Source organism: Strongylocentrotus purpuratus, unplaced genomic scaffold (genome assembly GCF_000002235.5).
Source record: "Strongylocentrotus purpuratus isolate Spur 01 unplaced genomic scaffold, Spur_5.0 spur5_contig_805, whole genome shotgun sequence".
Classification (NCBI taxonomy): domain Eukaryota; kingdom Metazoa; phylum Echinodermata; class Echinoidea; order Camarodonta; family Strongylocentrotidae; genus Strongylocentrotus; species Strongylocentrotus purpuratus.
The window spans coordinates 8,517-80,605 of NW_022145508.1; the positions used below are offsets into that span (position 1 = coordinate 8,517).

Sequence of the window (72,089 nt, forward strand, 5' to 3'; positions counted from 1 at the left end):
TCATACTATGGCATCTTACAGCTTTCTTGTTCTTACCCCACATTATTATCCTCTTCTTTCCTAATCACACCTCAACTATCGAGATTGCATGATTTTGTCGTCGCTTTATAAGCTTAGCCACTCTTCATTTTCACTCAGCTGAACAAATTTTGATTCACGCAAGAGCTGTTACAGCCTACTCATTTGTGAAAAGAAAAGAAAAATATCAGCAGGGGAATTTACCAATCAGAGGGACTTATTCCCAAGTTGTCATCGGCATGCAGTCTCTAGGAGAGTGATAAGGTGCTAGCAAATTACGTATCTAGGTGCGTAGTAAGCGAATATATTATGGCATACAAGTAAGCTTGCTGGTATTTGCAGGACAGGATGAAAATTGAAAGATGTGGATTCTGATGCAAGATAGTCTCGGGTTCTCTTTTTCTCACATCCTAATTTATTACAATCACATCATAGTATAGATTGTTTTATAGACAAGCAACAGAAAATTACATTTTTTGTGTGAAAACAGCCTCATACACAATTATTTATGTATTTGAGCCTCATTAGTTCATGGTATTCCCTAAAGACCTGTCTGTATAAATTTTTGTTTGTGTCATATTTGGATATTCTACATTGTATAGACAATCTTTTTAGAACATATTATTTAAATTATCAATTATTATTTTTAATGAATTATTCAAACAAACTCAGTTGCTATGGTTTATTCAGTCCAAGAATGCTGATTATTTGGATAGATATTTGAAGTACATCAGGGGGGTGTTTCACAAAGACCATGAGTTGGACTTAAAAATTATGGAGAGCCATTTGTAGCCTTAAAATAAAATATATTCAAAAGTGAAAATTCAAGTATTTTAAAGCTAAAGAACAGTTATGGTCATGCGATTGCATTGTGAAAGAAACATTGTGAAATCGATCAGAAAAGGTTGATCTTCTAGCATAGATGTACTGCAAGGTTCTGGAATCATCAATATGATGAGAAATTTGGCCAAGTCTTCATAAAGATAGAATCACTGTACACAGAAAGATGTATATGGGACTACACACACGTGCACGACACATGCATTTGTATCTCTCAACAGGCGAGAGGTACAATAATTTACCAAATATATCAATTAGTAGGCGGTTTCCCGTCAACATTTTTATCATCATGTATTATTCAAAACGTATTCTTCACATGATGGGTAATAAGAGCTTCCATTTCATTTTTTGAAATTGGGGCGTTTCCAATACTGGTCTTTACCTTTAAACTTTTCATAAATTCCACATCGAGAACATGAAATCTCCCATGGTAGTAGAAAATATAAATGAATTGAATCAACATTTTATGCCTTTTAAAATAACTTTTACAAAGTATTTTTAAAGATGCTAACGGCTTTCCATAATTTTTAAGTTCAACTTTGTGAAACACCCCCCAGATTTGATAGAAAAGGACACCTGTCAGAGGAATCATTCAGCTTAAATTGATATTGTAGATTTACATGGCTTTAACCCTCAAGTCTAGGAGAAGAAGAAATATCTTGTAAACAATCTATACTGAGTGAAACTGAACGATGATCCAAGATGAACAACATTAGGAGCTTGATAATCTAAATGGAGTCTTATGTCTGAGAAGTAGCTCTTAGCAATGCATCTATCTATATTCCAATGTTCTTCAACTTTCAATAAGTGCTTTTAGATGTCAAACAAGAGGGGAGAAATGAAAAGTACATTCAGGTCATCTTAGTCTTTAAGTAACTATTGCTATTCATAGAAGCCCCTATTACGATGTGGATTTAAGGTAATACAGTATCGTTTGACTTTTACTTGTGGTTTTATGTCAACATTGAATCAATAGACATGAAATGGAGAAGGGTGCATTGCCCTTATTAGTTGAAAGAAATGAAAGGGTAAAGAGATAATTGGGCATGAAGGAGAAATCATGAGCGGTAAAAACCTTGTTCACATATGATGTCATAAAACTTCCTCCGCTCAGAAAACCCACATGGTCAAATGAAATGTAAGAACACTTCACATATCTGCATACAGTTATGCTCATATCACAGGGTTTGCTTACAGGCATTTGTTGCAATAGCTAATTTTGTTTCACCTCCATCTAATATTATTTACTTTAAATATTATTTTGCTGCAACATTTTTTTGTACGTGTTTAACTACATCATATTTGAACAAGACTCTATGGTGTTTTTTTATATAGCGTTTCAGCAGTGAAGTTAAAGTATTTAATGTGAACGGCACCTGGAAATGTGTGTGTGTCTGTCTTTTATGTCCTTCCTATCACTGATCATGCATACGACTGCATGCCCAATGTAGAGCAAGAGAAAGGGAGAGTGCGTTGGCACCTTTTAAGATCCTGTGATCCGTCATTACGCGCTGTCATGCCGGATTAAGTTTCGCTTCAGTCATCTCCAGGGCAAGAAGGATTGCCTCGCATCATAGCAACCCTAGGCCCGCCCGGGGTATATTCCATTAATACTTCTTTCACTTTTTCAACGTAAGATCTGCCATAATGGAATGTTAACCATTGGATCGCTAATAATGTGAATAACACGTGCAATTTGCACACCTGTCCTGCTTTTGAAGTGTTTTTTGTTCTGAGAATTTAATTTCTGCAAGGACATATGTATGAATCTATGTATGATGGCTTAGAGGGTTGCATTATGCAAATGATGAAATGTGTAGTCATGCAGATAAGATAGATGAGAATGCATGACGATAGTAGAGAGAGAGCCAGGAGGACGTTCACTCTGTGTAAGATAATAAGATTGAATTCCCTTCTTGTTCTCAGTACATACATATATGCATACATGTAAATTATACGGCTGTATACCTTGGGGGTTCAGAGGTTCCTGCCTCATACGTAATACATGATATTAAAAGCTATTGGCATCCGTTCAGAGACAATCCAGCAATCTGTGTTAAATAAATCCAACAATAAAAAAAAGATTGCTTTAATTTCAAGTCTCAAAAGCATAGATCTTCATTTTCTATGGGGTCACAACACAAGTAGTAAATATTAGTATCAAATGACAACATTTCAATGTTATGAACAATAGTAATGAAATTGGTTTCAAGTTTAGATGGTGCTCATATCTGCTACACAGTGTCACTCAAAGTGTTCACATCAAACCTGTGTATAAAGGAGTAGTTTTATACCAAATTTGGTCTTTGTAGACAGGTGGTTTTCATACACAGGTGGCTGCAGATGCAGGTTTGACTACTTTAGGTTGAATTCAAGTTGAATTGAATTCAAATTCCTGTTCTTATTCAAATTAATTTTGAGAAAACTTGTATTGATCATTGACATTGTCTTAGCATTGATATACAGGAGGGTGTCGGTTATATGAGCAGTTGAGGTGCCTGCCTCTCTTGTCTCTCTGCAGACATGATTTGACCTGGATAATTTTGATTGAATGAATCTTTGCATGATTACCCATCCAACAGCTGTCCAATCAAATGCCCTGCTGACCCGGTGGTTATGCTCTGATGAATAACAAATTACCCAAGCTTGTGAGTTTAGTGGCTGATTTAATCAAATTCAAATAAACAAGATCCATCTTTCACTCAAGTGCCCTTGCAGCATCGATGGGCTTTTATTATTTCTCAAATTTGTGTTTGAATGTCCTATTTACTTCTTTTAGTATGTTTTAAATCTCCTGTTTCCATCCATATATGAATATCTACATTTGCTGTTATATGTACCATACAAAATTGATTGCTCAAACTCTGGTAAGAGAGACAAAAATCACCCCTTATTATTGAAAACAATTTTTTGTTTAATCCTTCTATTATTAAAGCACTCTTTTGACCTGGTAAACCTCTGTACTTCTGAAGTGGTGAAAACTGAGGTTTACACGTATACAGGTGTCAGTAGGCTTCTTAAAAGAGGGAGGGAAAGAGAGAGAGAGAGAAGGGGTGAGAGAGAGAGAGAGAGAGAGAGAGAGAGAGAGAGTGGACAGTGACTTCATCAAAAGACCATTCTGGCCTAAATCTATTTTCTCTAAAATGAAATGTGATAAGATGTAGTCACATATAAATCTTAGGGTTAAGCACTTGCAGAAAATTCACGGTGTAAAGAAAGGAGAACAATATTTCAATCCAAGTGTGAAAGATGGAAGCTGAAGATGAAACAGAGTGGGCCGGGTGCAAGATGGAGAAATACATGTTGCCTGGAGGAGTAATTGACATAGTCTGCTTATACAGACTTCATTTAGGCATTACAAGTAATTATATGATGACTTAATTGGGCCAAGCCTAAATCCACTGTTCAGTCATTGGTGGTGTTGAATGTTGTCAGGAACAACTACAGTGCTGGGTTTATAAATGCAAGTGTAGTCTGCAGCTCAGATATATCAGGCCTTGCACTATGCACAGTGAAGAGTTTGTGCCTGCAGATTGCACTTGATGCGGCATAGCACAAAATTCAGACATTTACATCACGTTTAGAGGATTTACTTTCGTCGATGAGTGAAATGGAATCAGACGATGAAAGCCTCTCCTCTCCGTCGTCTCTGACAGGAGGAGGCATCTCGATCACCCGTCTTTACCATCGCCAAGGTGATGGTATAGAGGGGGTGAGATGATCACAATACTCATATTACATGGGCCTGAGAGTCTGAGTGCGGAAGACACAGTCCCGTGTGGTAGTCCTCATATGCAGACCTGGTAGTATGAATAAAACAATCAAAGAATTTGTAAGGATCCTCGTCAGCTCATTGTTTAATTTGAAAGGAATTGGAATTGTAATGCAGCAATACAATAGCAATTAAGAAATATAACAATTTAACATAATATACATGTATAAGATAAGAAGACATATCTAAAATAGTGGCAGGTTGTTCTTTGATCTCTTTCTTACATCTGTCATATTCCCAACATTAACCCTTGAGCAAACACTAACGTCAACCAGAAATATAATATGAAACTCAACAGCAAGCCATGGCTTAATCCAGTATCCATAGGAAATTTAAGTATTTATAAATATTTAACACATGTCATCTGAGCTATTGCTTTATCATACAGGTTGAAGGAAAGAGATAAGTGGCGTGGAAGGAAAGGATTTATGTAAAAACAACAAGAGACTATTCATATCCTGTAGAGACAGGGAAAGAGTTCACACTATCACAATTCATTGTATAGCTATACGATAAGTCATTCAATTTGCCCTAGTCTGAATGCTGTATAACAAAATGCCAGTTTCAGCATCGTTTCAAACTAAGACTTAATAGAGAATCAGGATCTTGTTCTAGTCTTATCATCATATCGTACACAAATGGTATAACTGGACGTAGCTTATCACAAACATGCACTGATGATTGGCCAGCTGTCATGACAACTGACCCCTTCAACCCAGTTTCTAATACAATGTTTTTGTTGAATCTGTATGCCCGTTTCGCTATAGGATAATTTGTTATACGACATTTAAAGGAAAAGAAATTAAACGAGAAGGTATCTATCCGCATTTTCAAATATCAGATTTATTCATACAGGTCTCATATGAATTCCATTTGGTCTGAAGAGGCTGAGGGAGATGGGAGAGAGAGAGAGAGAGTGAGAGAGAGAGAGAGAAAGAGAGAGAGAGAGTGGTGGGAGAGAAATAGAGAGAAAGAGAGAGAGAGAGAGAGTGAGAGGGGGAGAGAGAGATAGAGAGATAGAGAGAGAGAGTGAAAGAGACTTACAAGTAGAAAGGTGTGAGGAAGGCAAGGCGCATTGACAGTCGATGAATCATTGGGTGTTTGCTAAGAGAAGTTTTATGGATTGAAATGAGCAGTTCTCTTTCATCAATACACATTTATGACTCGTTCACTGTGTATCAGAGAAGAAACGTAGCTAGAGGAAGCCGTTGGAGACTAATTCAACACATTTCCTTTGGTCACAATGGTCGTAATGTTGGTTTAATTTTACTCAGGACTATTTATTTAGGTCATGCTTTCATTCTGTGCGGTAAGGAAGAATAGGGTAACATGTATATGAATTAGATTTATTTAGAAGATTTAAAATGTAGGATTGACTATCTTATCCATTTCTCATCAGTTTCAAAGCCCACATTGCCAATGTCCACACTTTAAAGCCAAGCATCTGTCCAAATGCTGTAAAAAGGCAGTCTCGTTGGTAGATTGAAGTTTATTCACATTTTTAAGATGCTTCTTTTAACTTAGCTACTATGATGATAATAGCAGAAAACAGTCACACAAACCATACTACTTCATTATAAAAACGATTACGGTAATACATTCTGCTGTTATTCTAGATGTGCTAGTATCCTGAAATCCACTAACAGGATAACCATTACATATATTAAAGCTAGTCTTCAATTTGATTAAAGTGAGTATTTTTCTTTGATGATATGTAAATGTCTTCAAGCTGCAAAGCACACATGAATTTAAACATTAGACTGTAATCGTAGACAATCTTCTGATGCCTTGTTATTAGCCAACTGACATTACTATGGATTGGAAATCTAAATTCACAATGCAATTACAAAGAGATTACCTGAAAATGACAATCCAGCTCCCATGCTTATTATCTTGCATGAATTTGAATTGTAAGCCCCAAGGTGTAATCGGACATGAACATCTATCCTTTGTACTTCCCTTTTTTCGCAATTCAGCACCTCTTCTCTGCTCGAAGAAAAATTAGAATGTTATTGCATCATGTGCTGCAGTAGCTAACTGCAGCATTTTTATGTGGAATGCGTCACGTACTGTATAATAACTTTTCGTGACATATACGCTCTTCCTTGCATTTGTGAGGACAAAGAACTTGAAAATGATGTATTGAGTGGCAGGGTATAAGTGATTATGGATGACAGGGGTTCTCTCTCTCTCTCTCTCTCTCTCTCTCTCTCTCTATTTCTGCAAGTGATGAAAGTGAAAGGAGACTCCTGACTGAACATCTTTATCTTTTTTTTGCTCTGTGTGTGTTTGTGTGTGTGGGTGTGTGTGTGTCTCTCTGTCTTGCTCAAACCTCTCTATCTTTATTAAAGTGTACTAATTATAAAGGAATAAAGGCAGGAGAAACGTCTATTTTTACCCCCCCCCCCCCCTCTCTCTCTCTCTCTCTCTCTCTCTCTCTCTCTTCTCACTGTATCTCTCTCTCTCTATCTCTCTCACTGTCTCTCGCTCTCTCTCTCTCTCTTTTCACTCTCTCTTCCTTCTCCCTCTTTCTCTATTAAATTATAGGGGAACTTTGTTTTGATGCTACAACAAAAAAGGTTGAGCATGTAGACAAGGAACTTAACTTAAGTTTATTATGTTCTTATATGAAGTTTTATTCTTCATATTGACCTCATGTATCTTGTTTCATTTAAAGATGAATCATCCTGGTTTTCATTTCTTGATCTTCTTCTTGTCTCTTTGCAGATGCAGAAGGTAGTTGCCCCTTGGGTTTCTTCAGCTGCCCTTTTACTGGGATTTGCCTGTCAAAGCGTGCTTTGTGTGACGGGCTCCCCCACTGTCAGCTTGGGGGTGATGAGGATGAAATGCATTGTCTTCAAGCTAACAGAGAGGGTGCCAGAATGCTACGCAGGCGCCAGAGTGCGGGTTAGTGGTATAGATGTCATCTTCCCAGTCTTGATCCTAAAATTCTCAACATTGTGCTAGATGCAAAAGATGTATACCCAGTTCTTGTTCATATTATGTTAGTGATAACTTGCAAAATAGTGAAACTTTCATAAGGTTTCCTGATTCTATGGCTGGTAGCAAAGGTTCACTTTCATGTTCTACACTTAAAGCCAATGTGGCTACCCTGAGTAAATACCCCCCCCCCCCCATTCCGGGGATGGAGGGACAGCATTCGTGCTTCCAAAACCTCTGGTAAAGGGGTACTTTTCATGCAACAAAGTCCAGCCCATATTGACTTATACACACTGGAGATAGGGGATGCTTTAAAAAATCTGGCCTGTATTGACTTTACACATCGGAGGTAGGGTGCGCTTTCAAAGAGAGGGAACATGCATACATGTACTCTAAATAACACTGAGTGGGGGGCATAACACCTGATTAGAATCATTATTGACTCCTTATATGCCACACAAAATAGTATCCCTGTGCAAAATAGTATTTATCATGGGGTAAATGTACTTAAGGTTTTAAGATAACTAAACTGTTCCCAGTGCAAAGTAATATAGACAGGTGTAAAAGGATTGTCATAGCACTAACCAAGACCAAAAATGGGTAATTAGTCAAAGCCATTGAGTTACATAAAGCAATCCTTCCGTCAGCTTGTGCATATTGTTTTGTGCAAAACTGCACATGTGGTCGAATGTGAGGAAAGCAACCGAAGCGCTAACGTTGGCATGTGTTGTTATATTTGCAGAACCGATTGATCTATCAGACTGCCATTGTGAGAATGGAGGTACATGTATGAAAGATGATGAACCCAATATAGATGAGTATAGAGATCTTGGATACTACTGCATCTGTACTGAAGAATACTCAGGAATTAAATGTGAACTCATGGGCATGGCCAAAAGTAAGAAACCCTACAACTTTTAAAAGATATTGATAATTGTAGTGCTTGCTAAAATTACTTCCAGCTGTCAGATTTCTTTGTTCTTTCTGTACATGTACGTTGTTTCCTTGTTCTCCTAATTTCATGCAGTTGCAATGTCTCGACCTTAATTTAATCATTCTTAACCAACTCAATTCAATTCATTTTAATTCAATTTAGTTCAATTTAATTTTTTTTTTTCAATTTTAAATAACGTAGCAAAAGTCTATAGTCTAATATTGTCATATTCAAAGTAAAATACAAGAGAACATGAAATATGGTAAATGTTCATTGACATATGATAGTTAAAAAATGTCTAAAAAGGAGAATGTGACTTTTGAAGATAATGTTAAACAGCAATTATTATATTGAATTAAATATTGGATAGACTTTTACAAGAACATTGGTGCAGTAGATGCCAGATAGACATGTGCTAATAACAATGGTCTAAAAAATAAAGTAAACATAAACAAATAGGCGATATAATACCGGTAGTCATAAAGAAAAACACCTCTCTAACTTAATTTGAGAAAATGATGTGAGCCAACCTGTGTACCAACCTTCTCGCAACTTTTCTCTTGAAGAACTTGCAATCCTTTTGATAAAGGGTTCAAATTATTCGTTTAGATTTGATAATGTTATATAATCAGTTGTTCAAAAACATACTATTTTGATGTAAAATATATATCATTAAATGTCCAAGTGTATCAATAAACAATATATATTTTAAAATGTTACATTTTTATCTTAAGTACAAGGATGCTACTATATGATAACAATTTAATAAATGTGACCTAAGACTCATTAGTTTGAGAAGAATGTAAGAATGGACTTTCATGATATATTATTATATGCTTGTTATCATTATCAGGACATCACTTAGCAGCAGTAATAGCCCGTTGTACGTGTAAGAATGGGGGAACATGTACTCCAACTAGCTCAGGATTTGGCTTTGTGTGTTCCTGTTCACCGGGCTTCCGAGGTTATGATTGCAGTCACAATGATAGTATTCCTAATGGTAAGCTAAGCTCATCATTTCCAAGCTAATATTTCAGATTGGTTGTAAAACCAATGTAAATTTCAAGCATTGTTAAATCTCACCAAGGTTTCATGCCCGAAAATGTTTGAACTACAACTCCTAATTTTTGCAATTTGCAAAATCTTTGTTCCAAGAAAATGGCTGATGTTAACAGTTCACAAATATGGTTGTTATATATTGGAAGCTCCTTGTTTTATAGTATATCATTTAAGACCTGTGGCAGATAATTTGACCCAGTAGATCATGACACATGCAAATTCTTTCATAAATATAAAATTGACCATTGTGTTAACATTTGTATGCCTCTGCCTACCTAAGGTGACATTTGTATCTTGTTTTTAATGTAAAGTTGAAGGCACCTGCAACATTGTGCAATTATCAGTCACATAGTCGCATTTGATTAAAGATGGCAGGATAATTCCTATACACATTAGTCAAAGTTGCCTCATCTTCAGTACCCATGCCTGCAAGGAATCTGAATAAAGATTGTTGACACCTTTACTTATCAGCAAATATGGATTTTCTCTTTGCTACATATTTTTTCACATAACATTTCCATAACAGCATACTTGGTCAAGGTGTTCCACATGCTCTAGATATTTACAAAGCTAATTGAATTTTGTAAAATGATGAGCAAGCTATGAATAATGTAAATGGCTGTTACTTTTTCTTTGAGAGGACATGTTTTATTCACTGTCCTAAATAATATTCTGAATTAAAGATCAGAATAATTTTACTATTAAGAAGTTGAAATTGGGCTGGCTGGATGAAAGCAATAGCCAGCCTCGGCAGTAGACGTGAGCTGCACACTTGATTCATTTCTACATGTCTGAATGGTGTTTCCTTTCTCTATGGTGAAGTGGGCAACAAGCTCAACTTGACTCTAGGGAATTGCATGCAAGCTGCTTCACTTTTACAATGGGATCAGTAGGGACTAAGCGAGGAGCAAAATAGGGTAGCGACATCTAAATGGAAATCATACACTTCTAAGTGTTTCCTGAGATCCTAAAATAACTCTTTGAATGATGAAACTGTTTTTATTGAACTTTCATTTGTAGGCATGTGAGAAATAAGGTGTTACCTGTTGTCAAGGTTTTGAACATTTGATGATTGTCTTGCTCATGTAGATATATTTCATGGCTTAGTATAGGAAATAAATTTGTATAAAAAAATGGTTCCTGTGCAAGCACAATTAAATTATGATTTATTGTAAATAAACAAATGAATAAAAGATATACAAGGCATCTATCACAATTCTGCTGTTATGATCCTAAAAAGTATAGAGGAACTGCAATCGCAAGAAGTAATAAGGAATTCAGAGAGCGAGAGAGAGAGAAAATGTGAATGCTTTATACACCATCAAAATTGTAATTTCAATTCATATCAATGATACATGTATACGTAGAGTTTTCATTATAATTATAATGATTATTTTATTCCATACAATTGTTGCATTTAATGTCACAGAACTATGTTTCTACTTGTGCTTAGTAACATCATTATTCTTTCTAACTAGTAGACTCAGATGCATGGAAGCCATTCAATTGTAGTTTTAGGAGGGCACATGCTCCAAAGGGCCCCGTTTTAACCAGAAATTTGTTTTTTAAATGTAACATTAAAAAATTGGCTGCCCTTAACCTCTGCCTTATCTCTGGACTTCTGTCAAACACAAACATTTTCCTCTTCAATTTTCCATGCATATTGCTTGGTATTACCAAAGCACCAAATCATGTTGTGACCAAAATTAATATCATACATGTAGATATTACTGAGCAGACTCTGTAGAATAGAGCTCCTATGCAGTGTTACATAAATTGAGTCATATTATTCGAGGGAACATAGCAAATGAGAGTTTTGACAAATTGTTCTTTGCTTTATTGACAATTTTTACATCATAGTACACCTTTAGACATGTTTCATATATCACCAACTCTTTTCCTTTAGAAAATAGTTTATCTTCAGGTATATTCACTCGCTTAAGTTGAGTTTAACATGTACATTTATATCGCTGTAAGCTTGTAAAATAGAGAACACATGTGAAAATAGAAATAAAACAGGTTTCGAAAATTGGTAACTTCTATCACTGTTTGACATTAGGAGTAACATACATGTACCAGAATACGTCCATCTTTTGTTATTTATATTTATTGATGCATTTTAAAATAGTGATTTGGGACATTTTGTTGTGTACAGGATCGTCTTCCCCAGCGGAGTATGGCATAGCGATGGGAGCTGCTGTTGTAGCTGTTCTACTCGTCATGTTTGGTGTGGCTCTCTGTATCTGTGTCATCTTACAGTACTTGAGGCAGCAGAGAGATGGGCCAGAGAGTCCATACAGTCGGACGCTTAGCAGAGACGTTTACAGTGTGGAAGGGGTTGATATAGCAGGCTTACAAAGTAAGTTATCATTCACTTTTCGCAATTTAAATAAAATCACACTTTTTTTTCTTCCAATTTTACCTTCAGTCTTATGCCAATTTCATTGCATCCTGATTTTTCAACATGGCAAAACTTAAATAAAGGATAAATCGATAATGGAAGAATTGAATTAAACTTTAAAATAAATCCCCAAATCTTATGTATTTCCTCAATAAAGTGAATTAGTTTACATTGCATTTTAGCTTGTTATATTCGGCGATATATAAGACTCTGGTATCATTTAACATGTAGACTTATCTATTTTGTATCAGAATTTACAAATCTAATGATGATATGATACATTCTATACTTCACATCATATACTTCACATCATATGGTTCTCACTATCATTTTTCTTTTTTACTACCAACTTCACATCTTCTCGAGATGTGCCAATTTTCGTTTCTTGAAAAGTTGATCTTTCCTTTCTTGTTTGCTCGTTTCATGTGAAGTACCTTTAATTCTGCTATAAGTTATTAGTCATCCAATTTGTTTTCAAATTGTCTTTATTCCTATAGTGGAGACAGTAGAGCCTAACGACTACATACCTCCCACATACAACCAGTGTATGCACCCCTCCCCCAGTAGCCCTGATGGGGACATCTTCCTCACCCCTTCCCCGTCCAGCCAGTTCAGCGTGGGTTCACGATGGAGACTACGCACACCCGAGAGCCCGCCCCCTACCTACGATGCTATCCTGGGATTCTGCAAAGAATGTAGTGAGTTAGCCCTGCGTAACATGGCCAAACAGCAGCGTCGAGGGCAGCATACCCCTCAGCTTCAGACTCCTAGCAGCGATCAGTTTGACACCATGAGTGGTATCAGTAGTAACTACACCACAGGACCAAGCAGTGCATATAACACGGGTAACAATACACCCAGTGGGCCCATGCCATTCTCGCCTCGTGCCTTGTTTAGGAGCGGGGCAGCAGGCCAAGGAGGTATTTCCTCTCAATCTCAAACTGAAAGTCCATTAGAAGAGTTTGAACTGCGTAGAGTCCAATCAACATGACCCCAACCATTCTTCTTTTGAAGGAGCTTTTTCATCCCCTTCAAATTTTGCATCACCACAGGTTCTTTTCTACATCAGATACATTCTTATTTTGAAAGAGTATGAGTATTATATAGATAACCATCCTTGATATAGATCAAGTATGCTGAATAGTCTTCCTAATTCAGTTTGTTTATTTATTATTATTGATAGAATATGTCATCTATCCTTAATCAGAAGCGTACAGTGCATATACCAAAAAGAAAAAAGAAGAAGAATCTAAATGTGGTTGTCTGATATGAAATAGTTACTGTAATTGTAAGTAACTGGCACTGAACCCTTCTTTCGTCAGTCCAGGACTGGCAAGATAGTTCCTTTTTTCCCACTAATTGCCTGAAACGCTTGCCTGTATCCTTGGAAATGTAGAAGGGGTTCACATGAATCAATTATTGTAAATATTTGAAGGAATCTTCTTAATTACTGAAATTAATATTTTGTAGAACAAAAGGTACATATTGCTGATCTTCAGAAAAAGCGGTGCTACATTCCTCATATTAGAGATCAGCTGCATGATTTACATATGAATGAAAAAAAAATGAAATCAGATCTTACACAAAATGTCCCTATTGTAAAGTATCATGTTCTGCAAATTGTCCCAAATTGGCTTGAAAATACACTTCCTTTTGGTGCCGATATCAAACAAAAATATTGATTTAATGTTAAGTGTATCTATTTAGCTGGGATAGAGGAGTATTGCACAAAGAAAATAATAAATACCATCTTCCATCAAATTTGCCAAACACCAAGTTGTGGGTATGTTCCAATAGCTACTGTTTTTACCTTTGTATGTGAATAAAATTTAGAATAATTGGCCAGAGCAGTGACATTCCATTTTGTTCAGTTATGTACATTTATTTTAAAAGCTTAATTTATTGTTCATGCTTGTAAAAAAAAATATTAGAGCTCATTATTACAAATAAAGTGCAGAAGAGCATATTTTATATTTTTGTAATAAACCAAAACAATATACCGGTATGTAAAAGTAGAGAAATGTATAAATATAATGGAGATTTATATATTGTATGTTATTTTTTGTAACAGCTATTGTGTCAAAGCTTATTTTGCTATCTCTGTTTATTGTTAACGTAAATAAGTCCCTGAATATGTACATACTGATTCAATATGAAGACCATGCTAATGCATTTATCTGCATACATGTGTCTCACAATTTTTTCTCTAGTAATATATAGCAAAGTCTTTAAAAAGATGGTGGTATCATTGCTGTTTTCTTTTCAAACAAAAGTATAGTATAATTTGACCATTTTCTAGTTACTGAGGTCTGAAAACATGATATTTTCCATGACCAATTTGACAATAGAAAACTCATCATTTCGATCTGACATGAAATTACTTGCAATTTCATTTGGAAGCTGACTATTTCAATTTGGTGTCAGAAAAGCCCACATTGGCATTTCTGCTGGTTTAGAAGAGAGAAAAGAAACGGTATCTTGAAAATAGTGACCATCTTTAGAGTACTAGTATTTATTTCTTCCAATATTGAAATATGATATGTCCAATTTTTAACAAATATATAAACATATATTAGAGAACAATGGGTAAATGTATGAAGAGATTTAGATGAAAAGTATGTGTGTGGGGTAAAAGGTAAAGTACACTTTTCCAGTATTGTTATTGGCAAAGGCTGTCACGGTGCAATAACCAAGATGTCAGATGCTAATGGTGGTTACAAAGGAGTTTTCTAAAATATTGTACTTGTGATATGCAGCTCTTTATTGATAGCAATAGAATACACATCCTGTATTAATAAAGTTTGAAATAATTATATAATATTGACTGGCCTTGAGGGAGATACCACATATATTGCCCAAACTAGACTCATATTGCCAAAGACGAGGGCAATATGGGTCTTGTGAGGGCAATATATGTGGTATCTTCCGAAAGTTAAGCCAGCCAATATTTTTATTGTTATCCAAATCAGACATCCAGAGCAAATACATAAATCAACCATGACCGTTCTCAAAGAACTGAACAAACTTTGTCAAATCAGCAATGCATATGCATCCAGTGCTTGACAAAATTTTCGATACACTGCAAACAGTGTGCCTTTGGTGTGATTATTACGTCACAATTGAGTGCACGAAAAGTGTGCAGGTTCTCATACGCATAATAGATGCGCAATGAAACTGACAAAATACAGCGCGGTCAATATGAGACTACTGTATATTTACTTTTTTTTAAAGTCCATAGGCTTTTTTGGCATGAGAGGGTAATATGGTCTTATATTTACTGATTAGCTCTTTTAGGATTACAACAAGTGTAATATGATTTTGTAAAACCACTGCTCAGATGTCTGATTTGAAGAGCTAAGAGCAACACACAGATGTCTACAGTGCATATATTCTTTTGCTCCCATTTTTTCTTCCCATTCATCCGTGACTTAGTGTTCCCCCTTTCCTTCTCTTTCATATCTTGTTTTTATTCTTCTTTTTGTCCTTCTCACCCTTCTCCTCCTCCCATCTATTTCTTCATCTTCTTTTTTCTTCTCCATCATTATATTCTTGTTCCATCATGTAAACTGCTCAAATCGGTGACATCAATAATAATGTCATTAAAAAAGAAATGTGTATCCCAAACTTATGCTTTCATTGTACTTGAAGACTAAATGTAAAATATATTTGGGGTTAGATACTAAAATGGCATTTAAGGAGTTATTGATTCTCTGATAGCTTTCACTAATTCATGGTCCAAGCAATGATGATGAGATATGTAAAAACATATTGACTATTAATCAGTGTACATGTAGTTTCTTGTATAAATAATTGTTTTGATTTAATTGTTGTGGTACATGTATGATTGTACCTGTGTGTAGATGTTTGTCTGATTGTATCTAGGTGCCTTTATTGTGTATTACAGGGTTGTATTGTTTAGATTATGTAGTGGTTCTCTTCTATTGTTCCGTTAGCTTTAATGTTCATTGTTGACTTGCATCTCAGGCCTCAGAGCGTTAATGTGGTATCAGTAATGATGGAAGGAATTAATAAAAAGGACAGCGATGGAATTATCTGCATCAGAGTACCGGTATGTTCCATTGTTTAAAATTCACTTGCGTACTTGTATCTCTCAAAGATAGCTGAATTTTAAGACAGATTTTCTTCAGTTAATTCTGCACATTTAATTTACATTACCGTATTCATAATTTAGGATGGTAGTTTGAAATCTAACATTGCTGTTAAAGGTACTATGTCCCATTTGCAGGCCAAAAAATGAAAAGGTTAAATCCCACAAGCATTTGAAAGATAATACTAATTTAGAACTTCCCTCAAAACAAAAGGGCTTGTAAATGTCTTTTTGTGGATAAATAACGACGTTAGTTGTCGAATCAACTTTAGGGATTGCATTCCTTTTGGTAAATAGTCTGATTTTTAGACCCTTGTATCGAATGGTGTACGTTTTGTGCTGCGCAAAGATTCAATCAGGTTAATTTTGGCCATTTACAAGAAGTGGGTTATTGATGTACATAAATGCACATGTACCGGTATCTTTTACAGCTCATTTTATGTATGTTATTACCAAAGCAAAAATGAAGTCAGTAAGTCATTCAATAGTGTATGACAGTGAAGTCTAGACAGTGAACAGGTTTCCTTGCACAATTGAATTCTAGGACACTGCTTACATTTAAATTTCAAAGATAAGACATAAACGCAACATATTCATAATTCCTGCAAAGTTCTACATAATTTGATGTTGGCTGCAAATGGGACATTTAACATTTAAGTACCTGTAACATATAGAACTGACACATTAAATTTCAGTACTAAACATCCCACAAATCATTTTCTATTAATCTCTATTTCAGGTTACTGGATATGCCCATGTTTTGTACATGTAATTATATGTTTGATATTGTGAAAGTAATTGAAAGTGGAACCACCAATTGTCACATATATTGCCATGGTATTAACAGAATTTCATTTCCCCTCTATTGTCCATTATTGTCCGTGATATATAAATATATATATGCTCATTTGTTATGATTGCATGTCGTCAATAGTAATGCTAGCAATCTGGGGACCAAGGACCAAAGGAAAAACAAAAGAAGATAGATGGTGAGTCCAGCCTGAAACCATGATTTTATTAAAAATAAGAATTAAGGAAGCAGAGAAACAGGTCAGAGAATTTTTTGTTTGTAGGATGAAAAGAAGATTTGTAAGGTAATAAACCTTGCATTCTGACAGAGACCATTTTACTTCATGAGGTCACTGAATTACCTAGTCATGAATGCATATGAAGAAAGAAGGAACCCATTTCATATTATAAAAAGTGGAATTATGCTGTTTTTTGTGAGATCAAGCATACATGAGTAGTGAGACTGCCATCACAGTTACGGTAGGCTAAATTTCTTTATCTTAAACACAAATGTCAGGTATGAGCGACCAGTTAAACTTCAAATAAGTAAATATTCCATAAAAAAAATCTTTTTTAAGGCTAGAGCGACACACAAGATTAGCAATGTGACAAGATGTAAGAAACAATGCACTTTACTCTGAGCAATTAATAAATGTATGTACAAAATCCAACTTTATGACATGTATGTATATCAGAGAGATGTAATTCAACTGAAATTATTTTGTAGAATTTTTGCAATAAAAGTATTATGACAAGGAAAATATAACTGCATATACCCTCTTTTTATTTTTTCTTCTTATTTCTATTTTTTCCCCTTTTCTTTCTGTCTCAGCTTTCTTTACCTTAATCCTTTTAAAGATCAACCTTTTTTTTTTATTAGTTTCATAGTGCAACTGGAAGAAGGGAGTAAGCACTATTGCGCTAGCAATTTAAATGCCTGTAACTTAAAATATATGTGCTCACCATTTAAAGAGAAGGTTGAGTTCTGGGAAGAGGTAAAAAATAATTTGTGAGCGTTATCATTGTTATTATGCAAGGGTGGAAGAACATCAGATTAAGCATGTTCCTTGAAATGCACGGTTCTTCAAATGCATTCATATTCTAAATATGACACGAGCATCGTAAAAATCGGGGGGGGGGGGGGGGGGTAGGTTTTTTTTGCCATGTGCTCATGTAGTCCCATATACATCATTCTGTGTACAGTGCTTGTAACTTTGCCAAGATTTGGCCACATTTCTTATCATTTTGATGATTCCAGAACCTTGCAATACACACGAATACTCATATACTAGATGATCAACCTTTTTTAATAGATTCAACACCGTTTCTTTCAAAATGCAATCACATGACCAGAACTCAACTTTATCTTTAATACCATTAATCTACTTTCACTTTATTAGTCGATAAAAAGAAAAATTCCTTTTACGGTTTTAAAATGGTATAACATGAATAAAGCAACCCAAACCATAGATGCGAGTTACAAGAAATTCGCTTCAAGCATATATATATGTGCTTCCGATTACCCTTCTGCCAAACACACAATGATTTATTATGCATCAACACATCAACCTCATCTATTGGTTATCAACATATCAAATGATCTTTATCAAAATGTGCAGCTCGTGCGCTCTCTCTCCATCACTCCCTCCCTCTCTCTCCCTCTCTCTCTCTCTCTCTCTCTCTCCCTCCCTCCCTCCCTCTCTCTCTCCGTCTCTCTCACTCTGTCTCTCTCTCTCCTCTTCTCTTCTTATTATCCTCCTTTCTATTTTGGTTACATTGCACTGTATCCCTCCTTCCATTCCTTCTTGGTTCACCTGTTGCTTTAAATATTGCCACTACCCTTTCTTGAATCTGTAGCACCTCTAGATCTCGATCTGAAAACATAATTTGATTCATAAATCAAAATAAGACTTCCTTTTATATCAATACTTGATCTGTGCTTTATTACAAAATAAAAGAAAGTACAAACTTCAGTGGTAACTCATTACAAATTACAGTATATTGCAGCCAGGCACAATATCATTGCACATTACAGTCACAAAAAGTAGTAAACAAAAAATATATCTTCAGAAAGAATTTAGCTGTAAACCTCTATAGGACCACTGAACATTACTTTGATCACAAATCACACATTATCAGTTCTTATCGGGCTGTGACATGGTACTAAAGATTGTCTTTGATTTTGATACAAGAAATTTGTTCAGTGTATGCTCTTTCAAAGTTGTCATGACATACATTGATGATAAAATTGACAGAATTATTATCAAACAGTAGAATCCAATGTACATGTACATGCAAATAATGTGAGAACTTTAACCAGAAGTGAGAGAGCAAAGTGAGTATGATGGAAAATACAAAAGACAAATGACTGCCATCTTAATGATCGATGAATTGCACTACCTTGTCATACCTTAATACCGTTTTCCCTATCTGATCTGATTTTAAATCTATTTTGGTAAATTTTTGATAAGAATCGTCACTTGTGGATGAAGTTTGCACACTACCATTCACATCAAAGTACTCCGATAATGTTACACAGGAAGGTCATTTGATTTGATCTTCATGATATTCTCTGTATAAAGGCTGCTGCCTTTGGTTACTCTCTCATTCATAAACACTAACACGATGAAAATTTGATTTTCATTCTAATATCCCTACAACTGACATGTACACACAAATTGTGTAAAGGTGCATAGCATTATTCATGAAAAGCTTAGTACAAGAGTCTTCATATGCGTAGTGTGCAGCAAATATTCTACGTAAAAACAAATTAGTCTAAATAACATTGTGACCACACAATATCAAATATGATTTATACATGATATATTTCATACACAGAATGAAAATCAATACATTTGATATATCAATGAAAGACTTGATCAGCAAACTCACTGCATTTCCTACAAATCTAGAATATGACAGAAGCTGATCAACAGCTTGCTATATAATATTTCCCAGGAAAAAAAAGCACAAGTTTACATAAACAATAGTTTGTTTTACTATACAATGGTAACCTCCGTTTTCCTAGCAGTATAATTCCCACTTATAAATACAAATACATGTATGTGTCATAAATTCTGTATGACGACCATGTAGACAGTTCCTTTCACTACCAAAGGAAAAGGGAGTAGTCTTCATAATTCAGACTAATTTAAATTGCTTTCATAGAACAGAAGAAAGAAGTTTATTATTTCTAGAGGCCAGACTTGCAGTTAACTTAAACACTGTACATGTAACACTCAAAGATTGAAGCTTTGATCCAATCTGACACATCCTGATTCTTCTATCCCACCCCACCCCTTTCTCTACTCTAAGTTTCACCCTCTTCTTTTCCCTTCCTAGGATTACCCAGAATGTGCTCTAACTGTTACAAGATACACTGCAGGTCTCTACAAATTTTAACTTCCAGATAATTAATTCTAAACATATGTACTTATTCACAATTATAATTTCAGAACAACTTTAATATTTCCTTTAAACTCTAGCACTGATCTTTCTTTCACTCGTATCAACCCATTGTGCAATCACTTTAACAGATTCAATCGGAACTGTGGCAGAAGTAATCATACAGATATCATAACATGATTCCCACATGATCCTATCGTTATTCTTCAATATCCACTTTGATTGCATATTTAAATAACATAAAAATCACTATTCCCAAGACACCTATTTCAATTTGGAAGCATTTCTTTTGAACTTATACTGTCTTTTAAAGAGAACATTGCTTTGTTTCTGATAGATATTTCAGGAATGTTTATGAAAGTAGGAAGCTTTAAGAAAAAGCTAACGATCGGCTACCTCCTAGCATTTGTAAGGACAGTTGGCATTGGTCCTGGAGATCGTAGCTCTCCATTAGCCTTCATAAAGGCCAGGTTCTCTCTCCTTTGCCTGTTAACATTGGGTCTAGTCCTGCTCTGAGAGAAGCCTAATCTTCCTGGTCGAGCTACACCCGAGAGATCTGCTGAATCATTCAGTGTCACCAACTGCCCAACAGAGTCACTGATATAATTAATTGCCTTGGGTAATGGGTCATTCTGACTAGAAGACAGTTCAAAAACCTTGTCATTAATAAACATTGTAGTTTGCAGCGGGTTGGATGCCACGCCCAAAGCCACGCCTAGATTGGGATGGGAGAGACGACGAGGTGTGATGGACCTCCCTTGAGATGGAGGGCTGGGTGTGGTTACCATGGTGAGCCGCAGTATGGCCGTGGATGGACGAGAGGAAGGACGCGGTTCATCAAGGTGCGCGTCAGGGACCACCAGACTACCCCGCTGGCAGTCGCATACCTGTGATTGGTGGGAGGTGTCAAGAATGTAACCACGCCCGTTACCACATTGAGTGCAAGTATTGCTCCAAACACCATCTATTGAACTTCCTGCAGTGTTTAGTGATGTAGTGAAGTTTGCAGGAACACACAAAAAGGAGAGACGGAGAGATGGAAAGAGAAAAATGAAGACAAATACATGATGGAGTGCATATGAGAGCACAGGGGGCACAATGATAGTTTGAAAATAGTATCAGAGAATAAAGATAAGGTGTATCATCACCATGGTAGAGAAGAAAGACATTTTTTTGACAAAGGTAAACAAACAAAAGGTGAAATGGATGAGAGAAGAGACATTGAGATACATGACAAAACGAATAATTAGTATGGGAAACAAAATAAGAACTACTGGTGAGTTCATGTTCCAAATCAAGGATTCAAAGTAATACGAATTGTCTACAGCCAAACCTGCCTATCTACCCCTTTTATGTCAAGGGCAGCAAATCCTGCCAAGAATTTGAGAGCCGACTTATCTGCTAAATGTTTTGTCTTGAGGTAGAAACAGGTTGGCTCGTTGTAAAGTTTATGCTCATGGGAATATCTTTCAAGTCAAATTTTATCAAAGAAACAAGCATTTTAACTTTATATGAAAATTCAACACCTGACATGCAGTTTAAATGGCATTGTTCAAGGAATCGGTGGTATATATGTACAGTATCCAAACCCTGCTAGGCTCAAATTTGCCTGCGCAAGCAAAGGCCAAGCTTGGATTTTGGTGGGGTATTTTATCACAAGAGCCAGTCATTGAAATTGCTTGGAATCCATGTTATTAACAGCTCTAGTGCGCCTTGGCCCCTTCAAGGAGGTGGACTAGAGAAGTTTAGCTTTTCTTCACATGTTTTGACATACATATTTCCTCTTTAGGAGAAAAACAGATTATCATGTAGCAGGTCAGACTGTATTTTGGTACTTCATTAAGTCTTTGAATTATAGAGTAAGAAGAAGAACCCAACATTCCCAGGAATGAATGAAAATGATAAACCAGTGCAGGGTGAAGGATCTCTCTTTTTTTTGGCCTTGACGTGGGTGATTTCTTTTGTCAATGAAACAGAAAGATCTGTTTGAATCTAATCGATTGAAAAAATAATTGTCAATCTATTGACAGTTAATTGAATACTTGATATATTCAATTAACTGTCAATCTATGTTTCACAAGTAATGGAGCATAAAAATACTACAATGATATTACATATAACTATAATCCAATGAAATGAGCACCAACATTTCCCAATGATAGTGAAAAACATTAAATAACATAAGTAGCACTTTCATGATGCACATTGTACAGGCATTTATGTGTTCAAATAAAGTTTTTTTTTTCTCGCAAACATAGCACCGACATCTAATTATATACTTGCAATGCATCTTGCAATGCATAATTTGTTGCTAGGATAGAATAAACTTGGGAAGTGCGTTTTGTTTTAAAATGTAAATGAAAAAGGAGTATTCCCTGAAATATCTTCATCGGTACATAATAAATCTACATCAATAATCAACTCTTTTCATTCAATGTACGTAGTACATCTGCAGTTTTCTGGTTATTAACATTTCAACAACAACAAAATGGTCAGAGTAATATGGCACCATAAACTTGGTTGATGTTATTAGGTTTTTCATAATCAGGATCACTAGACCTCCATACAGACTTGAAATATCATTCTTTACTATACTTGAGATTGAATTTATGTGCATCTAACATACATGAAATTGAATACTGCGAACGCATACAGTGTGTCAATATGAACCTATGCTCTTTTAAACAGAAAAAGGGTGTTCTTACATGAACAAATTTTCAAATCAATTGTGTTCTTTTTATAATTCACTGTGTTATTGTATACTTTCAATCATCTCACATAGTTCACAAAAATATGATCATATTCATGGCATACACAAGTATATACAAACATGACTCGTATTGTCCCTATATAAACAAATCTCATTAAATGTTGAGATAAATTAACTCAAGACATTTTTGGGCAAGTAATAATAACCTATACAGAATGTTCATTAACATCGATGGAAGATTATTTAAAAATGTAAAGACCAGAGCACAACTTCTCAGAAATTCACAGAAATAATACAGTCAAATATGTATTTTAATGAATTCCCATTGTGACCTGAATTAACATGCCACTTCAAATAATTTCTACAAACAATACATTGAAGTTTGACATCCCTTAAGGGGGTTTCCTTCTAAATAAATGTGACTGTGCTTTCAATAAATCTATAATTTCTTGTCGATTGTCTTTGGCGGGGTCATGAGAAAGAGATTGAACAGTACGTACTACTCTGGCGAGACAAGCAATTTCTTGCTTCATGTTGTCCAGCTGCTGGGAGATCTTGCGGCTTTGAAGGCGATACTGTTACCACGGCAACCATGGAGGATGCAGGGATGGTCCACATCAGATGAGTTTGGTCATCAGCACAGGAGGGATAGGAGCATAGCAACAGGGTCAGGGAGGGGAGCCATAGAATGGAATGATTGAGATGGATGGATGGATAAGGATGAGGAATGGATGTTGAGGGTGAGATGAAAGAAGAAAAGCAGAAGGAGAAAGAGAGCAACAAAAAACACAAGCACAGAGTTAGTAATGGTGGCAAATAAGCACAAATGAAAAACATTTAGGATGGCTTCCTTACCCCAATTATCAATGATAATATATATTGAAAATGTTTAAAAGTGAAAATTAAATTAGCACATTGATACAAGTTTTATTTGTTATTCAAATTGTTTGATTACATAATTTCTTTGTTACAGTCATTTTTCTTTCATTCTTTTTTTCTTGGGGGGGGGGGGGGGTCTCTCTATTTGCTTTTTTTGTGTGTAGCTTTTTCCTTTATAATCCCATTCATATAGTCAATATGGACATATATTGAAAAGCTTTGCCCCCCTCCCCCACTTGTTCAGTCCTCTAGTTCAGTTAAAGGAAAATATTGTGTGATGTTACATGCATATACAGTGCAGGTGCTGGGTTTGCATGGAAGTGTCATGGATGTGGTGCATGCATTTGAGCTCCTTTTAAGACAAAGATATGATATATTACACTGATATACATTTTTGTGCAGCGTTTGACCAACTGGAATACAGGACAAAAAATAGACACTCTCACACTGTGACTTTGGTGAGAGGCCAGTGAGTGTGTCTACTTTATTTCAAGCAATGTGTAATAATTGCATATAATGAGCTTTTTGTGCTTCTTTACACAAGTGTACATAAGAGAAATATATGTTAAGGCTTAGATAATAAACACAGTCAAGACTTTAGTCAAGACTATATCATATTAATTAATTCAAGAAAGAATAATGCAGATTGGGATGCAAGCACAGCATGAACAAAATACCATTTTCACAATATGCTGCAAATTAAAGAGTAAACAAGCAAAATATAAATAAATAATTTTCCCGGAAATCCCAATCACAAATGAACATGCAAGCAACAAAGATGAAAAGTGCATTATAAATACGCAATACAACAAGACATGAAATCACAAGAAATATCATATTGGGTGGGAAGAAAGGGAGGGCTTCATTTGTATTCATGGGCAGACAAAATGAAACCCAAAATGGACTTAATGGAGTTTAAATTTAATAATTAATGTCATATTTCTGTTTCAGAACGATTCTGCTCTGACTCTTCTGAAACGGTCTAAATGTATTATTACCTGGGCCAATTGTTGGAATGTTATAATAATTAGTTACATGTAACAATAGTGATATGGACAAACTGGTCTGATGTTCATGTATTCATCATGAGTAATGGACACAAAATGAATGCTTCTCTGTACAATCAATCACTTTAAAGATATATTTCTTCTTTAATCAAAATTCAGTTGCTGTCTTTGAACATGATAAACAAGATAACATACTGCGTATATAAAATGGAATGTATAACAGGGATTAAATGGTATATATGTTGGGGGTAAGGATGTGAATTATGCATCCAGCATACAATTGGCATACATCTATAAGTATTCATGCTTAGGATTTCTTAAAGTGTTTCATTACACTAATAATGAGGTATCTTCGTTTAAGTTCTCCTACATAGCGAAGAGAACATTCAAAATTTAAAAATATAACCTCAAATAGTTTTTAATGTGTCATGAAAGAGAAACAACATATTTTTCTGCGTTATAAAAACTATTATAAGAAAACAATTACAGTTGTGGCAGTAACAGCTATGATTTATCAAGAATCAGTGAATCATTAAAGATACAATGAATGCTGATATAGGCATGTGGTATGTCAGGTCTAATAATAAACTTCAGATTTCAAATCTATGCTGCCTATAATACCTATACATTCTACATCACTTAAAAGTGTGAATAGAAATCATTCAATTTGCACTCCTTAATAAAGCTTGACACTAAAATTATAATTTTTCAAATACAAATTTGAGGAGTAAACTTCCATCTTTGGGGTACGATTAGAGAGAAATATAATCTTATCGATTATTGATTATTGATTGGTATATGTACCTCAGCAGAAATGCAAAAAGTGGAATAAACTGAATTCTGAATAAAGTTTAATGGAAAAGAATAGTGGGTCTAAGAAAAGTAAAAAGACCTTCCACATTTTCACAACCAATAGTGCACAGACCCAGTGCAGTTCACAATACTAAAATATAAATTGTGCATGCCTTCACTCCACTGATATACCAACAAATGCATTGTGTATAAATGTGTACATGATATATACATCATACACTCTTACATTTAAATGTACATATACATATAATATTTAAAAAACAGAGACACTGTAATATGGAATTACCATCAACATTCAATATGCATATACATGAAGGACTGTTATGATTAGCGCCAAATAACGACTTGGATGTTCATTGATGCAGTCTTACATTCAGTATGATTTGCAGGACTGGACAGGTGTGACATTGTGCAGGTAACCAGTGGGTGCAGGTGGATATATGGGCAATGATAATTAACAATGCAATTTGAAAAGAGCCTGATACTTTAATATCCCACTCTCCCGTGTGTGTGCTAAGAATGATTGGAGAGTATACTAGTGATATTCAAACGTGTGATTGTGAAGGTGCACATGATCCTGTTACCAAAGACACAGACAATGTGAACGGCATGGCAGACATGAAAAGATCTCGCCCCAAAACTGAACTCTTTGTATTGTCATTTATTGATTTTTTTTTTGTTCTCTTTTTAAAGCATATATCAGCTATAGCGTAATTTGGTCAAGTGATATTTTGTTCAATAGTTGTTTTTAAATCTCAGAGCCCACTAACAGCATTAAATCAATTTGGTATGTAAGAATATCGCTTTTAATTATTCCCTTGTCTTTAAATTTCATAAATTATGATGGAACCTCTTTTTCAACGGGTTGGTTAATTCATCTATTTCACAACTTTACTTATAAAACCTGATAAATACCTTATATCTTGATTTCAAACTTTTTGGATTGCCATAACAAAATTATCAGTTACTGCCTTTTATTATCTTGTCTATGGGGAAAACATTTAATTCCATCCTCCAGGAATCTTCTTTATTTTTCAACCTTTACAATCTTTTCTCTTGTTACACTTTAAATTCTTAAACTCCAATCGTTAGATTGAAATGCCAGGAAAAGAGCTTTAGGATTATGTGGGGTCCACTGTACCATCGTTATCTTGTAGCCCTGTGGTTGATGAAATATTCGTCTGGAGCCAGACAAAGTTAATGCCCTTCCGCCTCTAAACAGATGTGATAATGTTTATGTAATACATGTATGTGCAGAAACCTTGAAGAGCCCCTGAATAGTATGAAACCAAACTGCACACAAACCAATCCAAAAAACCAAATCAATGGTTACCTGTACAGTACTCATAGATCCTACGTTAGTCATGTGATCATATGTAATCACCCAGCCAAACAATGGCAAAAGCAAGTGAAAAAATAAGGAAGGAAAAATGATTAGTTTGTTGTGGAAGAAACAAACCTTGGATTTTTACATGGATACGAGTCATTCATAAATGATTTAAACAAAAACATGTATAAGGAGGTAAATTTGTCTGTGGAAAAATTAAACTTTATCAAAAAATGGGGGGAGGGGGTGATTTTGTACTGCAACTTTTCAGTTCAAAGTCATTTAAACAGATGCTGTATTTTCAAACAAGTACCAACTTTATGATTTCTCTATGTTCAAGCACTGCTTAGGTGAAATCAGTGCATTGTGTGTGTAAATCACCATACTTACATAACATCTTTCTGTATCTTCAACCAAAAAGAGGCTTAGAAAGATGTGTACTTGTTTATACTTTAATACATTGTTATTTATACCTGAATAAACAAAAATTGATACCATCGATTTCTACAAATATCAAGTATAATAATGGTATGGCAATGATACAGGGTTCAACACATACAATACAAACATATATGAATTCAGAAACATCCCAACCATTTGGTGAATGCTGGGATTTTCCATATATATATATATACATGATATTACATTTTACAAAATAGTTCTTACGAAAATAGACCATACAAAATATTGCACTTCAAAACATTTCCTTGATATATAATAATATTGCTTTCTTAGATGTCTTGCGCAGATTTTATCTGAAGTTTTGCAATTATACTTCAAAAGTGAATTAATATGGAAATGGACAAGTTCAAATTTCTATTGTCATTATAAAAAAAAAATCAATATTATTCAATCCACACACAATGTCATCTTCACACACTTTATGACTTTCTATGGACATGTTATTTTCTTTATCTCCCAACTGGTTATGTTAGATTTGTCCAACCTAGCTATTGTTCCTATAAAAATATACTTTGTTCTGACGCACTCACTTTGAGGGCTACAGAGCTTTGATCTTTCCATGAAAATGATTGTCTTATTTCTCTTCAGGCTAAACTGGAATCAATCACTTTTTATATACAATTTGAATTGTCTATCTTTGTTCAGTATTTCTAGATTTCTATTTTTCTTTCTTTATTCAATTATTTGTATCTTCATTTATTTATTCATGCATTTATCTTGTTCATTCTCTATACATTTGTTTATTCCTAACTAGGATGGCCCATTTCATGTTTAAAAGTGGTCTTCCATAAGGCCCGTTTTACAACATACAAGTATATACACATCTTAACATACAAAAACAAGGATGACAAAAAAAATTGTCACATGGTGAGACTTTCAATAAAAGTAGTACAACACATCAAAAAAAATATTTAAAAAATGCAGCATCAATTTTATCAGTACTTAGTACTGCTTCCAATATGATGTGAATTGATCAGTTACGATGTTCTATATGGAAGAAATCCTGTCAAACATTTAATTATTGTTTAAATTGACTAGATTTTTCAAAGTATTTACAAAAAATTCCAATTTCTTACAACTAATACGTATCTAAATGTGTGTTTTGTATGATTTGCTGTAAAGCTGTGCAACATATAAACACAGAACATGGCTGTCTGGCAAGGATCAAAGGTTGAGTGTCAAAGTTCAAATAGTTGTGCTACACCAGGAGTCCATTGATTCTGTCAAGGCACCTCCTAAGCTCGGTGAAAGCTCAGAGCTTTGCCAGTATGCTGCAGCTTCAGTTTGACTTTCAGAACTCCTGATCTGACCTGCTTGACAAGGGCGCCCTCATTGTCTGAAAACTTTGGTTTTTGGAGATTGATCTCGTAGTCTCCTACCGTGGGAGCTCGCACGCGTGATGATGGTAGCTCCCTCTTTGGGAAGCTTCCTTGCAGCTGGGCTGTACTCTTCACTGTATAATGTCTGAATGTATCACAGTTATTCTCACAGCCGTCAGACACCTCAGATGTAACATTCGCTTTACTGTCCCCTCCCGCACCTGCAGATCTGACCATCACTTGTGTTGGTTTCAACTCTTCCCTCCCGTCACCCGATGGCTTGTACTGCAGGCTTGGTAAATGGATAGTCTTGGTGGCCGTACTGTCGTTCTTGGTCATCGTGTCATCAGTCTTGGGTTTCATCTTCCTGCCTCTCAGTCGCTTTGTCTTCTTCCCATGAAAACTGTTAGTGCTACTACTAACACAACCGTTAATACTACTACATGTACTATCAAACACATGCACTTTGTCAATACCTGCTAGTTTCTTCTTCATGTCCTCCATAGTAGTAGCCTTTGGTGTTGCACCTGTCTTCAGTCCCAGCTTCTGGAACGCACTCGTCTTATCCATCTTTCCTCCTGGTGTCTTGCTGCGCTGGGGATCAGACTTTCTCTCAGCCTCAGGACGAGGACTGATTATGTTGTTGATGCTCTTCTGCCGATTCATTGTGACTGGTCGTCGCACGCCTACGCCATCCACGCTGACGGACGACCCAATGTAGGGTGGAACACTAACACTCGGCTGTAGAAAGAATGAAAGTATGACATCATTAGAGCACAGCTGTAACTACGAGGACTGCTGGGTGGTATCCAGTAATTCAGTACAAGTGTCTAATTTTTCATAAAATGTTCTATGAGGCATTACATCATACCAAGAATATCTTCATTTAAATATTTCTTGTAGACTTTTGTAAGGAATATTGTACATCAATCAGCAGGAATAATTCATATCTGTCAGCATACATACACTTTTTCTTTGGGGTGAGGTTTCCATCAACCTCTAAGGTTGGAATGGTGGCGAATCCTGTCCAAGAAATGAAGTGTTCAACAATTTATTTGAATGTATAATGATACACTTTCCTTCCTGAAACAGTACAATCACTTTGACGTAAGATGTAAGATATTGTTATGCCTTACTTGAATATGAAGCAAAACACTGAAAGTCAAAAATCAACTGTTGAGAGATTATTCATGACAGATCTTCAATAATTTGGTGGCATGCACAGAAGAATTTAAGGCTATTCATTAGACACTTACCCCTTTGAAAAGGACCTGGAATTTACCAGTATCGCAGTTCTTATCATGCCTGCGATCCAGAACAACCTTCATTGTGTCCTCTATCACAGAAGCACACATCTCCTCTGTGACTGGAGTGGAGGCGCCCATGGCAGGACTAGCGTTGATCTCTAACATCCATGGCAGAAAATCGTCTGTCAACATGAAGTCAGCCCCATACAGCTCAAAGGAATTCTGAGAAGAATTTTGAAATAATATATAAAAATGAAAATTATGACAAATGCAAAATCCACATAAAAGTATAACAAAGTGACTTCGTACCAAATATATCAATCTATACTGCAGCAGTGTAGAATAAATTGAACTATGTTAAAACCATAGATACTATTTTGAACACACATCTCTCTTTATGCTCCTAATTCTAATAATAGAAAATCGAAGGGCTCTTCACATTAATTTCTAAATATCATGCTCAATAAATGACTCTAATCACATCCAAGAAAAGGCGATGTTAGAACAGTCACACAACTCTTCCTGATTCTTAGTAATTTTGGTCTCTTGTATATCAAGATTATATATATAGATATATAATATAACCACATAATTTTAACAGAACTATTCATTTGAGTATTTCCTTTCCTATCTAACCCTTCACATATGTTTGGTTTAATATATAACATGTAGTGGCCTTATCAAGAAATTGATTTTCTATTCATAGTTAGGAATACTGAGCTTTTTCTAACTCACCTTCCTAGCCTCCATGGCATCCTGTGCACAGAGCATACTATCAACAATAGCCTTCTTCATGCCTGGTACAATCACACTCTCCCACAGACCCTCAAACCCACGATCATCCAGGTACTTGCGGAAGGTGTCACTGTCCCACATATTATCATATGGCAGGTTCTCATCACGCTCTACGGCATTGTCGTAGTTCTTCTGAATAGACTGGTTGGATAGATGGATAGATCTGCAAAGAAACGAGAGAGAGATAGAGTTACTTGCTATGTATATGTATGAAATCAGACTACAGAACGTTATGAACATAACATTTATATGGTTTAACCAAGAAAATAAACCATATGTCTACACAATCATTAGATGAAGGAAAAGAAATTTCCTATTTGTCAATCAAAGCAGCTTACCGTAGCTAGCCCTTAGGATAAGAAATTTAAAATGAATCAGTGCGCTTTAACAAAAATCCTCATATGTAGTATCTTGCTAGGGATTGCAAGATGTAGATTACCGTTTAGTATATGCACATACTTTAGCATCTCAAGTTAAAGACACCATTTTCAAAATGTATTCAAATTCTTACACATTTGCCTAGCAACAAGCTTATTACATTGACCTGTTATATATTATTAAATAGGAATAGTACAAAATGCAAATTGCATTCATTAATTGTTGCTAGGTAGGGAAAACATTATGGCTTTCCCTACTTAACAACACATAAATGCAATTTGCATTCTGGCTATTGAAATACAATTATTTGTTCAACAGGTGAAAGATGTATGCATTAGATTTGGTTCAGTACATTGTGAACATTGCCTTTTGAATTGACATACAAACAATAAATCAAACCTGCATTTAATGGTAAGAGTACAATGAACAAATATATTTAATTTCCAAACATGTGAATCTAATAGTTTAAAGGCACTTGGAGGAAACTCTCCACCAACTTAAAAACACTTGTTAATTAAGTGGTATATAGAGAGATTCTGCTCAAGACTTACTGGGCCAAGTCATCAAGGGAGAAAGGCTGGGTGCAGAATCTGAGGTAGCAAGCATCATACCACCAGATAGTCAGAGGGTTCCAGTCGGTGACCAGGAACCACTGACGGATGTCAAACTTTGTCTGGTAGATCAACAGAGGGCGCTCTATATACTTTTGGACGATCCATTTCCCTTCTTTCTTGACCATCGGGTTACCAACCAGCTTCAGGATCTCATCAAGTTTGTTCATGCACATGATACCTGGTGAGATTGAAAGGTTTGTTAGTCCTTGCTGTCAAAGTTGATTTCAATTGGGTTATTCTGAATTGTAAATTATGAAGTGCATGTAAATCCTCATGGAAATGAAATTTGGGACTGTTTTACATGAACAAATATAAGAACTATGAATACACATAGTTTCGGTGAAAATCACTAACAGTGAAATGTACAACCACATATATGACAATTTATATAATCAACAACTTTGTCTCTTAAAGATACTATGTCCCTTTGCAGCCAACATCAAATTCTGTAGAACTTTGCAGGACTTATGAATATGTCATGTATGTCCAATCTGTGAAATTTAAACGTTAGCAGTGTCCTAATATTCAAATTATGCAAGGAAACCCGTTTACTTGCTAGACTTCACTGTCAGACACTATTGAGTGACTGACTGGCTTTTTTTCTTCAATAACCCACTTCTTGTAATGTCCAAATTTAAACTGATTGAATCTTTGCGCAGCATAAAAGGTACAACCATTCGGTACAATGGTCTGAAAATCAGACTATTACTTACGGGCTCTATAGCTCTTAAGTCGATTCGACAACTAATAGTCATTATTTTCCCACTTAAAGACATTTTCACGCCCCCTTTTTTTTAGGGAAGTTCTAAATTAGTATTATCTTTCAAATGCCGTTGGAATTTAACCTTTTCATTTTTTGGGCCTGCAAATGGGACATAGTACCTTTAAAGCTTTCCTTGATTTTGTGTTATTTGTGTTTTTTGTTTGTTCTTGCATTGTTTTTTTCTTCTAAAATATTTGAAATAATTAACCAACATAAGAGGGGAATTCAATTGTTGAAAGGCTCACCTCTGCCTCTCGACTTAGCACCAGGTTTTACAATCCAGATGTTTCTAAGGCCTTGCATGTCAAGCTGAGGTAGTATTGATCGTAGTCTGTTCAGCAGGCTCTCACAGTATACATAGTGCATGGTGACATCATCAATGCTCCCTCGTTCACTGTGGATGGGAGATAAAAGAAGGCAAATATACTTGAAACTCGACTTATGTCTTGATGAAACAATAATATTATCCAACATGCCAAGAGAGAAATGATATACTATGAGCTAACAAGCAGGAAATAGCTTCTTCATGTAAAAAGAAAGTGATTGATGTTGTGAAAGGGCCTGATTAACTCTTGGGCTCTTGCCAATAGATATTCAGTAGATCATTTCTTTCACAATATGATTTGCAGACGGTGGTAAAGGGTCTTAATCATCTTATTTGCAAGCTACTTTCCCTTAATCCCTTCCAATCTCTCTCCCTCATATCTCTGTCTCTCTGTCTCTATCTCTCTCTCTCTCTTCCTTTCTCTCTCCCTTTCCTTCTCGTTCTCCTTTCTTTCTTTCGCCATTCAAAGGGAGTGGTCATTTGTCCTCTTGTGACCCCCATAGCTTTACCACTGCCTATCATTATCTTTCTTGAGCGAAAATTACTGCCTTTGGAACTAACGCTAACTTGAATCTAAGCCAATAAATTAACATCAATCTACCTTGTCAGCTGATAGTACTCTGTAATGAATTTGTCCCACTGCTCATCAGTTAATAAAGGTGAGAGATCCTCATCTATATCATCATGTTCATGAGATGCGAGGAAGTCTTCAACAATCTTGATGGCTATGTTTACAAATGGTGTTCCTAATACCACTGGTATCTTTCTGGCTTTCAAAGCTTTGCCTGCAAAACAGAAAAATTAGCAATTACATGTAGAATGAAAATATTCATGGATTCTAAGATATTTTCTGAGTGAAAGCTTTTTTAAACATTTGCAATGAAAAATGCTAAGATATTTTTACAAATTTGAAGCGGAAAGAAATTTATTTTAAACATAAGGACATAAGGACATGAATGAATGTGATTGATGTAAAAAGTTTATAACAGGAAAATATAATCATGCTTTGAATTATCCCAATTAATATCAAGAAATAAATAAGAGACATGCACTCAAGTATAAGAGGCATTCATGCATTGCGCTGCATTGATATACAATCAAATAAAATATAAGCTTTTTGATCAGACAGACTTATTTCTTACCATTTCTCGGACTTGTAATATTTTTGTTCTCTTCTGTTTTGTCACTTTCTTTGTTCTCTTCTTCTTCTGTCAGGTCAATGTCTAGGTCTCCATCTTGTTTCATGACAATCCATTTCAACACACCGATAGCAGCTGATACCCTGTAGTCATCTGCCAAATAATACAAAATGAAGGTTTCCCATTACACCATATGTAATTTTTTTAAGAAATCATTTAAAAAAAAATTAAAGACTTTGTTCACAAAGCTATTTATTCACAGACAAATGATAATGATAATGATAGTGGGTTCTTGTAAAGTGCTCTTGTCTGTCAGACTTGACACTCCTGGCGCTCCACAATTATGACCCTAGCTTCAGTATGGCTGCCATTATGGCAATCAGGAATTTCAAGGAATTAATTCCTGCCAGGTACCCATTTACCTCACGTGTGTCGAGTGTGGAAAATGCAGATTAATGTCTCGCCACAGGACATAAGTGCCTCATTGGGATTTGAACCATGGACCATGTGATCCCCAGTCAGTGACAGTATCTACATGTACTACACCACAACACCTCTAGCATAAAATGCTGTGATTTAACTCAGAAGAAAAAATAACATCCAAATAGAATCCATTGAACAGCTTCCCAAATAGTTTTTAGAAAAAATTGATACACACTATATATGGTATATATAAACTTCATGTATGCTCAGTGTGTCCTAAAGTCCAATTTAGCACAGTGCATGTCATTTTTTGTTCCTTTCTGAGGTTCTTTGTAGTCAACGAAGAGCTCTTTTCCAAACCAATTCTTACCTACGAATGCCTCCTTTTCTTCATCTGCACATATCCTATAGCATCGAGGTAAGAATGTTTCTGCCTCTCTCTCCTCAAACCAAGGAAGATTCTTCAGACTAAGGCAGAGACCAACCTGCAATGGTGAAGGCATATCAACAATTAACAACACTCATTTTGTTTTCCTTCATATTTTGTTGATATGTTACATTAAAAGGTAGAAAATATGAGAAAATTGAGGCCAAAATATGCATGTGCAAGAAAAAAAGTAACTAGAGTACCTTTACAACTGCACAAGACATATATTTTGTAACTTGTTTTTGTTCCAAAAGTTTAAAGAGTTGGAGGACTGTCAATAGCAGCTCTGGTAGCATAACGGAGAGGTATGCATTATGGTTTACCATGGTCAGTTACCTATTAATTCAATCACTGACCAACTGTTGATAAGCTTCTTATTTGACATCAGTATCATTATCATCATCAAGAACAAATTGTCAAATATCAAAATGAACTTACATCATACTGATATTATAAAAGCTGATTATATTTTCAATTGTATAATGACCTGCAACTCATTTAACTGAGTTCAGGTGTTACATTTCTTATTAAAAAAGACATCATTTTAAAACAGATTTTTACTGTTCATTGCTTACCTTTGTTGTGAAAGTTCCATTCTTGCAGAAATGGTTGACAATTGTGTCCTTTCTCAATAGTTTGTAATCTACAGCTCCCTTACGCACTGTCCACAGAAATGATGGGGTGGCATTCCGAACAATTCTTGACTGTAGAAATGACAAGTAATTCAACAAATGATAAGATGGTAAGCAAGTGCAGTACGTGTAGCTCAGTGAGAGGGTTTTCTTTCTATACCACATTACTCTTGATCATTGTACAGTTATTGTGTGGCCGAGAAATTGTTCATTTTTAATTGACACTACAGTTTCAGAATACATGCAGATCCCATGGACAAGTTCACTATTTTATGCCATGTCAGCCATTTTACACATTGCAACGTTGCAGAAGCTTTCCTTACAAAACATCTGCTGAGCACCCTGTTCATAAAGAGCATGGACAAAACTATATTCAAAGGAAATTTGGGTTGTTTTTTTTCTTCTTACTACAGTCAACCCTGTCTATAGCGACCGCCCAAGGGAAATGCAAAAAAAGTGGTCTTTGTAGACAGGTTCCTTTAGTAGGCCTACATGTTTCAATGAGAAACTATTTTCAAGGGAACAGAAAATGAGGTCTTTGTTGACAGGTGGTCACTAAAACAGGTTTGACTGTATCAGTACTTGTTTATTTGACTTCCATTCCAACAAGAGTCTGGAGATGTCAAATAGGGATCTTGAGTGGTATTAGCCATCAAATTAAACTGTAATGAATGCTTTATATTTCTACTATAGATAGAAATTATATGTTTTAAATAAAGATTGTTATTAGTACTTACCATGATACCGCAAGCACCATTAGGATCAGTGAATAAATCATCATTGCCATCATCACAAGCATTGTCATCTGAAGGAATAAAGCATAATGTATTTGGGAATGCATAAAATGTAATGGTCTACGGTGAGATATTACATGATGTCTGCAAATACTAAGAAGAGCAATCAATTCAGTGTACAAAGTGACATGAGATAACAGCTTCCTGTTCACAACACACAATGCACAGTCTATGAACAGTGAAAGTTATAAGGGGTTATGACCTTCTATAAATGTCAAGGGGCGGGACTTTTGAAATTCATTTTATCTCAGTGAGACAAAATACCTTTAAAATCTTATTAAACAGGTGTTCTGATAATCATTTGATCTCGCTAAGACACAACCATTTGTGATGCAAAGTTGTTAAATTTCACTCTCTTCATGTTCAGCCAATGTCCCTCTAGGGCAAGAGAGCGTGAATACGTAATTTTTACAAATTTTACTAAGGGTGTCTCAAAGTGCAAACACGCTTTTGCTAGGATTTCCTTTAAAAAATGATGTTACATTACATTGTATCTATTAAGTGAATCTCTTCTATATCATCTAAATTAGAGCTGAATAAGGAGAATCAACCAATGCTAAACTTCCATTCAGTGAAGAGCTCACAAAAATGATGATGTTCTACAAAATTATAGGAGTTGCTTACCATCCATATCATCATCATCGTCAGATTCTGAATCGTCAGCCTCGCCTCCATTCTTCTTCTTATACTTGTGTGGGTTCATGAGTCGATATTCTTTTTCCACCCATGATCTGCGCATCAGACTGGCCCTGACCACTGGGTAAGGACCTTGGATGGTGAAGATCTTTTTCATCTATGATTAGCAGAAATAAACAGGAAAAAAACATAAATGAAGATATACAACATGATCCTATTCATTCATCTGCAAACAAACATTCCATATTGTGACTTAAAAATAAGGGCACCGTCTTACAGAGAGTTGATATCAATCGCAACTATGTACTTAAGAGATGGGCAATTGCAAACTTGCGATTGATTGGAGGACTTGTGATTGATTTGGATCAATCGTAATCAAGACATTAAAAAAAAAAAAAAAAAAAAACATCTGATCATATGATTGAAAGCCATAATTTAGTTGAGAAAGAAAAAATACAAACCCAACTTATCCAAGAATCTGCAAAATAATTTATAAGGTACCAAACAGTACATCTACTGAACATTTTAAGTACAGATGGATACCAAAATAATGCTTGCCTAGCTATTCAATCTGCATTTACCTTCATTGCTTTCTCTGCCATGATCTTAGCATTTCTTAGCCGGTCGGTGTTGGGAGCTTTTGATATTGAGTACCTAGCCTTGCTCCTAGGGGAGAGTTCTGGAGAGGCATTGGTCTTACTACGAGTGTGATTACATGGGAAAAGGGGACTTGTTTGTTCGCTATCTTCTTCCAGCTGGCTTGAGTGACCTGTAAAGAAGAAAAAAATATGGCAATATTAATCTTTTCCTCCCTTTTATAATTTCTCTAACACATACATGTAAATCTCTCTTTCATAAACATATTATCTTTCTAATTCCCATTCGGTAAACCAGCTAGTTTTTAACCCCTTTAATCCCATTTTTAGGTGATTGCACTTTATATTCTCTATCCTACACAGTACATTGTATCCCAAGCAAAATCACTACAATCATACATATCAACTAAATACATTTATGCATTATTTTAAAGTAAATGTCAAAGTGCATATCAACCAAGCTCTATACATGTTCATACAACAAACATGTTCATAGTAAGCTTAATCTGTGACGTTTTAGTACCTTCCGAAGGGTAGGTTGTTCCACGTTTGTGATTGAGATGTTTAGGTTTGGTGTTTCCTTTCAGCCTCTTCAGGGACATACTTGTATTTGGACCATATGCACCTGGGAAAAAAGAAAAAGGAGATTCTGTTTGAAGAAGACAAATACCAACTCTTGAGGTAGAAGCAGCTTTGATAAAGAACTACCTCTACTTCACATAATATGGTAACAACGGTTTTAAATTCATTCCATCATATTGTTTGTAATATGATTTGAAATACATGTATGGTATTCTTACATTATACATGACTATGGTACTTAAATACATGTACATACAGAAGTACTATTGCAGTATTTGTATGAAAGCAACATCCAAGCAACACAAAAACATCTACTGACATTACAGAATAATTGGAAATTCCTGTATCAATATCTTTTCCTATATTCCATAACAGAAAATACAGTTTTTTCCTGTAGCAGTTCAACCAAGTATCAGAAGAACAGAATTATAATAAAAATGTAAGACTCACTGTCTTGCAGCTTGTTGAAACTGACAGATGTCTGCATTAATGTTCCGCCCCGCCCTGGCTTGACCGGAGCTAGAAGAGATGGAGTAGAGCCCCCTGTCGGTCTCTTAGATGCAGTCTCTCCAGGTGAACTCTCTTTAGCGTCAATCAGGTTGGGAGTTGAGCTAGGTGTCCTCCATGCTACCTGCGACGCTTCTTCATTCTTTGTTGGAAAAAGAGACAGGGGGTTAGCAATAACTATACAGTGAAACCTGTCTGTAAAGACCACCCAAGGGAGACAAGAAAAGTGGTCTTTATAGGTACATGTAGGTGGTGTTTATGTACAGTTTTCTTTGGTACATGTTTCAAGGAGAAACCATTTTCAAGGGAAACAAAAAATGTGGCCTTTATAGGCAGGTGCTCTTTGTAGACAGGTGGTCACTAAAGCAGGTTTGACTGTACAGATCTCTCTTTAATACATGCCCCCCATTCTTAGCAGGAATTAAACCCAGATATATTTCTACTTTGAACCTTGAAATATTTCTACTCTATTTATATGTTTAAACTATAAGTGTTTACAAACTAATTCTGCTAGTAGTAAACTAAATTTGTAAACCTCAGATCATTAGGTTACTTTAGGGTGGACTTATTTTGCCCCTGTAAACACACATTTATCAAGCTTCTTGGTCATTATGTGACTTGTACCATAAATGTGAAACATTATGAAATAATAATAACTGATAATAAAAAATACTTACATGATCTTCTTTTTCTTTAAGGCTTAATCTTCTTGTTTTGGCGATATTTGGTACAGGAGAGAGGCGTCCTCGTAATGGCAATTTCGTGCTTTGTTCCAGCTAGAATAGAAGAAAAGGAAAAATATTAATATGAAAGGAAGGAAATTAAAATTGATCATCAGAGATCTAATATTCCTCAAGAATGTGCTTTTTTTCTCCTACATTCCACTAATGTATGAAGGGGTGACCAAAGTTCGTGGACATTTTAGAACATATTACAAAATGTGATATTCGATCTATGATTTCTCATATTCTACACAACTTTATTTATTTCAATTATTACCAAATGGACGGCAAAGTTTTTTACTACAGATTGGTTCAACTAGAAAAATTTACCGTCGAAGGATTTCAGAGATATCGCGATCTAAAAATTTGATGTCCGATCGTGCGCGCGCGCTGCATCTAAAAAAGTCATAAAAACAATGAGACTTAACTTCACGCACGGTGGTTTACAGTTGATTTATCAAAAAATGTGATCCATCAAAAATAAGGTAATATCATAATTTGCAAGGCAAGATATCGTACAATCAGTTCGTACCACTCTTTACTTACAATTTTCAGGATTTCTGATCTCAAAATGAAGATTTCCAGACCCTTATCGGTAAGTTGATAATTTTTCGGAACGGACACAAATAACTGCAAAATTTGCCGATCTTTTGTCAATATTTTCACAATTTCGCAACCAATTCTAAAGAAAATTTCGTTTCTGGGTAATTTTAAGACCCTCTTTCCATTGGTGATATCAGATTTTCGAAATCTTACCGATTTTTTGAGAAAGCGAACTTTGGTCACGCGCGAACTTTGGTCACACCGCCATACATAGAGTCTAAATTCAATTAAATTAAAATAAGGTTTTATTCAAACATGTTTCGCAGCCAGTGGCTGAATTGCACAGTACCTAAAATGTATACATATATGGTGTTAAATTTAACCAAATGGGTCTACACGTATCGTATGAAATAAACCATAATTTACACTTTAGCATGAAACAGCTTAAAATTGAATAGTCTAGGCCTAGATCTACATTGAATCAAACACTAAAAATAACAAGGAACATACATGTAGACCTATAACATATCATTAAAATTGTCACAAGAATCCAACTTGATTGCCTCAATGATTGACAGCATCCCAAACTTTAAAAACCGTAAATCCCATTTTTTTTGTAAATTTAGATAGTCTAATCTAGATCTAGATCTACTAGAGTCTAGACCCTTACGTTATTAAAAAATTGCATTTTGTGACTTTAACATAAGTATAAAAAACAATATAGATAAAAAAAAAGGGAAAGTTAACTATTGCACAGGCAAGATCATGGCCCGCAATTGATGATAAAATATGCCTGACATAACTTGACCCGGCCCGATCATTAATGACAATTTCAATTAAAAGAAAGAATAGAGAAGCGATTCTCATTATGTGTACAATACTACAATTACAATATGATCTTACTTTTTGACGTTGTTTTTGCAAGTGTAACTCTTGACGTGCCATAAATGTTGTTCCAAGTCCCTCAGCTATCTTGGCACTGGCAGTGCTCATCTGAGGTTTGAAAGTAAATTCTGATCCAGGAAGTTTGGGAATTGGAGACATGCTGCTGGCATGGTGAAGGTTACTGTCGGGAAGCCTCGTCACCCGTGTTGGCGCCGGAGCCCTTTGTACCATCCCACTTTTGACTTGTGTCCGTCGCTCATGAGCCAGCTTTAAGCTGGTTGCATTAAGCTTTGGTGTAAAAGTTAGTTCTTGTTCATATCTGTCAAAGCTAAATCGCTGGTGTGGAATCCGAGTGCATTCAACGACAACGCTGCTACCGCTACCAACACCACCATCAACGCCAGAGCTCGAGGTGGAGCTGGGATCATGACTCGAACTCGAAGATTGCGAGTGATCAATGCCGATTCTCGAACTCACCGATTCAATTTGTAACATTATATTCCATTTCCAGGCTACACATAATGCTATTTTAGTGGTTGAGTTCTTTGTGATGTTGGTTTGTTTCCGGTTCTTGATCCTACATGATCATTTTAATTCAATAACATCAACATCGTAAAGTAAAAGTACACCTGTTTATTCGCTATGGCTCACTGCACTGTACATATCGCTAAGCGACGCCAGACTTATTTACGTTTCAATACATGCTGTAGGCCTAGCCTACATACGTAGCAGCAGCGCGCAGCACCGACGGACGTGCCTTATTTGGTCACCATGGACGCCTAGCTGGGTGTATCGATTGTCGATACGAATGAATGCTAAGTACGCGATGCTGATTGGTCAAACTTATGTTACAGCGATATTCTAAGCTAATCATGTATGCTGTATCATAAAAGTAAGTATTGTGCCAAAAATAAAGAGCGTTTCTCTTCCTATGGGTGCATGCGATTGAGAACAAGTGCTTTATCGATCTGCCTTTATCCCAGTCCCAGACTTTTTGTTTCAATTGTCCTTCACTTTTGAGGCTTAATTCTAATGAAAAGCAAGATATTAGCTAATATAGCTAGAACGAGAGTAGCAGAGAATGATTTGATTAAATGGGTATACAGGACCCGCTGCGTTGAGCACTCCAATTACTTTAGTAGATATGGAGTAGATACCACGGCATCCAGATATAGTTATAAAATGGGAAGTGAGAAACTGACCCCGAAATAAAACAAATAAGTAATAAAAGAGAAGTTAAACCGTTGTACTAGTACTTTTGGTATTTGCCAAATTTCAGGATCATGATTGGAAAATTTCTTGATATTATCATAGGCACAAGGTAATGGATTATAATTTGCAGTTATTATATAGCACGAGTATTATTCTTCTTCTTCCGTTTATCTGATCTTTAAAATACATGCAGCATTGCAGCCTATACACGAGGAAAAAGCCTTGTGTGAAGAAGCTAAATCAGATGTAATGATAATAAACCCGGTAATAAACCGGGCATAAGTTCATATGCAAAGCAGAAAAATAAGAGAAACAGGATGGCGAAAGTTTGAAAACTCATAAATAAGATAAATAATAGGAGAACTGTGAATGTTTGAAATATGAGATCTTTTTATTCTTCTTAATTGATCCCTCCACTATTTTGGAGATCACTAGAGCTTTGCCAATCTCAAATTTACAATTCTGTCAGTGGATCATGACGCAAAATTAGTCACGGACACTGACTCTCGCGTTTGTCGTAAAAGGCGTAGCCGGGAATCGAACCGAGTATACATGTGCATTGTGAAGCGATGTCTTATCCACATGACCACTTTGCCTCAGCCCTACTAGCTGGGTCGCTTAAATTTATTAACACTATACGGGAAAGAAAAATTAATAAAAACAAGACGGGAAGGCGTAGGCGGGATCGAACCGAGTAAATTTGCATTTTGAAGCGATGTCTTATCCACAAGACCACTTTGCTTCACGTACTGCCATTAACAGGTTCGCTTCGAGTTGTTGACACTTTCTGATGTTAATGGCTTTACAAAATATGATGATTAAGTGCTTTTAATCCTTATTTGAGGAGGAGGGGGTGTCCCCTTCAAAAAAGAGATGGACAAGTCAATATGAAGAAAAAAATGATTAAAAAAAGGCGAGGTATAAAAGCGTAGCCGGGAATCGAACCGAGTACATTTGCATTGTGAAACGATGTCTTATCTACAAGACCACTTTGCTTCACTGCTATTAACAGGTTCGCTTTGAGTTGTTAACACTTTCTGATGATAATGGCTTTACAAAATATGATGATTAACTGCTTTTAATCCTTTTTTTTTTGAGGAGGAGGGGGTGTCCCCTTAAAAAAAAAGAGATGTACAAGTCAATATGATATAATACGAGGTAAAATGGCGTAGCCAGGAATCGAACCGAGTACATGTGCATTGTAAAGTGGTGTCTTATCCACAAGACCACTTTGTTTCACTGCTATTAACAGGTTCGTTTCGAGTTGTTAACATTTTCTGATGTTAATGGCTTTACAAAATATGATGATTAACTGCTTTTAATCCTTATTTGAGGAGGAGGGGGTGTCCCCCTAAAAACAAAGAGATGTACAAGTCAATATGATAAAAAGATGATGAAAATAATACGATGATGAAAAGTTCATAACGGTGAAGCATAGTGGTCATGTGCATAAGACATCGCTTCACAATGCAGATGTACTCGGTTCGATTCCAGGCTTTGCCTTTCTACCTCGCATTTTTTTTTCATCTCTTTTTTGTTTGTTTAGGGGACACCCCCTACTCCTCGACAAAGCAGTAAAATTAGTTTATCAGCATATGTTTTAAAGTCATTAAAAGCAGAAAGTATTAACATCTTGAACCGAACAAGTTAATATCGGTGAAGCACAGTGGTCATGTGGATAAGACATCGCTTAAAATTAGTTTATTAGCATATATTTCAAAGTCATTAACATTAGAAAGTGTTAACATCTTGAACCGAACAAGTTAATATTAGTGAAGCACAGTGGTCATGTGAATAATACATCGCTTCACAATGCAGATGAACTCGGTTCGAATCCCGGCTACGCCTTTCTACCTCGCGTTTTTTTTTTTTCATTTCTTTTTTTTTTTTGGTTTAGGGGACACCCCCTCCTCCTCAACAAAGGAGTACAAGTAGTTTATCAGCACATTTTTTTAAAACAAAAAAGTCATTAACAAAAGATAGTGTTAACATCTTGAACCGAACAAGTTAATAACCGAAAAGCACAGTGGTCATGTGGATAGGACATCGCTTCACAATGCAGATGTACTCGATTCGATTCCAGGCTTTGCCTTTCTACCCCGCATTTTTTTTTCATCTCTTTTTTGTTTGTTTAGGGGACACCCCCTTCTCCTCGACAAAGCAGTAAAATTGATTTATCAGCATATTTTTTAAAGTCATTAAAAGCAGAAAGTATTAACATCTTGAACCGAACAAGTTAATATCAGTGAAGCACAGTGGTCATGTGGATAAAACATCGCTTCACAATCCAAATGTACTCGGTTCGATTCCCGGCTACTCCTTCCTACCTTGGGTTTTTTTTCTTCATCTTTTTGTTTGTTTAGGGGACACCCCCTCTTCCTCAACAAAGGAGTAAAATTAGTTTATTAGCATATATTTTAAAGTCATTAACATTAGAAAGTGTTAACATCTTGAACCGAACAAGTTAATAAGAGTGAAGCATAGTGGTCATGTGGATAAGACATCGCTTCACAATGCAAATGTACTCGGTTCGACTCCCGGCTTTGCCTTTCTACCTCGTTTTTTTTTTTTTTTAATCATTTTTTTCTGCATATTAATTTGTCCTTCTCTTTTTTTTTCATGGGGACACCCCCTACTCCCCAACAAAGGAGTAAAAGTAGTTCATCAGCATATTTTTTTAAGTCATTAACATTAGAAAGTGTTAACATCTTGAACCGAACAAGTTCATAACAGTGAAGCATAGTGGTCATGTGGATAAGACATCGCTTCACAATGCAAATGTACTCGGTTCGATTCCCGGCTACTCCTTCCTACCTCGCGTTTTTTTTTTCATCTTTTTTTGTTTTGTTCAGGGGACACCCCCTCTTCCTCAACAAAGGAGTAAAATTAATTTATCAGTATATCTTTTAAATTTATTTACATTAGAAAGTGTTAACATCTTGAACCGAACAAGTTAATAACAGTGAAGCACAGTGGTCATGTGGATAAGCCATCGCTTCACAATGCAGATGTACTCGGTTCGACTCCCGGCTTTGCCTTTCTTTTCGTTTTTTTTTTATCATTTTTTTCTGCATATTAATTTCCTTCTCTTTTTTTTTGTTAAGGGGACACCCCTTACTCCTCAACAAAGGAGTAAAAGTAGTTTATCAGCATATTTTTTAAAGTCATTAACATTAGAAAGTGTTAACATCTTGAACCGAACAAGTAAATAACAATGAAGCATAGTGGTCATATGGATAAGACATCGCTTCACAATGCAAATCTGCTCGGTTCGATTCCCGGCTATTCCTTCCTACCTTGCGTTTTTTTTCTTCATCTTTTTTGTTTGTTTAGGGGACACCCCTCCTCCTCAACAAAGGAGTACAAGTAGTTTATAAGCATATCTTTTAAAGTCATTAACATTAGAAAGTGTTAACATCTTGAACCAAACAAGTTAATAACAGTGAAGCAGAGTGGTCATGTGGATAAGATATCGCTTCACAATGCAGATGTACTCGGTTCGACTCCCGGCTTTGCCTTTCTTTTCGTTTTTTTTAATCATTTTTTCTGCATATTAATTTGTCCTTCTCTTTTTTTTTGTTAAGGGGACACCCCCTACTCCTCAACAAAGGAGTAAAAGTAGTTTATCAGCATATTCTTTAAAGTCATTAACACCAGAAAGTGTTAACATCTTGAACCGAACAAGTTCATAACAGTGAAGCATAGTGGTCATGTGGATAAGACATCGCTTCACAATGCAAATGTACTCGGTTTATTCCCGGCTACTCCTTTCTACCTCGGGTTTTTTTTTTCATCTTTTTTTTTGTTTAGGGGACACCCCCTCTTCCTCAACGAAGGAGTAAAATTAGTTTATCAGCATTTCTTTTAAAGTCATTAACATTAGTAATTGTTAACATCTTGAACCGAACAAGTTAATAACAGAGAAGCACAGTGGTCATGTGGATAAGCCATCGCTTCACAATGCAGATGCACTCGGTTCGACTCCCGGCTTTGCCTTTCTACCTCGTTTTTTTTTAATCATTTTTTTCTGCATATTAATTTGTCCTCCTCTTTTTTTTTTGTTAAGGGGACACCCCCTACTCCTCAACAAAGAAGTAAAAGTAGTTTATCAGCATATTTTTTAAAGTCATTAACATTAGAAAGTGTTAACATCTTGAACCGAACAAGTTCATAACAGTGAAGCATAGTGGCCATGTGGATAAGACATCGCTTCACAATGCAGATGTACTCGGTTCGATTCCCGGCTACTCCTTCCTACCTTGGTTTTTTTTTTCATCTTTTTTTTTGTTTAGGGGACACCCCCTCTTCCTCAACAAAGGAGTAAAATTAGTTTATTAGCATATATTTTAAAGTCATTAACATTAGAAAGTGTTAACATCTTGAACCGAACAAGTTAATAACAGTGAAGCATAGTGGTCATGTGGATAAGACATCGCTTCACAATGCAGATGTACTCGGTTCGACTCCCGGCTTTGCCTTTCTTTTCGTTTTTTTTTAATCATTTTTTTCTGCATATTAATTTGTCCTCCTCGTTTTTTGTGTTAAGGGGACACCCCCTACTCCTCAACAAAGAAGTAAAAGTAGTTTATCAGCATATTTTTTAAAGTCATTAACATTAGAAAGTGTTAACATCTTGAACCGAACAAGTTCATAACAGTGAAGCATAGTGGTCATGTGGATAAGACATCGCTTCACAATGCAGATGTACTCGGTTCGATTCCCGGCTACTCCTTCCTACCTTGGTTTTTTTTTTCATCTTTTCTTTTGTTTAGGGGACACCCCCTCTTCCTCAACAAAGGAGTAAAATTAGTTTATTAGCATATATTTTAAAGTCATTAACATTAGAAAGTGTTAACATCTTGAACCGAACAAGTTAATAACAGTGAAGCATAGTGGTCATGTGGATAAGACATCGCTTCACAATGCAGATGTACTCGGTTCGACTCCCGGCTTTGCCTTTCTTTTCGTTTTTTTTTAATCATTTTTTTCTGCATATTAATTTGTCCTCCTCGTTTTTTGTGTTAAGGGGACACCCCCTACTCCTCAACAAAGAAGTAAAAGTAGTTTATCAGCATATTCTTTAAAGTCATTAACATTAGAAAGTGTTAACATCTTGAACCGAACAAGTTCATAACAGTGAAGCATAGTGGTCATGTGGATAAGACATCGCTTCACAATGCAAATGTACTCGGTTCGATTCCCGGCTACTCCTTTCTACCTCGGGTTTTTTTTTCATCTTTTTTTTTGTTTAGGGGACACCCCCTTATTCAACAAAGGAGTAAAATTAGTTTATCAGCATATCTTTTAAAGTCATTAACATTAGAAAGTGTTAACATCTTGAACCGAACAAGTTAATAACAGAGAAGCACAGTGGTCATGTGGATAAGCCATCGCTTTACAATGCAGATGTACTCGGTTCGACTCCCGGCTTTTCCTTTCTACCTCTTTTTTTTTTTTATCATTTTTTTCTGCATATTAATTTGTCCTTCTCTTTTTTTTTGTTAAGGGGACACCCCCTACTCCTCAACAAGGAGTAAATGTAGTTTATTAGCATATTTTTAAAATCATTAACACCAGAAAGTGTTAACATCTTGAACCAAACAAGTTAATAACAGTGAAGCACAGTGGTCATGTGGATAAGATATCGCTTCACAATGCAGATGTACTCGGTTCGACTCCCGGCTTTGCCTTTCTTTTCGTTTTTTTTTTATCATTTTTTTCTGCATATTAATTTGTCCTTCTCTTTTTTTTTGTTAAGGGGACACCCCCTACTCCTCAACAAAGGAGTAAAAGTAGTTTATCAGCATATTTTTTAAAGTCATTAGCACCAGAAAGTGTTAACATCTTGAACCGAACAAGTTCATAACGGTGAAGCATAGTGGTCATGTGGATAAGACATCGCTTTACAATGCAAATGTACTCGGTTCGATTCCCGGCTACTCCTTCCTACCTTGGGTTTTTTTTCTTCATCTTTTTGTTTGTTTAGGGGACACCCCCTCTTCCTCAACAAAGGAGTAAAATTAGTTTATTAGCATATATTTTAAAGTCATTAACATTAGAAAGTGTTAACATCTTGAACCGAACAAGTTAATAAGAGTGAAGCATAGTGGTCATGTGGATAAGACATCGCTTCACAATGCAGATGTACTCGGTTCGACTCCCGGCTTTGCCTTTCTTTTCGTTTTTTTTTTATCATTTTTTTCTGCATATTAATTTCCTTCTCTTTTTTTGTTGTTAAGGGGACACCCCCTACTCCTCAACAAAGGAGTAAAAGTAGTTTATCAGCATATTTTTTAAAGTCATTAACATTAGAAAGTGTTAACATCTTGAACCGAACAAGTAAATAACAGTGAAGCATAGTGGTCATATGGATAAGACATCGCTTCACAATGCAAATCTGCTCGGTTCGATTCCCGGCTATTCCTACCTACCTTGCGTTTTTTTTCTTCATCTTTTTTGTTTGTTTAGGGGACACCCCTCCTCCTCAACAAAGGAGTACAAGTAGTTTATAAGCATATCTTTTAAAGTCATTAACATTAGAAAGTGTTAACATCTTGAACCAAACAAGTTAATAACAGTGAAGCACAGTGGTCATGTGGATAAGATATCGCTTCACAATGCAGATGTACTCGGTTCGACTCCCGGCTTTGCCTTTCTTTTCGTTTTTTTTTAATCATTTTTTTCTGCATATTAATTTGTCCTTCTCTTTTTTTTTGTTAAGGGGACACCCCCTACTCCTCAACAAGGAGTAAATGTAGTTTATTAGCATATTTTTTAAAATCATTAACACCAGAAAGTGTTAACATCTTGAACCAAACAAGTTAATAACAGTGAAGCACAGTGGTCATGTGGATAAGATATCGCTTCACAATGCAGATGTACTCGGTTCGACTCCCGGCTTTGCCTTTCTTTTCGTTTTTTTTTTATCATTTTTTTCTGCATATTAATTTGTCCTTCTCTTTTTTTTTGTTAAGGGGACACCCCCTACTCCTCAACAAAGGAGTAAAAGTAGTTTATCAGCATATTTTTTAAGTCATTAACATTAGAAAGTGTTAACATCTTGAACCGAACAAGTTCATAACAGTGAAGCATAGTGGTCATGTGGATAAGACATCGCTTCACAATGCAAATGTACTCGGTTCGATTCCCGGCTACTCCTTCCTACCTCGCGTTTTTTTTTCTTCATCTTTTTTTTGTTGTTCAGGGAACACCCCCTCTTCCTCAACAAAGGAGTAAAATTAGTTTATCAGATATCTTTTAAATTTATTTACATTAGAAAGTGTTAACATCTTGAACCGAACAAGTTAATAACAGTGAAGCATAGTGGTCATGTGGATAAGACATCGCTTCACAATGCAAATGTACTCGGTTCGATTCCCGGCTACTCCTTTCTACCTCGGGTTTTTTTTTCATCTTTTTTTTGTTTAGGGGACACCCCCTTATTCAACAAAGGAGTAAAATTAGTTTATCAGCATATCTTTTAAAGTCATTAACATTAGAAAGTGTTAACATCTTGAACCGAACAAGTTAATAACAGAGAAGGACAGTGGTCATGTGGATAAGCCATCGTTTTACAATGCAGATGTACTCGGTTCGACTCCCGGCTTTGCCTTTCTACCTCTTTTTTTTTTTATCATTTTTTTCTGCATATTAATTTGTCCTTCTCTTTTTTTTTGTTAAGGGGACACCCCCTACTCCTCAACAAGGAGTAAATGTAGTTTATTAGCATATTTTTTAAAATCATTAACACCAGAAAGTGTTAACATCTTGAACCAAACAAGTTAATAACAGTGAAGCACAGTGGTCATGTGGATAAGATATCGCTTCACAATGCAGATGTACTCGGTTCGACTCCCGGCTTTGCCTTTCTTTTCGTTTTTTTTTATCATTTTTTTCTGCATATTAATTTGTTCTCTTTTTTTTTTGTTAAGGGGACACCCCCTACTCCTCAACAAAGGAGTAAAAGTAGTTTATCAGCATATTTTTTAAAGTCATTAGCACCAGAAAGTGTTAACATCTTGAACCGAACAAGTTCATAACGGTGAAGCATAGTGGTCATGTGGATAAGACATCGCTTTACAATGCAAATGTACTCGGTTCGATTCCCGGCTACTCCTTCCTACCTTGGGTTTTTTTTTCATCTTTTTGTTTGTTTAGGGGACACCCCCTCTTCCTCAACAAAGGAGTACAATTAGTTTATTAGCATATATTTTAAAGTCATTAACATTAGAAAGTGTTAACATCTTGAACCGAACAAGTTAATAAGAGTGAAGCATAGTGGTCATGTGGATAAGACATCGCTTCACAATGCAAATGTACTCGGTTCGACTCCCGGCTTTGCCTTTCTACCTCGCTTTTTTTTTTTTTTATCATTTTTTTCTGCATATTAATTTGTCCTTCTCTTTTTTTTTGTTAAGGGGACACCCCCTACTCCTCAACAAAGGAGTAAAAGTAGTTTATCAGCATATTTTTAAAAGTCATTTACACCAGAGAGTGTTAACATCTTGAACCGAACAAGTTCATAACATTGAAGCATAGTGGTCATGTGGATAAGACATCGCTTCACAATGCAAATGTACTCGGTTCGATTCCCGGCTACTCCTTTCTACCTCGGGTTTTTTTTTTTTTTAAATCTTTTTTTTTTTTTAGGGGACACCCCCTCTTCCTCAACAAAGGAGTAAAATTAGTTTATCAGTATATCTTTTAAATTTATTTACATTAGAAAGTGTTAACATCTTGAACCGAACAAGTTAATAACAGTGAAGCACAGTGGTCATGTGGATAAGATATCGCTTCACAATGCAGATGTACTCGGTTCGACTCCCGGCTTTGCCTTTCTTTTCGTTTTTTTTTTATCATTTTTTTCTGCATATTAATTTGTCCTTCTCTTTTTTTTTGTTAAGGGGACACCCCCTACTCCTCAACAAAGGAGTAAAAGTAGTTTATCAGCATATTTTTTAAAGTCATTAACACCAGAAAGTGTTAACATCTTGAACCGAACAAGTTCATAACAGTGAAGCATAGTGGTCATGTGGATAAGACATCGCTTTACAATGCAAATGTACTCGGTTCGATTCCCGGCTACTCCTTCCTACCTTGGGTTTTTTTTCTTCATCTTTTTTTTGTTTAGGGGACACCCCCTCTTCCTCAACAAAGGAGTAAAATTAGTTTATTAGCATATATTTTAAAGTCATTAACATTAGAAAGTGTTAACATCTTGAACCGAACAAGTTAATAAGAGTGAAGCATAGTGGTCATGTGGATAAGACATCGCTTCACAATGCAAATGTACTCGGTTCGACTCCCGGCTTTGCCTTTCTTTTCGTTTTTTTTTATCATTTTTTTCTGCATATTAATTTCCTTCTCTTTTTTTTGTTAAGGGGACACCCCCTACTCCTCAACAAAGGAGTAAAAGTAGTTTATCAGCATATTTTTTAAAGTCATTAACATTAGAAAGTGTTAACATCTTGAACCGAACAAGTAAATAACAGTGAAGCATAGTGGTCATGTGGATAAGACATCGCTTCACAATGCAAATCTGCTCGGTTCGATTCCCGGCTATTCCTTCCTACCTTGCGTTTTTTTTCTTCATCTTTTTGTTTGTTTAGGGGACACCCCTCCTCCTCAACAAAGGAGTACAAGTAGTTTATAAGCATATCTTTTAAAGTCATTAACATTAGAAAGTGTTAACATCTTGAACCGAACAAGTTAATAACAGTGAAGCACAGTGGTCATGTGGATAAGACATCGCTTCACAATGCAGATGTACTCGGTTCGACTCCCGGCTTTGCCTTTCTTTTCGTTTTTTTTTAATCATTTTTTTCTGCATATTAATTTGTCCTTCTCTTTTTTTTGTTAAGGGGACACCCCCTACTCCTCAACAAAGGAGTAAAAGTAGTTTATCAGCATATTTTTTAAAGTCATTAACATTAGAAAGTGTTAACATCTTGAACCGAACAAGTTCATAACAGTGAAGCATAGTGGTCATGTGGATAAGACATCGCTTCACAATGCAAATGTACTCGGTTCGATTCCCGGCTACTCCTTCCTACCTCGCGTTTTTTTTTCTTCATCTTTTTTTTGTTGTTCAGGGAACACCCCCTCTTCCTCAACAAAGGAGTAAAATTAGTTTATCAGATATCTTTTAAATTTATTTACATTAGAAAGTGTTAACATCTTGAACCGAACAAGTTAATAACAGTGAAGCATAGTGGTCATGTGGATAAGACATCGCTTCACAATGCAAATGTACTCGGTTCGATTCCCGGCTACTCCTTTCTACCTCGGGTTTTTTTTCATCTTTTTTTTTGTTTAGGGGACACCCCCTTATTCAACAAAGGAGTAAAATTAGTTTATCAGCATATCTTTTAAAGTCATTAACATTAGAAAGTGTTAACATCTTGAACCGAACAAGTTAATAAGAGTGAAGCATAGTGGTCATGTGGATAAGACATCGCTTCACAATGCAAATGTACTCGGTTCGACTCCCGGCTTTGCCTTTCTTTTCGTTTTTTTTTTATAATTTTTTTCTGCATATTAATTTGTCCTTCTCTTTTTTTTTGTTAAGGGGACACCCCCTACTCCTCAACAAAGGAGTAAAAGTAGTTTATCAGCATATTTTTTAAAGTCATTAGCACCAGAAAGTGTTAACATCTTGAACCGAACAAGTTCATAACGGTGAAGCATAGTGGTCATGTGGATAAGACATCGCTTTACAATGCAAATGTACTCGGTTCGATTCCGGCTACTCCTTCCTACCTTGGGTTTTTTTTTTCATCTTTTTGTTTGTTTAGGGGACACCCCCTCTTCCTCAACAAAGGAGTAAAATTAGTTTATTAGCATATATTTTAAAGTTATTAACATTAGAAAGTGTTAACATCTTGAACCGAACAAGTTAATAAGAGTGAAGCATAGTGGTCATGTGGATAAGACATCGCTTCACAATGCAAATGTACTCGGTTCGACTCCCGGCTTTGCCTTTCTTTTCGTTTTTTTTTCATCATTTTTTTCTGCATATTAATTTCCTTCTCTTTTTTTTTGTTAAGGGGACACCCCCTACTCCTCAACAAAGGAGTAAAAGTAGTTTATCAGCATATTTTTTAAAGTCATTAACATTAGAAAGTGTTAACATCTTGAACCGAACAAGTAAATAACAATGAAGCATAGTGGTCATGTGGATAAGACATCGCTTCACAATGCAAATGTACTCGGTTCGATTCCCGGCTATTCCTACCTACCTTGCGTTTTTTTTTCTTCATCTTTTTTTTTTGTTTAGGGGACACCCCTCCTCCTCAACAAAGGAGTACAAGTAGTTTATAAGCATATCTTTTAAAGTCATTAACATTAGAAAGTGTTAACATCTTGAACCAAACAAGTTAATAACAGTGAAGCACAGTGGTCATGTGGATAAGATATCGCTTCACAATGCAGATGTACTCGGTTCGACTCCCGGCTTTGCCTTTCTTTTCGTTTTTTTTAATCATTTTTTTCTGCATATTAATTTGTCCTTCTCTTTTTTTTTGTTAAGGGGACACCCCCTACTCCTCAACAAGGAGTAAATGTAGTTTATCAGCATATTTTTTAAAATCATTAACACCAGAAAGTGTTAACATCTTGAACCGAACAAGTTAATAACAGTGAAGCACAGTGGTCATGTGGATAAGATATCGCTTCACAATGCAGATGTACTCGGTTCGACTCCCGGCTTTGCCTTTCTTTTCGTTTTTTTTAATCATTTTTTTCTGCATATTAATTTGTCCTTCTCTTTTTTTTTGTTAAGGGGACACCCCCTACTCCTCAACAAGGAGTAAATGTAGTTTATTAGCATATTTTTTAAAATCATTAACACCAGAAAGTGTTAACATCTTGAACCAAACAAGTTAATAACAGTGAAGCACAGTGGTCATGTGGATAAGATATCGCTTCACAATGCAAATGTACTCGGTTCGACTCCCGGCTTTGCCTTTCTTTTCGTTTTTTTTTTAATCATTTTTTTCTGCATATTAATTTGTCCTTCTCTTTTTTTTGTTAAGGGGACACCCCCTACTCCTCAACAAAGGAGTAAAAGTAGTTTATCAGCATATTTTTTAAAGTCATTAACACCAGAAAGTGTTAACATCTTGAACCGAACAAGTTCATAACAGTGAAGCATAGTGGTCATGTGGATAAGACATCGCTTCACAATGCAAATGTACTCGGTTCGATTCCCGGCTACTCCTTTCTACCTCGGATTTTTTTTTTCATCTTTTTTTTTGTTTAGGGGACACCCCCTCTTCCTCAACAAAGGAGTAAAATTAGTTTATAAGTATATCTTTTAAATTTATTTACATTTAGAAAGTGTTAACATCTTGAACCGAACAAGTTAATAACAGTGAAGCACAGTGGTCATGTGGATAAGCCATCGCTTCACAATGCAGATGTACTCGGTTCGACTCCCGGCTTTGCCTTTCTTTTCGTTTTTTTTTTAATCATTTTTTTCTGCATATTAATTTGTTGTTCTCTTTTTTGTTGTTAAGGGGACACCCCCTACTCCTCAACAAAGGAGTAAAAGTAGTTTATCAGCATATTTTTTAAAGTCATTAACACCAGAAAGTGTTAACATCTTGAACCGAACAAGTTCATAACATTGAAGCATAGTGGTCATGTGGATAAGACATCGCTTCACAATGCAAATGTACTCGGTTCGATTCCCGGCTACTCCTTTCTACCTCGGGTTTTTTTTTTTCATCTTTTTTTTTGTTTAGGGACACCCCCTCTTCCTCAACAAAGGAGTAAAATTAGTTTATCAGTATATCTTTTAAATTTATTTACATTAGAAAGTGTTAACATCTTGAACCGAACAAGTTAATAACAGTGAAGCACAGTGGTCATGTGGATAAGCCATCGCTTCACAATGCAGATGTACTCGGTTCGACTCCCGGCTTTGCCTTTCTTTTCGTTTTTTTTTAATCATTTTTTTCTGCATATTAATTTGTCCTTCTCTTTTTTTTTGTTAAGGGGACACCCCCTCTTCCTCAACAAAGGAGTAAAAGTAGTTTATCAGCATATTTTTTAAAGTCATTAACACCAGAAAGTGTTAACATCTTGAACCGAACAAGTTCATAACAGTGAAGCATAGTGGTCATGTGGATAAGACATCGCTTCACAATGCAAATGTACTCGGTTCGATTCCCGGCTACACCTTTCTACCTCGGGTTTTTTTTTTTCATCTTTTTTTTTGTTTAGGGGACACCCCCTCTTCCTCAACAAAGGAGTAAAAGTTAGTTTATCAGTATATCTTTTAAATTTATTTACATTAGAAAGTGTTAACATCTTGAACCGAACAAGTTAATAACAGTGAAGCACAGTGGTCATGTGGATAAGCCATCGCTTCACAATGCAGATGTACTCGGTTCGACTCCCGGCTTTGCCTTTCTTTTCGTTTTTTTTTTTTATCATTTTTTTCTGCATATTAATTTGTCCTTCTCTTTTTTTTGTTAAGGGGACACCCCCTCTTCCTCAACAAAGGAGTAAAATTAGTTTATCAGTATATCTTTTAAATTTATTTACATTTAGAAAGTGTTAACATCTTGAACCGAACAAGTTAATAACAGTGAAGCACAGTGGTCATGTGGATAAGCCATCGCTTCACAATGCAGATGTACTCGGTTCGACTCCCGGCTTTGCCTTTCTTTTCGTTTTTTTTTTAATCATTTTTTTCTGCATATTAATTTGTCCTTCTCTTTTTTTTTGTTAAGGGGACACCCCCTCTTCCTCAACAAAGGAGTAAAAGTAGTTTATCAGCATATTTTTTAAAGTCATTAACACCAGAAAGTGTTAACATCTTGAACCGAACAAGTTCATAACAGTGAAGCATAGTGGTCATGTGGATAAGACATCGCTTCACAATGCAAATGTACTCGGTTCGATTCCCGGCTACTCCTTTCTACCACGGATTTTTTTTTTCATCTTTTTTTTTGTTTAGGGGACACCCCCTCTTCCTCAACAAAGGAGTAAAATTAGTTTATAAGTATATCTTTTAAATTTATTTACATTTAGAAAGTGTTAACATCTTGAACCGAACAAGTTAATAACAGTGAAGCACAGTGGTCATGTGGATAAGCCATCGCTTCACAATGCAGATGTACTCGGTTCGACTCCCGGCTTTGCCTTTCTTTTCGTTTTTTTTTTAATCATTTTTTTCTGCATATTAATTTGTGTTCTCTTTTTTGTTGTTAAGGGGACACCCCCTACTCCTCAACAAAGGAGTAAAAGTAGTTTATCAGCATATTTTTTAAAGTCATTAACACCAGAAAGTGTTAACATCTTGAACCGAACAAGTTCATAACAGTGAAGCATAGTGGTCATGTGGATAAGACATCGCTTCACAATGCAAATGTACTCGGTTCGATTCCCGGCTACTCCTTTCTACCTCGGGTTTTTTTTTTCATCTTTTTTTTTGTTTAGGGGACACCCCCTCTTCCTCAACAAAGGAGTAAAATTAGTTTATAAGTATATCTTTTAAATTTATTTACATTAGAAAGTGTTAACATCTTGAACCGAACAAGTTAATAACAGAGAAGCATAGTGGTCATGTGGATAAGACATCGCTTCACAATGCAAATGTACTCGGTTCGATTCCCGGCTACTCCTTTCTACCTCGGGTTTTTTTTTTTCATCTTTTTTTTTGTTTAGGGGACACCCCCTCTTCCTCAACAAAGGAGTAAAGTTAGTTTATCAGTATATCTTTTAAATTTATTTACATTAGAAAGTGTTAACATCTTGAACCGAACAAGTTAATAACAGTGAAGCACAGTGGTCATGTGGATAAGCCATCGCTTCACAATGCAGATGTACTCGGTTCGACTCCCGGCTTTGCCTTTCTTTTCGTTTTTTTTTATCATTTTTTTCTGCATATTAATTTGTCCTTCTCTTTTTTTTTGTTAAGGGGACACCCCCTCTTCCTCAACAAAGGAGTAAAAGTAGTTTATCAGCATATTTTTTAAAGTCATTAACACCAGAAAGTGTTAACATCTTGAACCGAACAAGTTCATAACAGTGAAGCATAGTGGTCATGTGGATAAGACATCGCTTCACAATGCAAATGTACTCGGTTCGATTCCCGGCTACTCCTTTCTACCTCGCGTTTTTTTTTTTCATCTTTTTTTTTGTTTAGGGGACACCCCCTCTTCCTCAACAAAGGAGTAAAATTAGTTTATCAGTATATCTTTTAAATTTATTTACATTAGAAAGTGTTAACATCTTGAACCGAACAAGTTAATAACAGTGAAGCATAGTGGTCATGTGGATAAGACATCGCTTCACAATGCAAATGTACTCGGTTCGATTCCCGGCTACTCCTTTCTACCTCGGGTTTTTTTTTTTTTCATCTTTTTTTTTGTTTAGGGGACACCCCCTCTTCCTCAACAAAGGAGTAAAGTTAGTTTATCAGTATATCTTTTAAATTTATTTACATTTAGAAAGTGTTAACATCTTGAACCGAACAAGTTAATAACAGTGAAGCACAGTGGTCATGTGGATAAGCCATCGCTTCACAATGCAGATGTACTCGGTTCGACTCCCGGCTTTGCCTTTCTTTTCGTTTTTTTTTATCATTTTTTTCTGCATATTAATTTGTCCTTCTCTTTTTTTTTGTTAAGGGGACACCCCCTCTTCCTCAACAAAGGAGTAAAAGTAGTTTATCAGCATATTTTTTAAAGTCATTAACACCAGAAAGTGTTAACATCTTGAACCGAACAAGTTAATAACAGTGAAGCATAGTGGTCATGTGGATAAGACATCGCTTCACAATGCAAATGTACTCGGTTCGATTCCCGGCTACTCCTTTCTACCTCGCGTTTTTTTTTTTCATCTTTTTTTTTGTTTAGGGGACACCCCCTCTTCCTCAACAAAGGAGTAAAATTAGTTTATAAGTATATCTTTTAAATTTATTTACATTTAGAAAGTGTTAACATCTTGAACCGAACAAGTTAATAACAGTGAAGCATAGTGGTCATGTGGATAAGACATCGCTTCACAATGCAAATGTACTCGGTTCGATTCCCGGCTACTCCTTTCTACCTCGGGGTTTTTTTTTTTTTCATCTTTTTTTTTGTTTAGGGGACACCCCCTCTTCCTCAACAAAGGAGTAAAGTTAGTTTATCAGTATATCTTTTAAATTTATTTACATTAGAAAGTGTTAACATCTTGAACCGAACAAGTTAATAACAGTGAAGCACAGTGGTCATGTGGATAAGCCATCGCTTCACAATGCAGATGTACTCGGTTCGACTCCCGGCTTTGCCTTTCTTTTCGTTTTTTTTTTTATCATTTTTTTCTGCATATTAATTTGTCGTTCTCTTTTTTTTTGTTAAGGGGACACCCCCTCTTCCTCAACAAAGGAGTAAAAGTAGTTTATCAGCATATTTTTTAAAGTCATTAACACCAGAAAGTGTTAACATCTTGAACCGAACAAGTTCATAACAGTGAAGCATAGTGGTCATGTGGATAAGACATCGCTTCACAATGCAAATGTACTCGGTTCGATTCCCGGCTACTCCTTTCTACCTCGGGTTTTTTTTTTTTTCATCTTTTTTTTTGTTTAGGGGACACCCCCTCTTCCTCAACAAAGGAGTAAAATTAGTTTATCAGTATATCTTTTAAATTTATTTACATTAGAAAGTGTTAACATCTTGAACCGAACAAGTTAATAACAGTGAAGCACAGTGGTCATGTGGATAAGCCATCGCTTCACAATGCAGATGTACTCGGTTCGACTCCCGGCTTTGCCTTTCTTTTCGTTTTTTTTTTATCATTTTTTTCTGCATATTAATTTGTCGTTCTCTTTTTTTTTGTTAAGGGGACACCCCCTCTTCCTCAACAAAGGAGTAAAAGTAGTTTATCAGCATATTTTTTAAAGTCATTAACACCAGAAAGTGTTAACATCTTGAACCGAACAAGTTCATAACAGTGAAGCATAGTGGTCATGTGGATAAGACATCGCTTCACAATGCAAATGTACTCGGTTCGATTCCCGGCTACTCCTTTCTACCTCGCGTTTTTTTTTTCATCTTTTTTTTTGTTTAGGGGACACCCCCTCTTCCTCAACAAAGGAGTAAAATTAGTTTATCAGTATATCTTTTAAATTTATTTACATTTAGAAAGTGTTAACATCTTGAACCGAACAAGTTAATAACAGAGAAGCATAGTGGTCATGTGGATAAGACATCGCTTCACAATGCAAATGTACTCGGTTCGATTCCCGGCTACTCCTTTCTACCTCGGGTTTCTTTTTTTTTTCATCTTTTTTTTTGTTTAGGGGACACCCCCTCTTCCTCAACAAAGGAGTAAAGTTAGTTTATCAGTATATCTTTTAAATTTATTTACATTTAGAAAGTGTTAACATCTTGAACCGAACAAGTTAATAACAGTGAAGCACAGTGGTCATGTGGATAAGCCATCGCTTCACAATGCAGATGTACTCGGTTCGACTCCCGGCTTTGCCTTTCTTTTCGTTTTTTTTTTATCATTTTTTTCTGCATATTAATTTGTCGTTCTCTTTTTTTTTGTTAAGGGGACACCCCCTCTTCCTCAACAAAGGAGTAAAAGTAGTTTATCAGCATATTTTTTAAAGTCATTAACACCAGAAAGTGTTAACATCTTGAACCGAACAAGTTCATAACAGTGAAGCATAGTGGTCATGTGGATAAGACATCGCTTCACAATGCAAATGTACTCGGTTCGATTCCCGGCTACTCCTTTCTACCTCGGGTTTTTTTTTTTTTCATCTTTTTTTTTGTTTAGGGGACACCCCCTCTTCCTCAACAAAGGAGTAAAGTTAGTTTATCAGTATATCTTTTAAATTTATTTACATTAGAAAGTGTTAACATCTTGAACCGAACAAGTTAATAACAGTGAAGCACAGTGGTCATGTGGATAAGCCATCGCTTCACAATGCAGATGTACTCGGTTCGACTCCCGGCTTTGCCTTTCTTTTCGTTTTTTTTTTATCATTTTTTTCTGCATATTAATTTGTCGTTCTCTTTTTTTTTTGTTAAGGGGACACCCCCTACTCCTCAACAAAGGAGTAAAAGTAGTTTATCAGCATATTTTTTAAAGTCATTAACACCAGAAAGTGTTAACATCTTGAACCGAACAAGTTCATAACAGTGAAGCATAGTGGTCATGTGGATAAGACATCGCTTCACAATGCAAATGTACTCGGTTCGATTCCCGGCTACTCCTTTCTACCTCGGGTTTTTTTTTTCATCTTTTTTTTTGTTTAGGGGACACCCCCTCTTCCTCAACAAAGGAGTAAAGTTAGTTTATCAGTACATCTTTTAAATTTATTTACATTAGAAAGTGTTTACATCTTGAACCGAACAAGTTAATAACAGTGAAGCACAGTGGTCATGTGGATAAGCCATCGCTTCACAATGCAGATGTACTCGGTTCGACTCCCGGCTTTGCCTTTCTTTTCGTTTTTTTTTTAATCATTTTTTTCTGCATATTAATTTGTCGTTCTCTTTTTTGTTGTTAAGGGGACACCCCCTACTCCTCAACAAAGGAGTAAAAGTAGTTTATCAGCATATTTTTTAAAGTCATTAACACCAGAAAGTGTTAACATCTTGAACCGAACAAGTTCATAACAGTGAAGCATAGTGGTCATGTGGATAAGACATCGCTTCACAATGCAAATGTACTCGGTTCGATTCCCGGCTACTCCTCTTACTCGGGTTTTTTTTTTCATCTTTTTTTTTGTTTAGGGGACACCCCCTCTTCCTCAACAAAGGAGTAAAATTAGTTTATCAGTATATCTTTTAAATTTATTTACATTAGAAAGTGTTAACATCTTGAACCGAACAAGTTAATAACAGTGAAGCACAGTGGTCATGTGGATAAGCCATCGCTTCACAATGCAGATGTACTCGGTTCGACTCCCGGCTTTGCCTTTCTTTTCGTTTTTTTTTTAATCATTTTTTTCTGCATATTAATTTGTCGTTCTCTTTTTTGTTGTTAAGGGGACACCCCCTACTCCTCAACAAAGGAGTAAAAGTAGTTTATCAGCATATTTTTTAAAGTCATTAACACCAGAAAGTGTTAACATCTTGAACCGAACAAGTTCATAACAGTGAAGCATAGTGGTCATGTGGATAAGACATCGCTTCACAATGCAAATGTACTCGGTTCGATTCCCGGCTACTCCTTTCTACCTCGGGTTTTTTTTTTTTCATCTTTTTTTTTGTTTAGGGGACACCCCCTCTTCCTCAACAAAGGAGTAAAGTTAGTTTATCAGTATATCTTTTAAATTTATTTACATTAGAAAGTGTTAACATCTTGAACCGAACAAGTTAATAACAGTGAAGCACAGTGGTCATGTGGATAAGCCATCGCTTCACAATGCAGATGTACTCGGTTCGACTCCCGGCTTTGCCTTTCTTTTCGTTTTTTTTTTATCATTTTTTTCTGCATATTAATTTGTCCTTCTCTTTTTTTTGTTAAGGGGACACCCCCTCTTCCTCAACAAAGGAGTAAAAGTAGTTTATCAGCATATTTTTTAAAGTCATTAACACCAGAAAGTGTTAACATCTTGAACCGAACAAGTTCATAACAGTGAAGCATAGTGGTCATGTGGATAAGACATCGCTTCACAATGCAAATGTACTCGGTTCGATTCCCGGCTACTCCTTTCTACCTCGCGTTTTTTTTTTTTCATCTTTTTTTTTGTTTAGGGGACACCCCCTCTTCCTCAACAAAGGAGTAAAATTAGTTTATAAGTATATCTTTTAAATTTATTTACATTTAGAAAGTGTTAACATCTTGAACCGAACAAGTTAATAACAGTGAAGCATAGTGGTCATGTGGATAAGACATCGCTTCACAATGCAAATGTACTCGGTTCGATTCCCGGCTACTCCTTTCTACCTCGGGTTTTTTTTTTTTCATCTTTTTTTTTGTTTAGGGGACACCCCCTCTTCCTCAACAAAGGAGTAAAGTTAGTTTATCAGTATATCTTTTAAATTTATTTACATTTAGAAAGTGTTAACATCTTGAACCGAACAAGTTAATAACAGTGAAGCACAGTGGTCATGTGGATAAGCCATCGCTTCACAATGCAGATGTACTCGGTTCGACTCCCGGCTTTGCCTTTCTTTTCTTTTTTTTTTTATCATTTTTTTCTGCATATTAATTTGTCGTTTCTTTTTTTTTGTTAAGGGGACACCCCCTCTTCCTCAACAAAGGAGTAAAAGTAGTTTATCAGCATATTTTTTAAAGTCATTAACACCAGAAAGTGTTAACATCTTGAACCGAACAAGTTCATAACAGTGAAGCATAGTGGTCATGTGGATAAGACATCGCTTCACAATGCAAATGTACTCGGTTCGATTCCCGGCTACTCCTTTCTACCTCGGGTTTTTTTTTTTTCATCTTTTTTTTTGTTTAGGGGACACCCCCTCTTCCTCAACAAAGGAGTAAAGTTAGTTTATCAGTATATCTTTTAAATTTATTTACATTTAGAAAGTGTTAACATCTTGAACCGAACAAGTTAATAACAGTGAAGCACAGTGGTCATGTGGATAAGCCATCGCTTCACAATGCAGATGTACTCGGTTCGACTCCCGGCTTTGCCTTTCTTTTCGTTTTTTTTATCATTTTTTTCTGCATATTAATTTGTCGTTCTCTTTTTTTTTGTTAAGGGGACACCCCCTCTTCCTCAACAAAGGAGTAAAAGTAGTTTATCAGCATATTTTTTAAAGTCATTAACACCAGAAAGTGTTAACATCTTGAACCGAACAAGTTCATAACAGTGAAGCATAGTGGTCATGTGGATAAGACATCGCTTCACAATGCAAATGTACTCGGTTCGATTCCCGGCTACTCCTTTCTACCTCGCGTTTTTTTTTTCATCTTTTTTTTTGTTTAGGGGACACCCCCTCTTCCTCAACAAAGGAGTAAAATTAGTTTATCAGTATATCTTTTAAATTTATTTACATTTAGAAAGTGTTAACATCTTGAACCGAACAAGTTAATAACAGAGAAGCATAGTGGTCATGTGGATAAGACATCGCTTCACAATGCAAATGTACTCGGTTCGATTCCCGGCTACTCCTTTCTACCTCGGGTTTTTTTTTTTTTCATCTTTTTTTTTGTTTAGGGGACACCCCCTCTTCCTCAACAAAGGAGTAAAGTTAGTTTATCAGTATATCTTTTAAATTTATTTACATTTAGAAAGTGTTAACATCTTGAACCGAACAAGTTAATAACAGTGAAGCACAGTGGTCATGTGGATAAGCCATCGCTTCACAATGCAGATGTACTCGGTTCGACTCCCGGCTTTGCCTTTCTTTTCGTTTTTTTTTTATCATTTTTTTCTGCATATTAATTTGTCGTTCTCTTTTTTTTTGTTAAGGGGACACCCCCTCTTCCTCAACAAAGGAGTAAAAGTAGTTTATCAGCATATTTTTTAAAGTCATTAACACCAGAAAGTGTTAACATCTTGAACCGAACAAGTTCATAACAGTGAAGCATAGTGGTCATGTGGATAAGACATCGCTTCACAATGCAAATGTACTCGGTTCGATTCCCGGCTACTCCTTTCTACCTCGGGTTTTTTTTTTTTCATCTTTTTTTTGTTTAGGGGACACCCCCTCTTCCTCAACAAAGGAGTAAAAGTTAGTTTATCAGTATATCTTTTAAATTTATTTACATTAGAAAGTGTTAACATCTTGAACCGAACAAGTTAATAACAGTGAAGCACAGTGGTCATGTGGATAAGCCATCGCTTCACAATGCAGATGTACTCGGTTCGACTCCCGGCTTTGCCTTTCTTTTCGTTTTTTTTTTTATCATTTTTTTCTGCATATTAATTTGTCTTCTTTTTTTGTTGTTAAGGGGACACCCCCTCTTCCTCAACAAAGGAGTAAAATTAGTTTATCAGTATATCTTTTAAATTTATTTACATTAGAAAGTGTTAACATCTTGAACCGAACAAGTTAATAACAGTGAAGCACAGTGGTCATGTGGATAAGCCATCGCTTCACAATGCAGATGTACTCGGTTCGACTCCCGGCTTTGCCTTTCTTTTCGTTTTTTTTTTTATCATTTTTTTCTGCATATTAATTTGTCGTTCTCTTTTTTTTTGTTAAGGGGACACCCCCTACTCCTCAACAAAGGAGTAAAAGTAGTTTATCAGCATATTTTTTAAAGTCATTAACACCAGAAAGTGTTAACATCTTGAACCGAACAAGTTCATAACAGTGAAGCATAGTGGTCATGTGGATAAGACATCGCTTCACAATGCAAATGTACTCGGTTCGATTCCCGGCTACTCCTTTCTACCTCGGGTTTTTTTTTTCATCTTTTTTTTTGTTTAGGGGACACCCCCTCTTCCTCAACAAAGGAGTAAAGTTAGTTTATCAGTATATCTTTTAAATTTATTTACATTTAGAAAGTGTTAACATCTTGAACCGAACAAGTTAATAACAGTGAAGCACAGTGGTCATGTGGATAAGCCATCGCTTCACAATGCAGATGTACTCGGTTCGATTCCCGGCTACTCCTTTCTACCTCGCATTTTTTTTTTCATCTTTTTTTTTGTTTAGGGGACACCCCCTCTTCCTCAACAAAGGAGTAAAATTAGTTTATCAGTATATCTTTTAAATTTATTTACATTTAGAAAGTGTTAACATCTTGAACCGAACAAGTTAATAACAGTGAAGCATAGTGGTCATGTGGATAAGACATCGCTTCACAATGCAAATGTACTCGGTTCGATTCCCGGCTACTCCTTTCTACCTCGGGTTTTTTTTTTTTCATCTTTTTTTTTGTTTAGGGGACACCCCCTCTTCCTCAACAAAGGAGTAAAGTTAGTTTATCAGTATATCTTTTAAATTTATTTACATTTAGAAAGTGTTAACATCTTGAACCGAACAAGTTAATAACAGTGAAGCACAGTGGTCATGTGGATAAGCCATCGCTTCACAATGCAGATGTACTCGGTTCGACTCCCGGCTTTGCCTTTCTTTTCTTTTTTTTTTATCATTTTTTTCTGCATATTAATTTGTCGTTCTCTTTTTTTTGTTAAGGGGACACCCCCTCTCCTCAACAAAGGAGTAAAAGTAGTTTATCAGCATATTTTTTAAAGTCATTAACACCAGAAAGTGTTAACATCTTGAACCGAACAAGTTCATAACAGTGAAGCATAGTGGTCATGTGGATAAGACATCGCTTCACAATGCAAATGTACTCGGTTCGATTCCCGGCTACTCCTTTCTACCTCGGGTTTTTTTTTTTTCATCTTTTTTTTTGTTTAGGGGACACCCCCTCTTCCTCAACAAAGGAGTAAAGTTAGTTTATCAGTATATCTTTTAAATTTATTTACATTTAGAAAGTGTTAACATCTTGAACCGAACAAGTTAATAACAGTGAAGCACAGTGGTCATGTGGATAAGCCATCGCTTCACAATGCAGATGTACTCGGTTCGACTCCCGGCTTTGCCTTTCTTTTCGTTTTTTTTTATCATTTTTTTCTGCATATTAATTTGTCGTTCTCTTTTTTTTGTTAAGGGGACACCCCCTTCCTCAACAAAGGAGTAAAAGTAGTTTATCAGCATATTTTTTAAAGTCATTAACACCAGAAAGTGTTAACATCTTGAACCGAACAAGTTCATAACAGTGAAGCATAGTGGTCATGTGGATAAGACATCGCTTCACAATGCAAATGTACTCGGTTCGATTCCCGGCTACTCCTTTCTACCTCGCGTTTTTTTTTTCATCTTTTTTTTTGTTTAGGGGACACCCCCTCTTCCTCAACAAAGGAGTAAAATTAGTTTATAAGTATATCTTTTAAATTTATTTACATTTAGAAAGTGTTAACATCTTGAACCGAACAAGTTAATAACAGTGAAGCATAGTGGTCATGTGGATAAGACATCGCTTCACAATGCAAATGTACTCGGTTCGATTCCCGGCTACTCCTTTCTACCTCGGGTTTTTTTTTTTTTTCATCTTTTTTTTTGTTTAGGGGACACCCCCTCTTCCTCAACAAAGGAGTAAAGTTAGTTTATCAGTATATCTTTTAAATTTATTTACATTTAGAAAGTGTTAACATCTTGAACCGAACAAGTTAATAACAGTGAAGCACAGTGGTCATGTGGATAAGCCATCGCTTCACAATGCAGATGTACTCGGTTCGACTCCCGGCTTTGCCTTTCTTTTCGTTTTTTTTTTATCATTTTTTTCTGCATATTAATTTGTCGTTCTTTTTTTTTGTTAAGGGGACACCCCCTCTTCCTCAACAAAGGAGTAAAAGTAGTTTATCAGCATATTTTTTAAAGTCATTAACACCAGAAAGTGTTAACATCTTGAACCGAACAAGTTCATAACAGTGAAGCATAGTGGTCATGTGGATAAGACATCGCTTCACAATGCAAATGTACTCGGTTCGATTCCCGGCTACTCCTTTCTACCTCGGGTTTTTTTTTTTTCATCTTTTTTTTTGTTTAGGGGACACCCCCTCTTCCTCAACAAAGGAGTAAAGTTAGTTTATCAGTATATCTTTTAAATTTATTTACATTAGAAAGTGTTAACATCTTGAACCGAACAAGTTAATAACAGTGAAGCACAGTGGTCATGTGGATAAGCCATCGCTTCACAATGCAGATGTACTCGGTTCGACTCCCGGCTTTGCCTTTCTTTTCGTTTTTTTTTTTATCATTTTTTTCTGCATATTAATTTGTCTTCTCTTTTTGTTGTTAAGGGGACACCCCCTCTTCCTCAACAAAGGAGTAAAATTAGTTTATCAGTATATCTTTTAAATTTATTTACATTAGAAAGTGTTAACATCTTGAACCGAACAAGTTAATAACAGTGAAGCACAGTGGTCATGTGGATAAGCCATCGCTTCACAATGCAGATGTACTCGGTTCGACTCCCGGCTTTGCCTTTCTTTTCGTTTTTTTTTTTATCATTTTTTTCTGCATATTAATTTGTCGTTCTCTTTTTTTTTGTTAAGGGGACACCCCCTACTCCTCAACAAAGGAGTAAAAGTAGTTTATCAGCATATTTTTTAAAGTCATTAACACCAGAAAGTGTTAACATCTTGAACCGAACAAGTTCATAACAGTGAAGCATAGTGGTCATGTGGATAAGACATCGCTTCACAATGCAAATGTACTCGGTTCGATTCCCGGCTACTCCTTTCTACCTCGGGTTTTTTTTTTCATCTTTTTTTTTGTTTAGGGGACACCCCCTCTTCCTCAACAAAGGAGTAAAGTTAGTTTATCAGTATATCTTTTAAATTTATTTACATTTAGAAAGTGTTAACATCTTGAACCGAACAAGTTAATAACAGTGAAGCACAGTGGTCATGTGGATAAGCCATCGCTTCACAATGCAGATGTACTCGGTTCGACTCCCGGCTTTGCCTTTCTTTTCGTTTTTTTTTATCATTTTTTTCTGCATATTAATTTGTCGTTCTCTTTTTTTTTGTTAAGGGGACACCCCCTCTTCCTCAACAAAGGAGTAAAAGTAGTTTATCAGCATATTTTTTAAAGTCATTAACACCAGAAAGTGTTAACATCTTGAACCGAACAAGTTCATAACAGTGAAGCATAGTGGTCATGTGGATAAGACATCGCTTCACAATGCAAATGTACTCGGTTCGATTCCCGGCTACTCCTTTCTACCTCGCGTTTTTTTTTTCATCTTTTTTTTGTTTAGGGGACACCCCCTCTTCCTCAACAAAGGAGTAAAATTAGTTTATAAGTATATCTTTTAAATTTATTTACATTTAGAAAGTGTTAACATCTTGAACCGAACAAGTTAATAACAGAGAAGCATAGTGGTCATGTGGATAAGACATCGCTTCACAATGCAAATGTACTCGGTTCGATTCCCGGCTACTCCTTTCTACTCGTTTTTTCTTTTTTTTTCATCTTTTTTTTTGTTTAGGGGACACCCCCTCTTCCTCAACAAAGGAGTAAAGTTAGTTTATCAGTATATCTTTTAAATTTATTTACATTTAGAAAGTGTTAACATCTTGAACCGAACAAGTTAATAACAGTGAAGCATAGTGGTCATGTGGATAAGCCATCGCTTCACAATGCAGATGTACTCGGTTCGACTCCCGGCTTTGCCTTTCTTTTCGTTTTTTTTTTATCATTTTTTTCTGCATATTAATTTGTCGTTCTCTTTTTTGTTGTTAAGGGGACACCCCCTCTTCCTCAACAAAGGAGTAAAATTAGTTTATCAGTATATCTTTTAAATTTATTTACATTAGAAAGTGTTAACATCTTGAACCGAACAAGTTAATAACAGTGAAGCACAGTGGTCATGTGGATAAGCCATCGCTTCACAATGCAGATGTACTCGGTTCGACTCCCGGCTTTGCCTTTCTTTTCGTTTTTTTTTTATCATTTTTTTCTGCATATTAATTTGTCGTTCTCTTTTTTTTTGTTAAGGGGACACCCCCTACTCCTCAACAAAGGAGTAAAAGTAGTTTATCAGCATATTTTTTAAAGTCATTAACACCAGAAAGTGTTAACATCTTGAACCGAACAAGTTCATAACAGTGAAGCATAGTGGTCATGTGGATAAGACATCGCTTCACAATGCAAATGTACTCGGTTCGATTCCCGGCTACTCCTTTCTACCTCGGGTTTTTTTTTTCATCTTTTTTTTTGTTTAGGGGACACCCCCTCTTCCTCAACAAAGGAGTAAAGTTAGTTTATCAGTATATCTTTTAAATTTATTTACATTTAGAAAGTGTTAACATCTTGAACCGAACAAGTTAATAACAGTGAAGCACAGTGGTCATGTGGATAAGCCATCGCTTCACAATGCAGATGTACTCGGTTCGATTCCCGGCTACTCCTTTCTACCTCGCGTTTTTTTTTTTTTCATCTTTTTTTTGTTAGGGGACACCCCCTCTTCCTCAACAAAGGAGTAAAATTAGTTTATCAGTATATCTTTTAAATTTATTTACATTTAGAAAGTGTTAACATCTTGAACCGAACAAGTTAATAACAGTGAAGCATAGTGGTCATGTGGATAAGACATCGCTTCACAATGCAAATGTACTCGGTTCGATTCCCGGCTACTCCTTTCTACCTCGGGTTTTTTTTTTTTTTCATCTTTTTTTTGTTTAGGGGACACCCCCTCTTCCTCAACAAAGGAGTAAAGTTAGTTTATCAGTATATCTTTTAAATTTATTTACATTTAGAAAGTGTTAACATCTTGAACCGAACAAGTTAATAACAGTGAAGCACAGTGGTCATGTGGATAAGCCATCGCTTCACAATGCAGATGTACTCGGTTCGACTCCCGGCTTTGCCTTTCTTTTCTTTTTTTTTTTATCATTTTTTTCTGCATATTAATTTGTCGTTCTCTTTTTTTTGTTAAGGGGACACCCCCTCTTCCTCAACAAAGGAGTAAAAGTAGTTTATCAGCATATTTTTTAAAGTCATTAACACCAGAAAGTGTTAACATCTTGAACCGAACAAGTTCATAACAGTGAAGCATAGTGGTCATGTGGATAAGACATCGCTTCACAATGCAAATGTACTCGGTTCGATTCCCGGCTACTCCTTTCTACCTCGGGTTTTTTTTTTTTCATCTTTTTTTTTGTTTAGGGGACACCCCCTCTTCCTCAACAAAGGAGTAGTAAAGTTAGTTTATCAGTATATCTTTTAAATTTATTTACATTTAGAAAGTGTTAACATCTTGAACCGAACAAGTTAATAACAGTGAAGCACAGTGGTCATGTGGATAAGCCATCGCTTCACAATGCAGATGTACTCGGTTCGACTCCCGGCTTTGCCTTTCTTTTCGTTTTTTTTAATCATTTTTTTCTGCATATTAATTTGTCCTTCTCTTTTTTTTGTTAAGGGGACACCCCCTACTCCTCAACAAAGGAGTAAAAGTAGTTTATCAGCATATTTTTTAAAGTCATTAACACCAGAAAGTGTTAACATCTTGAACCGAACAAGTTCATAACAGTGAAGCATAGTGGTCATGTGGATAAGACATCGCTTCACAATGCAAATGTACTCGGTTCGATTCCCGGCTACTCCTTTCTACCTCGGTTTTTTTTTTCATTTTTTTTTTGTTTAGGGGACACCCCCTCTTCCTCAACAAAGGAGTAAAATTAGTTTATAAGTATATCTTTTAAATTTATTTACATTTAGAAAGTGTTAACATCTTGAACCGAACAAGTTAATAACAGTGAAGCATAGTGGTCATGTGGATAAGACATCGCTTCACAATGCAAATGTACTCGGTTCGATTCCCGGCTACTCCTTTCTACCTCGGGTTTTTTTTTTTTTTTTTTTTCATCTTTTTTTTTGTTTAGGGGACACCCCCTCTTCCTCAACAAAGGAGTAAAGTTAGTTTATCAGTATATCTTTTAAATTTATTTACATTTAGAAAGTGTTAACATCTTGAACCGAACAAGTTAATAACAGTGAAGCACAGTGGTCATGTGGATAAGCCATCGCTTCACAATGCAGATGTACTCGGTTCGACTCCCGGCTTTGCCTTTCTTTTCGTTTTTTTTTAATCATTTTTTTCTGCATATTAATTTGTCGTTCTCTTTTTTTTTGTTAAGGGGACACCCCCTCTTCCTCAACAAAGGAGTAAAAGTAGTTTATCAGCATATTTTTTAAAGTCATTAACACCAGAAAGTGTTAACATCTTGAACCGAACAAGTTCATAACAGTGAAGCATAGTGGTCATGTGGATAAGACATCGCTTCACAATGCAAATGTACTCGGTTCGATTCCCGGCTACTCCTTTCTACCTCGGGTTTTTTTTTTTTTCATTTTTTTTTGTTTAGGGGACACCCCCTCTTCCTCAACAAAGGAGTAAAGTTAGTTTATCAGTATATCTTTTAAATTTATTTACATTTAGAAAGTGTTAACATCTTGAACCGAACAAGTTAATAACAGTGAAGCACAGTGGTCATGTGGATAAGCCATCGCTTCACAATGCAGATGTACTCGGTTCGACTCCCGGCTTTGCCTTTCTTTTCGTTTTTTTTTTTATCATTTTTTTCTGCATATTAATTTGTCCTTCTCTTTTTTGTTGTTAAGGGGACACCCCCTCTTCCTCAACAAAGGAGTAAAATTAGTTTATCAGTATATCTTTTAAATTTATTTACATTAGAAAGTGTTAACATCTTGAACCGAACAAGTTAATAACAGTGAAGCACAGTGGTCATGTGGATAAGCCATCGCTTCACAATGCAGATGTACTCGGTTCGACTCCCGGCTTTGCCTTTCTTTTCGTTTTTTTTTTATCATTTTTTTCTGCATATTAATTTGTCGTTCTCTTTTTTTTTTGTTAAGGGGACACCCCCTACTCCTCAACAAAGGAGTAAAAGTAGTTTATCAGCATATTTTTAAAGTCATTAACACCAGAAAGTGTTAACATCTTGAACCGAACAAGTTCATAACAGTGAAGCATAGTGGTCATGTGGATAAGACATCGCTTCACAATGCAAATGTACTCGGTTCGATTCCCGGCTACTCCTTTCTACCTCGGGTTTTTTTTTTCATCTTTTTTTTTGTTTAGGGGACACCCCCTCTTCCTCAACAAAGGAGTAAAGTTAGTTTATCAGTATATCTTTTAAATTTATTTACATTTAGAAAGTGTTAACATCTTGAACCGAACAAGTTAATAACAGTGAAGCACAGTGGTCATGTGGATAAGCCATCGCTTCACAATGCAGATGTACTCGGTTCGACTCCCGGCTTTGCCTTTCTTTTCGTTTTTTTTTTATCATTTTTTTCTGCATATTAATTTGTCGTTCTCTTTTTTTTTGTTAAGGGGACACCCCCTCTTCCTCAACAAAGGAGTAAAAGTAGTTTATCAGCATATTTTTTAAAGTCATTAACACCAGAAAGTGTTAACATCTTGAACCGAACAAGTTCATAACAGTGAAGCATAGTGGTCATGTGGATAAGACATCGCTTCACAATGCAAATGTACTCGGTTCGATTCCCGGCTACTCCTTTCTACCTCGCGTTTTTTTTTTTCATCTTTTTTTTGTTTAGGGGACACCCCCTCTTCCTCAACAAAGGAGTAAAATTAGTTTATCAGTATATCTTTTA

At 35.8% G+C, this 72,089-nt stretch overlaps 2 protein-coding genes across 5 annotated transcripts; one reads left to right on the forward strand and one right to left on the reverse strand.

The window, feature by feature from the left end:
- Positions 1 to 7,359: 7,359 nt before the first annotated feature.
- On the forward strand, positions 7,360 to 13,522 carry LOC578739. Its single transcript, XM_030977480.1, has 5 exons — positions 7,360 to 7,537; positions 8,313 to 8,468; positions 9,358 to 9,504; positions 11,719 to 11,922; positions 12,462 to 13,522. Exons 1-5 carry the CDS (start codon positions 7,477 to 7,479, stop codon positions 12,953 to 12,955), a joined length of 1,062 nt encoding a protein of 353 aa, XP_030833340.1. The 5' UTR covers positions 7,360 to 7,476; the 3' UTR covers positions 12,956 to 13,522.
- A 5,250-nt stretch (positions 13,523 to 18,772) lies between these two features.
- LOC578867 (tubulin monoglycylase TTLL3) lies at positions 18,773 to 41,469 on the reverse strand. Of its 4 annotated transcripts, none has more exons than XM_030977495.1 (19): positions 40,810 to 41,469; positions 39,319 to 39,417; positions 38,585 to 38,783; positions 38,076 to 38,177; positions 37,538 to 37,725; positions 36,945 to 37,113; positions 36,264 to 36,331; positions 35,470 to 35,598; positions 34,838 to 34,952; positions 34,048 to 34,197; positions 33,507 to 33,690; positions 32,826 to 32,974; positions 31,755 to 31,995; positions 30,766 to 30,988; positions 30,040 to 30,252; positions 29,260 to 29,524; positions 27,009 to 27,028; positions 23,477 to 23,551; positions 18,773 to 21,153 (listed from the first exon to the last, which is right to left on the reverse strand). In XM_030977495.1, the coding sequence occupies exons 1-19, from the start codon at positions 41,284 to 41,286 to the stop codon at positions 20,659 to 20,661; spliced, it is 3,561 nt and encodes a 1,186-aa protein (XP_030833355.1). In that variant the 5' UTR covers positions 41,287 to 41,469; the 3' UTR covers positions 18,773 to 20,658. The 4 variants fall into 4 exon arrangements, with proteins under 4 accessions (XP_030833355.1, XP_030833350.1, XP_030833366.1 ...); XM_030977500.1 differs by having other exon boundaries at positions 21,116 to 21,242; positions 40,810 to 41,467; XM_030977490.1 differs by lacking the exon at positions 27,009 to 27,028 and having other exon boundaries at positions 18,773 to 21,242.
- Positions 41,470 to 72,089: the final 30,620 nt, after the last annotated feature.

Excerpts from the sequence above, each read along its gene's own strand:
- LOC578739 (XM_030977480.1), top strand. The coding sequence starts at position 7,477 with ATGCATTGTCTTCAAGCTAACAGAGAGGGTGCCAGAATGCTACGCAGG. Across the intron at positions 9,505-11,718 it reads CAATGATAGTATTCCTAATG|GATCGTCTTCCCCAGCGGAG; the intron begins GTAAGCTAAGCT and ends TGTTGTGTACAG. Across the intron at positions 11,923-12,461 it reads TGATATAGCAGGCTTACAAA|TGGAGACAGTAGAGCCTAAC; the intron begins GTAAGTTATCAT and ends TTATTCCTATAG.
- LOC578867 (XM_030977490.1), bottom strand. The coding sequence starts at position 41,286 with ATGTTACAAATTGAATCGGTGAGTTCGAGAATCGGCATTGATCACTCG. Across the intron at positions 37,726-38,075 it reads AACAACCTACCCTTCGGAAG|GTCACTCAAGCCAGCTGGAA; the intron begins GTACTAAAACGT and ends TCTTCTTTACAG. Across the intron at positions 30,989-31,754 it reads TCCCTTGATGACTTGGCCCA|ATCTATCCATCTATCCAACC; the intron begins GTAAGTCTTGAG and ends GTTTCTTTGCAG.